The 60,948-nt window shown below is 36.0% G+C and overlaps 1 long non-coding RNA gene and 1 pseudogene across 1 annotated transcript; both read left to right on the forward strand.

The window, feature by feature from the left end:
* Positions 1-8,700: 8,700 nt before the first annotated feature.
* Positions 8,701-9,150, forward strand: LOC143653364 (THO complex subunit 7 homolog pseudogene; annotated as a pseudogene).
* A 14,952-nt stretch (positions 9,151-24,102) lies between these two features.
* On the forward strand, positions 24,103-60,164 carry LOC143653097 (uncharacterized). The gene is made up of 3 exons (XR_013161099.1): positions 24,103-24,137; positions 45,715-45,817; positions 60,138-60,164. It is a non-coding gene; the product is annotated as an uncharacterized LOC143653097 (long non-coding RNA).
* Positions 60,165-60,948: the final 784 nt, after the last annotated feature.

A 60,948-nucleotide genomic window follows, 5' to 3' on the forward strand; every position in this document is an offset into this window, starting at 1 on the left:
TACATACACTGGAAAAATCGATAGATACACAGCTTAGGATCAACACACTTAAATTCTTCCCTTGTTGCTTTGCAAAAGTCAAGCCTAAAAAGTTGAATTTGCACTAAATGCTACGATTCCTGTGATATATGACACATTCATTCATTCATGAAATGTGTACTGAACGCATACCATGTGTCATCCTCTGTGCTGATAAAGAAATACAAAATAGTGGAAAATAAAACCAAGATGGCCCCTACCCTCAAGGAATTTACAGTCTACTAGGAAGGACTTCAATTTATGTATAAAACACAATTAGAAAATGTATGCGATGAATGCTAAAACGTCCATCATTTTAATCCTGTCAGCTACACATGTGCTTATTGTAGGTGACAGTCGGAATTGCAGCTAGACAAGAATATATACAGTTTAGCATATTTTCTATACTAAAGAATATCCTAGTAGAAAAGCAATCCTGTCCAGAGTTAGTCTCCTTCAATATGCTCATATGTATACATGCTGAGGTAGTTATAGCAGAGTTCACTGATCTCACCAGAGACCATCACTTATTACACAGTGAACTCTTTCTGTAAAAGAAAACTACAAGTGGAGAAACAAGTGGACAATATTACCATTACAGAGGATGTACCATGAAAGAGGGAGAGAAGAATTTAGCATAAGGTAGAAAATATTACCTCTGACTCCTCTGCATACTCTCTCAGCCTTATTTGCCCTGAAGCCGCATTTCTGAGCTATGTTTAATTAAGTCCTTGTGGGCACCTAGGAGGGCTGAAAAGTGCTTTCCATAGAGTCTTGAGCTCTTCCACCCCATTGGTGCCCTTCAGTATGGGCTTCACAGAACTAACAAGTCTGGGGAGGCATCAATCTCTTGGATGTGATTATGACAGGTACTCCATGCCCAAAGGAGAAAAAGTTTTGCACTGTCCATAGGGTGACCAACTTGGTTTGCCCAGACTGAGGGGTTTCCAAGGATTGAGGCTTCCAGGAAAACTGGACTAGTTGGCCACCTTAATAGCAGAGAAGCTTCACAAAGGCAGGGAGCTTGTTTGTCCTACATTCTGGAGGAGTTTCATTACAGGGCACCTAGCAATGGAGTATGGTGACCAAATGTGGGGGCTCTGGAGTCATACTATCTATGTTCAAATCTCGGTTCCATTAGGCATTTTACTCTTCCTCTCTGAGTCTCAATTACCTCACCTTCAAAATGACAGTTTACTTAATAGGTTGAAGGATTAAGTAAAATAAGGGATACAAAGCTTTCCACCTGCTGCCTCGCACATTGTCAGCACATTGTATGTTAGTCATTAATTTAGCAACTTTAGTAGATCCTCCACAAATATTTGTTGAACAAATAACTGAATGCACATCTAACAATTCTATCATGTTTCTGATGGTCTGAAACTGTTATGTACCCCAGAAAAGCCATGTTCTTCTAATCCATTCTCATGGGTACAGACCTATTGTGGAGCGGAATCTTTTGGTTAGGTTGTTTCTGTGGAGATACGACTCCACTCATTCAAGGTGGGTCTTAATCCACTTGTGGGAATCCTTTAAGAAAGAGGCATTCTTGAAGAGCTCTCAGAAATGAGAGAAGCTAAGAGAGAGAGAAAACGTTCACAAGCACATTTTGGAGAAAAGGATCAAAAGACATGGCTAAGCGCTTTCCAGTGACAGAGGAATCCCAATGCCAGCAGCCTTTCCTCAGAGAAGGTATCCTCTTGTTGATGCCTTAATTTGGATATTTTCATGGCCTTAGAATTGTAACTTGAAAATTAATAAACCCCCTTTATAAAAGTCAATCCATTTCTGGTATATTGCATTCATGCAGCATTAGCAAACCAAAACAGTTACAAATGGTTTTTAAGCTGGAAGTTGGAGGGCATGGAGTAAAGGAAATGACATCCCTCCACAGCCTACCATCTCCACTCCAGACCACATTCTTACATAGCTCTGCTTATGCCATCCTACACTCTTCTGAAATTCAGTCCTATTCCTTTGGAGTCTATATCCCACGATGGCAGGTTTGAGCAGAAAAACAATAATGAATTGTCCCAGTAACAGACAGGGTCACATTCTCCCCAATCCCTCCCTCACCCTCAGTGTACCTCCTCAGGAAGAATGGGCTACCCTCTCATAATCCTTACTACCGTTAGCATGGGAAATATTTGAAGTATCAGTTGAAATCCAAAGAGTTGACAGAAACAAAAAAAAAAAGACGGGAGAGGACTGTGTCCTTGCCCTTTCAAGGATGTGGGGAAATGTACAGGTAGGAGCCAGGTCATACCCAGTCTGTCAGGAGAAAAAGATTGGGATTATCAGGAGCATGATTGGCTTTTAAATGAACTATAATGATCAGTAGGCTTACTGTATAAATGAAGTAGCAAACATGTACTATATAAAAAATAAGTCCAATGAGGAATCATTTTAGCCTCCAAAGTAAAAAGTTCTGGACTCCCAGGGAAAAGACTTAGGAGGTGCAGACGATTCAGAAAAGACAGGAAATGTTTTAATACTATCATGATTTTCAAAGAGTTGAAGATTTCTTTTTGTGGGTCTTTCAAACTGCTCTCAATAATACCACCAAGATTCTGATCCACTCCCCTCACACACACACACACACCCCATGATGGTCCTGGTATAGCATTCCATGGTTATCAATAGGAGTGTGCCTGATCCCTTAAGAGCGATGACTGTGGGAAAGCAAACTTGAAAATCCACAGCTGGTGGAGAGAACACTGGACTAGGACACGAGAGATCTTAATTTCAACCCAATTAATTGGTGACTCTGGCAAATCACCCCACTTCTTTGTTCCTCAGCTTCTCCAGCTGTAAAAAGATCACAGCCATTTCTATTCATTTCTCCTGCAGAGAGCATTCATAAAAAGTAATAAGATCACACGCATGGAGGCACTGTTCAGATGATAACTTATGCATACCACGTAGTATTATTAATAAAAATCAAATTCAAATATTCTGCCTGGGGTCCTTCATTGAAAGGCCAGGAGAGTGTAATTTCTCTTCAATGATAGCATTCCTTTGTACTACCAAGGCTTTGGAGAGGTAAAGTTACTTTTTTTAAGCAACAGGAGGTCACTGTATAATCACTCCTTGCCAAATATTTTCAAGAGCCTTGTTCACACTAGTTTTAATTTTATTTAAATAACAAGTCAAGGATTTAAAATACACATTAATTAAAGAAATCCCTTCCTGTAGTAGATGTTATATAAGCTTATTTTTCCTTTATAAAACACTTGTTCACATTGAGAGAAATAAGTGGTTTCTGATTATAAAGAATATTGAATACACAACCATCATCAGATAGTGTATACTGGATAAATAATACTTGATCATGTGAGCCAGCCAACTACTATGAATACAAATATATTTCTTGAGTCATGCTGGTTATTAATCAGCAGTAACGCCAATGTACAGAATGAAAAATTTCATTCCAAACTGACTCTTGAAGTGTTCCATATGATATTGCCCATTCATTCTCCACATAATTACTCATATTGCTGTATTTGATAAGAGGGCTTGGTTTCCCATCTCCTTTCTGATTTCTTGGGTCCTAAACCATGTTCCTCAAAGGTACCAGAATTCAGCATCTTCTTTCAGTTCTGCTTGTGATCTTAAACTTTGCTCACATCTAAGTCACATATGAAATAGGTGGAGCCATATTCTAAGTATTTTATAAGCCTGTATAGCTATATCATGTAAACATCGTCATCAATAAAAGCACACAATGTTTTTTTGAATCACTGTATTATTTTGGAAGAGTGTCAGCAGCATGGGATAAGTATTTTGACCATCTGGAGCAAGAGCCCAGCTAACCATCTGATTGTGCTACTTAAGCCTGCTACTCATTCATGGCCAGGTTCCTGAATGGTTCACTCTCCTGTGTGCTAAACACCAGATAGTGTCAGCAATCAATTAATAATTGTTGACTAAGCACCATTTTCACAAGATGGGCACTGACTGAGACTGTCCCTGAAAATTTTTATTTGACTCCTCTTCAAGATAAAAGATACTCTTAGGATTCTCAAGATAATAATCTAGGTGAAAAATCAAAACGTATACTTGAAAAATTAAATAGCCATGCGAATGTAATAATGTGTCTAAATTACAATGTTAAGAGCCAATAGCTAATTAAATGCTAAATGAATGACGTTGAGATCAGTGGTTCCAAATTGTGTTCCACATAGACCCAGGTGTTGGGGGACAAGAGCAGTTCTCAAAGTTGCAGCAGGAAACAAGGGAGGTACGAAATAATTGGGGCTTCTGCCCAGACCCTCTTTTGAGCTTATACAAGAGGAACTTTTGTGTTTTTTGGTTTGGTTTGGTTTTATTTCGTGTTTTACTTTCTATAGTGGATCTCCATATACAATTGCATATCAAGAAAGGACCTTGAATTCATTTTCTAAAACTGGGTAAATTTTTAAATACTATACATTTAAAAATTACATAGTGTAATCACTCTGACGCATTGTGGTGTGAGGGGGTTGCTTGAAAGAGAACTAAAGACTTGCCCAATGTGAAGGATTTGGAGAGTCAGAAAGTTTCCCAGTTTAATAATTATATTTCCTCATGGATCATACTCATTTATTCAGAACTGTTTTAAGGTAAAGGAACATGGGTTATAATAGGGCTGACTATGAGCTCTTTGTGTATCTTCTTAAAATTGCTCTTGCTAATAAATTGCCAGGTTTTGGAATATGATCAAAGCCAAAGACCCCTAATGGTCAGGATGAAGGTCCATAGCTGATGAAGAAGACAGGACCAGAAGAAATTTCATTTGCCCTAGTAGGGAAAATGAAGACGGAATCTAGGTCAAGAGACAGTTCATGCCAGTAACTTTATCATTAAATAAAAGGATGAGGATATTATTAAATATAGTATAGACATATTAAATGTAACAATACTTGAAACCAAATAGGAACAGTCTCCTAAACAAATTACAGTGCTTTCTTGGGAAGCATTTATTTAAAATTATAATAATTCAGATTGCTTTAGGTTGTACTAAGAAATATCTTCTTAAAAGATTGCCTTACATCATATTTTAAAAACATAAGCAGACTTTTACCAAATATAGACACAAGAATCATAAACTGAAAATAGAAACCAGAAGAAAGACTCAGTGGAAACCAAGGGAATATTGATATTGTATTATGTTTGGCAGTGAAGAAACAGAAATCTGAAGTAATTTACTTCCTTTACATAAGGATAAAGAATTACCAGAAAAAAAGCATTTAAATTATCAGAAATAATAAGAAGCATTTGGCAATAAGTAAGGAAGACGATTTATTTAACTTTGGAGGGAGCTTGACAGAAAGGGACTAAAATGAGAAATGATAATATCAGATATTAACTTTGTTCTTAAACATCCACATTTAATGTATCAACTTTGGCTGCTGTTATATGCCTTGGCAACTCAATAAAGTCACTGAAATGGAAAATTGAAAATTTTTATTGTGATATTTCCAATTTCTCCACTAGTGAAATAGTTTAATAATAAGCTATTACATATGTTTTCAGCATTCTCATCAAAATAAGTGAGGTATCATTTTTCTTTCTATTCCTAGTTATCAGCAACTTTATTTACCAGTGTGTATTAAGTAGAACACAAAACTCAGCTAACCATTTATGGCTGTGCTTTTTGAATAGGCAAGTATTATCTACTGCATAGACATAGAGTTTTAAAGCTGGAAGGAACTTAGGCTTCATGTTATATATCTCATATTACAAGTGCAGAAACTGAGGCTCAAAGAGGTCAAGTAGGTAGTCCTAAGTCACCAGCTAGTTGAAGGGAGAGTAGACGCCATGCCTCCAAAATGTTCTACTGAAGGCTCCCTAGAGTCCTAATTTTACTTCAGTGCTAGCTGTTGAACATAGGCCTATATACTTCTGTCTGGAAAAGAAAAAAGTGGCTAAAGAAGAGCCTTAATTCATTGAAAGCCTATTCCAGCCTTATAATAAGGGATTCCATATTCCAAAAGAATTAAATTCCACTTATCTTCATCTCTAACTGGGCATGGATATTTTCCCATTGGCTTTTATAAATCTTCCCAGCTTTTACATATTTTAATGTTCTATAAGATGTTTCTCGCATCCACATCAGTCTTTCAGGTAATCGACATCTCTCTAATTTGTACGGCAACAGCCTCATAAAACTGCATTAATTCCTTTGTTGGTCTTTGCAGAGTAAATCTACTTCTAATCTGGTACCTGTCATTAAGCTGCTCATATCGCTAATTTATTTCCCTTTTAAATAGCAATTTAAGCATCTTTCTTTGGCTCACATAAAACATTTATATTAACTCCTTATTAACACTCTTGCGGCAGTGGGCTTGGCTGGGAAGAGAATATTATAGAGCTTAAAGTATCAAAGGTAGATCCAAATCTCAGATCTATCACCAAAAAGGCATGTGAGGGGGTGCAAAGATAGTTCAATGGTAAATTCTCGCCTGCCATGCGAGAGACCCGGGTTTGATTCTCAGTCCATGAACTTCCCAAAAAAAAATCAAACAAACAAGCAAACAAAGAAAAAACAAACCAAAAAAAAAAAAATTCAACAAATGGTGCTGCAGTTACAGGATACTCACATGGAAAAATGAAATGTGACCCGTCACACAGCATACAAAAACAAAAAAGCTATGTGAGCATGAGCAAATCAATTATCCTTTCTTCACGTGCAAAATGTAGCAGGTGGATTTCCTGATCTTTAAGGTCAAAAACTAACAATTCTAAATTGATCATTGTTTAAGCCAACTTTTAAAATAATTATTATGCTTAGATGGAAGTATATGGAAGATTATGTGAAAGCTAGGGGAACTTTCATCCCATTTACCCTTTTAAATCTGGTACATAACTCAGGTCTGGCACTTAGACAATAAATAAACTACAATAAGGAATGATGTCTCCCTTACTACCCTGCAATTTCCATAAAAGGTTAATTCATTTTTATATGCTCGGTGCCTAACAGAATTGACATTCTATAAATGTTTGATATATGGACGAATGGACGGATGGTTACCACAACATAATAGCAAGAAGAACTTAAGTTTATGAGTTTACATTATCTCTCTAAACAGTCCTGAGATCGTTATCCTGACCCTTATCAGAACAACTGGCACTTATATGTAATTTTGCATGTTTATAGCATAATGGACTTCACAGCTACATCCCTTGTAGTCTGATCTCTTCCTGCCTAATCTTACATTCTTAGCCTTCCTTCTTGACTATAAATTTTTTTAGAGAAACATCTGTGCTGGATTCATCCTAGTATTCCATACCTATTCATTGCACTTATGAGACTTTGCAGAGATTTTAACTGATTAAATAAATAAAAAGAAAATATTTGCAATATACAAGGGCCGAATAAAATAAACTATACATTTTGCAACTTTTTTTCAGGGACAAAGGTTTGGAACAAGTTATCTGAATGATAAAATTCTGACTTTCTGTCCATTTACCATTTATTAATCTCAAAATTTCATCCCTAAATATATTCATTTCCGGTGACTATATTTCATGTCATAATTAATATATCTAATAAGATCTCCTAGAAGATGGGAAGCATGAAGCATCCTTCATATTTCCATTGTGGTTCAAAAATAAGTCATGAAGGGCAGGAGGGTAGTCGGGGGGGGGGGGGTGCCATGCAGCCGTTTCATATCAACCTGGCTACTGGAATCCCTAGTAGTAAAAAGAAATACTCAAGGCTTTACGGCACAGAGGATGGCTACATTGACCTTCAGCTTAAGAACAGCCTTCCTACAATTCCTTATAAGGCCATTGCACTTGCCACTGTGCTGTTTTTGACTGGTGCCTCTCTCATTCTCATAGTCTCCCTCCTGCTGGTGGGCTATATCAGCAAAGACTCTTCTCCAGAGTCACCCTTAATCACATCTGCTCCCCATGGCTTTCTGATTCCTGGCGAGATTGGCCATGGATGGGTGGAGATGTCTTGTGACAGAAGCAGGAATATTGCTGGATCAAAGGACTGCCTGCTTTTTTTATGGAGAAGAAAGAGCTACAGGAAGTCAGGGCCCTGGACAAGGTCTTCAGATGAGAATTGTAGGAGGAATTTTCTAGATTCATTCTTTTCTAATAATGAGGAAGTGAGGTAAGAATGGGGGAGACCTGCCCAGTCTACTTGATGTAGAGCTGAACTACTGGGTTCAGCTGGTCAGAGTGCTGTCTAAGAAATAAAAAAAAGCATATATAAAATATAAATATAGGGCGGGCCGCGGTGGCTCAGCGGGCAAGAGTGCTTGCCTGCCATGCCGGAGGACCCCGGTTCGATTCCCGGCCCCAGCCCATGTAAGAAACAAACAAACAAACAAAAAATAATAAAATAAAATAAAAAAAAATATATATATATATATATAAATATATATATATAAACATATAGAACAGAGTGCATGGGTAGTTCAGTGGTAGAATGCCTTCCATGCAGGAGACCCGGGTTCGATTTCCAAACCATGCACACACACACACACACACACTATATATAGATAGATATGTATCTAGAACACAGCAGTGCATGTGGTGGGAGCCTGACTGACGACAACTTCTGTGGCAGTGACTCCTGATTGATGGAGACAATTCTAGAGATGCCAGAGAATTAATCTGCTAGTGAAGAGTTTCATGAAATAGTGAAACTCTGTAACCCAGGAAGAGAAGTAAAGCCAGTACAAATGTATGCCGAACACACTGCCACATTGTGAATTTTCAGTGGGCAAAGTCTTGTCGGTATATGATATGAATCTCAGAAAAATGGAAAATTATGAAGAAATTTACAAAGAAATAGAATGTAGCATCACTGAAGCACATGAAAATTGCAAATTGAAAAAAAGCAAATTCTTCAAGCAAAACAAATATGAAAAAATCACCAAGATTATGATGCTTTGGCAAAAGTGATCCAGCATCATCCAGATAGGCATGAGATATTAAAGGAACTAGAGGCTCTGGGAAAAGAACTGGAACATCTTTCACATATTAAAGAAAGAGTTGAAGATAAGCTAGAATTGAGACAGAAAGAGTTTCATGTTCTTCTTAGTACCACCACTTCAATAAACACTAGAAAATGATGAAAAGCTCTCAGAGGTGGAGGAAGTTCAAGCAAGCATGGAAACAAATCCTAAGTCATAGATCAACTGATTGCTCTCCATTTCCAAGAACATTGAAATAGCTACATACTCTTAATGTGTTTAGAATTTGTCATGCTCCTGAAAATTTTAAAGATATTTCAGCAGTGAAACACTTTAAAGATTAATGCATATTTCTTCATACAAAAGAATATGACTTTAGCATAGATTTGGTTTTATTAAGATGTTTTTTTATTCCTAAACTTTGACTGTAGGAAGCAGTATTCCAAAAATGTTGAATAAAATGTTTTTAAACAGGAAAAAAAAACATATATATATATGGAACAAAAATGAGTTCAAAATGGATCAATGATCTAAATAGAAGAGCTAATACTATAAAATTCTTGCAAAGAAAGCATAGAGAAATACTTTGGGGACTTGTAGTAGGCAATGGATTTTTAGATTTTACACCAAAAGCAAGCGCAACAAAAAGAAAAAAAGAATGAAATGGACTGCACCAAAATTAAAAACTTCTGTGCATCAAAAGATATCATCAAGGGCGGGCCGTGGTGGTTCAGCAGGCAGAGTTCTCGCCTGCCATGCCAGAGACCCGGGTTCAATTCCCGGTGCCTGCCCATGCCAAAAAAAAAAAGATATCATCAAGAAAATGAAAAGACAACCTACAGAATGGAAGAAAATATTTGGAAACCACATATCTGATGAGTTTAATATCTAGAATATATAAAGAAATGCCTACAACACAATAACAAAAAGACCAACAGCCCAATTAAAAACTGAGACAAGGATTTGAATAGACATTTCTCTAAAGAAGATATTCAAATGGCTGATAAGAATATGAAAAGATGCTCAACATCATTAGCCACTAGAGAGATGAAAATTAAAATGGCAGAGAGACCGTTTCATACCCATAAGGATGACAATTATTTTTTAAGAAAAACTTAAAATAACAAATGTTGGCAAGTATGTGGAGAGATAGGGACTCTCATACATTGTTGGTGCAACTATAAAATGGTACAGCCACCAGGGAATACAATCGGGAGGTTCCTCAGAAAATTAAACATAGAATTACAAATATGATCCAGCAATTTCACTCCTAGGTATAGCATTTAAAAGCAGGGACTCAAGACAGATACTTGTTCATAGCACAGTTTATTCACAATAGCCAAAAGGTGGGAGCAACTCAAAGGTCCATCAACAGATGAGTGGATAAACAAAATGTGGTATATCCAAACAATGGTATATCAATCAACAGCAAAAATAAAAATGAAATGCCAGTACATGCTACAACATGGATGAACCTTGAAAATATCATATTCGGTGAAATAGACCAAACAGAAAAGGAAAAATATTGTATGACTTCTCTTATATGAAATACTTTGAATAAGCAAATCATAAAGACAGAAAGCAAAATAGTGGATACCAGGGGTGGAGGGTAGGGAGAGTGGGGAATTATTGCCAAATGAGTACGAGTTTTGGTTTGAGATGATGAAAATAATCTGAAACTAGACCGTAGTGAAAAGTATACAGTACTGTCAAAGTACCTAAGGTCAAATTGTCCACTTATAACGGTTAAAATGATTTTTATGTTATTTTACCGCAATTAAAAACTAATAAATTATTTAATATATATTTTTAAAAGTCATGTTTTTTTCAATAAAACACAGTTGTATTTTCATGATTTTACTTTTTATAAAATCTCGTGGTGTGGCATAAGCATTCCCCCTGCCTTACATGCAAATTATCTCTTTGCTTTTTTCAATAGATTCTTTGTGTTGAGTCCACTACTCTGCATGATATGGAATAGTAACAAAATACTCACTCCTTACGAGATGTTCTGATCTCTCTTGACTTATTATCATGTGATTCCAGGGTATTTACTTTAGGATGACATTTTTTGTACACACACATCCATTTCCCCAGCTGAAGGATGCAGTTCTCTTTGCATGCATCATAAGTTTCTTGATTGCTATCTCGTTATTTTCACACATTCACAATTTTATATTGGCATAAACAACCTATATTAACACACACATAATGTAAGTATTTTCTAAATCACTTTTTAAATAGTTATATCAATCCTAATTATTACACTACTAATTTGTAGTGTTACAAATAAGATTTGTCCATGGTGATCATTTGTATAAACAGCATTTTGTATTTGTAGAGTACTTTTATAAATGTTACCAACAAACCATAATAATTAGAAACACCCTTAACATATTTATCATTTGTTTCATCAGATACCACATAATCACATGGAGATATTTATGTCCATATGAACTTCAAAGGAACCAGATAATTTCCTACTGCTCAAAAATTAACAATATGTTTTTTTGAAATAATAGCTAAGATTTATTAATCATTTGCCCTATGCCAGTTATTGTGCTCCTTCTCACTAAGTGCATTAACACTGATAACATCATTAATGTTCACAAGGATTCCGTGAGGTTGAAGCTTTTATTATTCCCAGTCTACAGATAAGAAAATTTAGGCTTAAACGAGTTAAGTAATCACTCAAATGTTTACAAGCTAATAAATGATGGCGCTGGAATTCCAGTCCAAGTAATTTGACTCCATGTTGTGTTGCATTTTGTGGTTTTTGGGGGTGGATGAACCTGCCCATTTTGAAAGAGACCATATTTTTTGTATTTATATAATAGAGCCTGTCTGTAATATAGACAATTTATATAACATGTCATTTTAAAACTCTGTCTTTAAACCAAAATTATAAAGAGTGCAAACAGAAACATTTGCAATAGGAATTATAGGTTACCAAAAATATAATGAATCATTATTATCAAAAATAAAATGAATCATTATTACTGAGAAATTAGCAAGAGTAAATCAAAGTAGGAGAATAATATAAGAACATGTAATTATCAGCATAGTTTTCTAACTGTGAATTTGCTAATGTTGACTGATTAATTTTATAGTTAATAAGTTTATTCACTGTGTAACTTAGAAGCTTTTTCCTTTTAATGTGTAAGGTTTAAAGTGTAATTTCTTTTTATAAAGATTAATTAAAGATTTGCCAGCTGCCAAAAGATAATAAAGCAAAAATGATTAAAAGTAAATTTAACCACAAAGTTTTTTATAGTATTACATTTTCCATTTGTGAATTCATTTTTGTAAAAAAAGCAAATATATAAAATCTGATAGTCATTGTCCTTTTATTATTTCATGTGCTGTCATCCAATTAGAATCATATTCATAAGCGTTACATGCAGAAAATGAGTATGAAACCATATTCTCTCTGAATTTAGAAAGAATACCTAACATATGATCTAAATAAAGATATTTACAAATAAATATTTGCTGGTTTTATTATCTGAAGGTGAAACTGTTTGAAACTTAAGAGCCAAAACACTCCTTGCTTTTTCTTTCACAAAACTTAAAAAGCATAGAATTTACAATGGGGAGAAAATAAGTTCTTTGAAAAATGAGAATTTCACCCAAAGAGCCCTTAGAATCAAACAATGTGTTGGGATTCATTTTAAAAACTCTGCTCCATTCACACATCAAAATACTTATTGAGGGTCTATCGTGTTCAAGGTCTAAGAAGCATACTGTAGGGAATACGAACTCAAAGATTCTTTTTTGGCCTGGTTTATTTTTTTTGGTTTGTTTTCAGTGATGAAAATAACAGACACCTATTGACGCAATATTTAGATTTTACAAAGATTAAGTATTTCTTAACACATTTTTATTACACAAAAATCCAAAGACATATTAGAGACAACAGCTCAGTTTTTCACTTAGAATTCTTATAACCAGGACTCCTGAGGCATATGGTACACATTTCTGGCCTGCAAAACAATTTATTAAAATTTCCCTTCAATTAAAACAGAAATGAAATGTATGTGTACGGGTGATTTTAAATAACTGCATTTTTAAGTGCCAATTGATTCTTGAAATAAACAAACTGAAAAGAAGGCAAGCAAAGGTAATATGGCAAGTGTTTATCAGCTAGAGATCTGTAAGAGATTTAGAGCTGGTTTCCAAAACTGATTTTACCACCTCCCAGATATATGGCCTCAGGTAATTACTTAATTTTCCTAAACCTCAGTTTTCCTCATCCTTAAAACAGAAATAATCGGGTGGGCAATGGTGGCGCAGTGGCAGAGTCCTTGCCTGCCATGCTGGAAATCTGGGTTCGATTCCTAGTGCCTGTCTATGTCAAAAAAAAAAAAAAGAGAGAAATAATAATCCTATTTTCCTCATAGGGTTGCTATAAGAATTAGATTAGTAAAACATTTAGCCTAATGTTGGGAACAAAGCACATTGAATCTACAAAACATATTGATATATGATAGCTATTGTTATACTTATTAGAAAATTGGAGAAGTAATATGTTATTTTTCAGGGATGTAGCGAAAAAAAAAACATAGCAGTAAGAATTTGTGTAGAATTGTAAAGCAAATAAGTTTGAACTGGATTGAAGAAAGAAGTGCAAGTAATCTTTCATTAACATAAGCCTTGGAATGAAGAGAGTACAATGAGTACTTGACCCAAGGAAAAGAACCACATGCTAGGAGGAGATTTGTGGATAATTAACTTGTTAAATAATTCGCTAAAATTTAACCACTGGTCATGTGAACCATTTGGTCATAGGTGAAGATGTATAACACAACAATGCTTAAAATACAAAATTCCATGTACAAAAGTCCTTATTTCAAATGAGTCCAAAGATCCTATTAGAATACCTAGATTAGAGTTGCACCAAGGCAGTAGTAAGAATAAAGGAAATGGTAATATCCTAGTTTCATATATACATTTTTTTATATTTTATATTTTATATATATATTTTTTTTCCATGGGCAGGCATCGGGAATTGAACCCGGGTCTCTGGCATGACAGGCGAGAACTCTGCAACTGAGTCACTATGGCCCTATCCTAGTTATATTTATACCTAATATTAATGAATTAATTTGATGATATAAGATTGCTATTTTTTATTTTAAAATTGCATCAGAAATTTCATGATGTTTAGTCAACCTAAAAGTTTGGCTGGGCTTTCGCATGATACAGTCTGAGTTTGGGAGAGCATTGCAATTTTATCACAGCAGATTGTGAGGTAACCTAAATCTTCTGTTCTTTTAGAAGACATGGCCAAAATGGAGAGGTTAGACAAAACTGCAAGCAAAAAAACCAATTCTTTAAAGGAAGGTGAAGAACATAAGATGATATCATGCAAATATACTTGGCTATGTAACATCAGCCATAACAATTTATTTTCTTCAGAGTAATCCTTGAGCCACTAATTATCCTTGAGCAATCAATAATGTAATTTTACAGATTATAAATTTACATGTCAGGGCCTCATTTTTAATACTTTTGACTTCTGCATTAAATCCTTGGCTTTAGGGAAAAAAATCCTATTTCAGAGAATGAAAGCCATTAACAAGTATTTACCAATAGTAAGTCCTTCATTCCTTCCAGGGCAAATAGGGACCTTCCTTTCCAATCCACTTGCATATAAGGGGGGCCATGTGACTACTTCTGGCCAATGAACTGTGAGTAGGAACAATAAGTATCACTTCTCAGTGCCAAAAAAGTAAACAGGCCCATATGATTTCCCTCCCTCCACTGCAATAACCAAGAGTGCCTTGAATTGAGATTGCAGAACCACGATATTAAAAGAGCCCAGGCTGCCAAGTCACTTCATAGAGGACAAGTGCCCTGAAAAGTCAACCAAACTCAGGATGATTTTACATGAGCCAGAAATAAACTTTACCGTGTTGAGGCATTAAGCTTTGGAGTTATTACTGTAGGATAACTTAGACCATTCTGGCTATGGCAGACTATTCAAAAACACAGAGGGTCAAAATAAGCATTTGTCTTCCTCAGATACTTGCTTAAAAGATTACAGCTATGTTATTTTAAAAAATGCATAGCAAAAAAAGGTTGAACCAGAAATACTCCAAAATGACATCAGGAACTAGTGTGATTTTTTGTATCAATTGTCTAGATTTTATCTACTTGGTTATCTTTCGAATAATAAAACCATAAAAATTTAAATTCTAACTAAATTCTCTGCTCCCCAAACCCCCCTCTCCAAACACATACATACATCCCTTTCTAATAAAAGTTTGGTTGTGTGGGTTTTGGTCTGAGTTTTTATTTCCAGGGAGCTTTTTGTTGTTGTGCGTTATTTTATTTTGTTTTAAATAAAATTTATTTAGGGTTTGAGTCTGAAAATTTGAAACTGTGTCCTGAGATTCAGATGAATATTCCTAGATTCTGTATTCATATCTAGAGAAGTCTGGATGAAACCTTTGAAAATCCAAGCACTGGAAATATCTGGTTTGCCCTAACCCATCTACCGATGTGCAAAGCTAACTCATAAATCCATGTAAGGAATTTTAACAAAGTTTTTATTTTTTAACATGACTATACTGACTCTTAATTTTCCTTTTTATATTTTAAGCCATCACAAATTTAAATGTTTACAAAAAGTGCTTCTTCTGCCCCTTATTTGCTAGTACCCTAATTGCTGATTTTCCTCTTAACTTAGAGCCAACTATGTGAAGTGCTCAACTAAGGTTTAGTTAGCCTTCATGTTTCAGAATGAAATTGAGATTGATAGTACATAGAATGAAGGGATAATTTACACCACAGAATAATCAAATTTGGCTCCTCTTAATTATTTTGGAATGAGATAAATATAATATCCAAAACACTTTAAAGAACTAACCAGGAAAGTAATATAGGCTTCACCTATAAAGATAACCATTTTCTAGTCTTTTTTCTGGGATTTTAAGCCAAACAGGGTTACCCATATACAACCCTGCCAATAGAAATAGGCTCAGGGTATTCCAATACCATTGGCAACAACTGCTTTGGACCTTTTCCTTTGCTTCTTTCTGACTTCTTGCTCTCACCTGTTCTACCTAAATTCTGAACTTTGAATGTTTGTGCTTTTGAACTTGGTAAAGGAATTTGTTTCCTGGCTTTTGACCGCTGGCGCACTACAGGATTCAATGTTCTTGGTCTACAGCCCATCCTGTTCTTTTCCAGTCTTGAGGAAAAATTATTACAGCTATCATTTAGTGAGCAATTGTTATGTGTTAAATACATGCTAGAAACTTAATATGAATCATCCCAACTGACACAATGGGCCTGGATCATAAGTTTTTTTTATTACCTTATCGCAATTGAGAAATCCAATTTGAGAAAGGTTTTTATAGCAAGAGTTCAAGCTTTGATCACAAACATCAATTCTCTGCTTTTAACTACTATTCATGCCACATCTGCATTCATATGTTCATTAAATATAAGTTTACTGAGCACCGACTCTGTCCCAGGTTCTGTGCTACACAATGGTTATAAAGGTATGAACAGTATAGACAGAGACGCTTATTTCATGGTAACAGTATTCTAATGGAGATCACGTAATAAATATGTAAACAGATAAATAATCTCATTTTAGAACATAATACGTGCTATGAAGAAAAGTAATAGTGATTAAAGTGATGGTGAAAGACTTAGAGGGGTGGGTAGAAACATTAAATGGACAGTCAGGAAAGAAACACTGAGAAGGAGCCAGATTTGAAAATCTGGGCTAAGAACATTCCATAATTAGGGATTTATAAGTTCAAAGGTGCAGGGTTAGGAAAGAGCTTGCTGTCCTCAAGAAACAGAAAGTTTATCATCACTGAGTATAGTGACCCAGGGGAAGATGTTTGCACAAGAGATGAGAGAGGTAGGCACTCGCTGCCCATGCTGAGTTAGAATTTAATTCTATGTGCAATGGGAGCCATGTGGAACTTTAAGGAGGGAAGTAACATGATTACAACTAAAATTTCTAAACAGGCTTGTTTAAATTTGCTAATGCTGCCAGAATGCAATATACCAGAAATGGATTGGCTTTTACAAAGAGAGTTTATTACTTTACAAATTTACATTTCTAAGGCCATGAAAACGTCCAATTAAGGCATCAACAAGAAGATATCTTCACTCAAGAAAGGTCGATCATTTTCTAAGGTTTCTCTGTCACATGGAAATGCTTGTTGGTCCTTTACTCCTGGGTTTTGTTGCTTTCAGTTCCTGGTTCCAGTGGCCTCCTTTTCTGAGTCCCTGTCTGTCTACCAGCATCTCCAAATATCTGCCACTTGGTTTCATCTCTGTGCTCTCTGTGTTAGCTCTGACCTCTCTCTCTCTCTCTCTCTCCATGAGATCTTTTAAGGACTCCAGTAAACTAATTAAGACCTACTTTGAATGTGCAGGGTCACATCTCCATGGAAATAATCTAATCAAAAGGCCCCACCCAACAATAGTTTCTTCCCTCCCCAAAAAATTGAATTAAATAATACAGCTTTTCTGGGGTGTATAATAGTTTTCAACCAGCATAGGCACAGACAATGCATCATTTTTAATAATGAATAGAGCAAAAGGGCCAAGAAAGCTATGAATGCATAGCATATTCTAAAAGGTCAAGGCACAAAAATCAGACAGAAAAGAACACCTCGGGCAATATATAAGATTTCACAAGGTTCCAGGCACTAGTGTAACTTTCCAGAAACCTACAACCCCCAGATAAGTCCCTGGACCAGACAAGTCCTGAAACCTAGAGGGCCCAGCTTCTTCAGAACATCAGATAGTTCCATCTCCCTATCTCATATTAGTGACAGCCCCTTCCAAACACCCCTAAAAAGAGGGATAGAAAGATCAAAAGTGATGGTGGAGTAATACAGAGAAGATAGGATTTAGCAAATGAATATGATTGCTGAATCATTAAAATGATATTTCTTTTAGTATCCAGTATCTTAGAGCAGCTAGAAGTAAAAACCTTTTGAAATTGTGGAATTGTAACCCGTGTCAAACTCTGAAATATGTTCTACAACTAATTGCGGTGCTATGCTTTGGAGGAAAAATAAACATAGAAGAAATGAATTTTCCGCACCCTCAGTAAATCAATACCATTCCAGGAAAAAATGGAGTATATAGGAGATAAAGGATCAGACTTTAATCTACTAATATGTAATTACACTTATGTGAGTCATTTCTTAAGGCTTGGGATATCCTGCCAAAGGAAAATATTCTCTCTCATATTGACACTCTAAAATAATATTTTCAGAATTCCAGAGAGCTCCTGCAACAAATTTCAAGCTCATAGCCTCTAGATTCAAAGCATGCTATAGGTGGAAAATTAATAAAGTACAACCATAAAATAGTTTTATTAGGCCCTGCATATTGAGAAAGCAAAGTAGACAAGATCCTTAAAATCAGCGACTTAAAAGGAAACAAAGATGGTGCCCATTTGTACAAAATCCACCTGGACAGACATTATGAAGATAACATTTTTCATCCAATGTTTTCTTTCATAATAAAACCCAGAAGGCATACTGTAAAAATAAGAGTTTTGTAAATTCTGAGACTTCGTAATAAGAAAATGAAATGAAATTTCTGTGTAGTACATGGAAGTTGGTTACAGAATTTACGTCATGTTTATAGGAACTATAGATAAATTTCCAAATTCTTTTTAGAAATATACTATCCTATTTGTAGCCCCCAAAGTTGAGAAAAAAGAGTATTAGAATTAGAGATATATGATTACAATCAAATCTTAATAATTTTTTCTTAATGCATGCCATGAAATCTAATATTAATTATCTCATTATGAGTATCATGAGAAATACGACTAACAAGATTAAAACTGGAGTCTGGAGCCAAAATTTCAAATGTAGGGGGGAAGCACAGGAACTAGGGTGACTTCCAGAATAAATATGAGTGTCCTAGAAGTAACAAAGAAAAAATATTCCGCATATTTTAACAACTAAACTGCAGAGTAACTTCATGCCCCTGGGGAAAAACGAAAATCTTTATTTTCTCATAAAAGAATAGAGAACACACATTTCAAGAACCATAAAAGCTGTAACTAAGAAAAGGCCATCTGGACAACTAGATTATCTTTACAATACACTCTTCACTATTTTATTTGGTCCAACTTTAAGTACCTCAGGAAAGTAAGTTTCCAGACCTCTCCTCGACAATTTTCTACCAAGCCACATTATTCCTAAGTAGTACCAATAATCCCCACCAACTGGTTGAAAGTATTCTGCCCATATCTTAGTGGCATTTTTATTCCTATTTTTTGATAGTATCATATTATCAAAATATTCTCTTTTTACATGAAGGTTAAAGTTCTGATTGGGAAAACAATAGCTGGCAGTGGCTGACTGGTAAGTTTAAATTCTGAGTTCCCAAGGATAAACATAAATTCTGAGTTTCCAAGGATAAAAATAAAATAATGTATAAGGTCTCCTCTCACCCTTCATTAATTGCGAAATGAACACATTTCTAGAAGACAGAAATCCTTCTCCTTTCATGAGCACCCTTTGCTGTAGGGGGCATTTGGGGAATTAGTATTCTATGGGCCCACCAAACATATATATGTATAGGAACAATGAGGTACAGCCAAAGGTGTCCTACTTTCTCTAACTCATATTTGCCAAGAAAAACAACACTGTTGCCAAGCTCTCTCTGGGAGAACATGTTGCAGTGGAAAGTACTGTACTCAGAATGAAAAGTCAGAAGGCTCCGAGTTTAACCTCAGCACTCTCAGGATCCAGTGGTTTGACTGTGGCCAAGTTGTTTGCATCCCTGGGCCTCAGTTTACTCATCCATACAATAGACAGTGGATAAATCTTTCTTCGACCCCCAAATTTTATGATATGATATTTATCTCAGACAGTAGAACCACATAGACAGCCTTTCTAATGAAATGCTGATTTACTTAGTACACAATGACTAGCTAAATAATAGAAAATTTATAAATTCCTGGAGTTTTACATGTTAAATTTTAGAATGGGGCAAGCTTTTAAGAGTTTGAAAAAATAGAAGTCAAATCTTTATCTGTGAGAAAGTGCAGTGAGAAATTTTTTTCTGTTTTATTGTTTCTTCAAATCCTAGGTTTTATGAGTATATCCCATTGAAAGGGAAAAAAATCAACAAATTTAAGGAAAATAGATGAATGCAAAGTCATATTATTATGATCTATGTTAACTCAAAACTGGAATAACAGGATAATAAAAACCTCTAAGTAGACCCCAAACTCCTTTTATGTGTCAAGTTCAATCTTTCTCTCTTCCAAACATCATGGCAAATTAACAGTTTCATCTTTTTATTTCCCTTGAAATTGTGAAATGATCAAAAGGAAGAAAGGAAAAGAAAGATAAACAAAGGTTCTCGATAATCCATACTCTTAATAGACATCCTCTGATTAAGAAATGGTCTTATTTTTTCTTCCCCTTGGGGACTGGGAATATCGGGTTTTAGTAAATTATTTTACCCCTGGTTATGTAAATCATTGGTTTTCAAACTGATATGGTACCCCATCAGTTAGAAATGTTCAGCATAGATCCCCAATGCTTTTATTTGTTTGTTTATTTATTTTGACTATTTACTTATATCAATTGTTCATTACATGCACCATTATACATTCTTAAACATAAAAACAAATTGTTAAAAACCATTTAATAATGTAATAGATCATACGTGTTAATATCTTGCTAGTCACAGTGTTTCATATTATCATTATCTTAAAGTACAATAAATACTAAGGTTCACTGTTAATAAAAGTACATATAAATCCTTCTTTTAAATGTCTTCTTAATTAGCTCAATGGGAAGGTAGGGAGACTGAGTTCTTGACGGATTGGATTAGAAAGATCATCAGCATTTTTAACCACCTGATATGGCTAAGAATTCCTCCTACCGTCGGAAAAATATTGACTCCACCAATTTTCTGTTGTTTACCAACATGTTGCATTTTCTTTGCAGAAATCCTTTTAAGCTACTTTTCCATTTTGTGACTGCTAATTTGGTTAAAACAAAATAATAGAATCCTTAAATCCTTAACTGAATACACATAAATATCAGTAAGACACAACCACTGGAAATGAAAGCGTATGAACCATATATTAATCCCTCCGTGCTATGTATCTCTCAGTATTTCCTCAGGATACTTCTGTGAGGGAGAAGAGACCAGTTGACCTATAGGTAAGTGAGGGTGCCAATATCTATCTGTATAGTCCATATTTTCAAAAGCTTAATTATTTCTTTTAACAAAAATTATAAATAGAAATTCTAATATTTATTCCCCAAAACCTATTTTGGAGAGCAAGGATATACCTTTCCTTGAAGGTCAGTGGACTACGGTTATGTTCTAGGAGCACAGAGCATCATATAAATCTTTCCACCATGACCAGTAGGAACTGTCAGGAGCTTAGAGACTAAACTCGCTGAAAACAGTATTTTTCACTATGGTGACTGAAATCATTCTTTTTTCCTCTGAATTTCAGTCGTTCTTAATCTCAGAAGCAATAACAAAAAAGTTTTAAAAGGCATTTGTTCTTGAACATTTTTTCTATTCTCAGGTCAAGATGAGATTAATCTTCAAGCCTCGATTATTCTCGGAGGTGCTGCAAAGGGTTGTTCATTGGTTAAAGGTCACAGCATTCCATTGCATGGGCTTGAAATGATTAGTGATAATGTGTGAGTGTAGAATGTATCTAAGCTCCTTTTTTATAGTCTTTGTATTTTGCAAGGTTTGTAACATACATGTCTTCTTTCAACACTTACTGAGGGCCTTCTATAGTCCTGGTACTATGACCAAGTTGCTGTTTCCATTCCAGGGAGGGAGACAAACAATCAGTGTGTGTGTGTGTGCGTGTGTGTGTGTGTACATAAGAAGAAAACTAAAGTTGATTAAGGACACAGAGGGTGAAGGGATTGAGAGAGAGGGCTATTTTACATTAGGGACTGTCTCTCTGATGAGAAGATATGGAGTAGACAGCTGAGGTGATGGAGGAGCATTCTTATAAACATTTTGAGAAAAGGAGTCCAGGTTCAAAGAGCAAAAGGCAGGAGCATGAGGTTTGAAAGAGCAGCAGAAAGGCCATAAAGGACGTGGCAGGATAAGGAGGGGAAAGTGGTAATGAAGGAAGAGAAGTGAAGTAGCAGGTAGGAGAGGTCTTGTACCTCAGGGTGAAGATTGTGTTGTATTCTAAGAACAACAGGAAGCCACTAGTGGCTTTTTGAGTAGAGAAATGACATGCACTAACATATTTTCAAAGGTTCACCCTAAATTCTATAGGGATAATAGAACATAGAGGTAAACTTGGGAGCAGGAAGGCAAGTTTAAAGGTTTTTTCACAAATCAAAGTGAGTGATGGCAGTTTGGATGAGACTGGTGATGGTAGAGGCTGGATTTGGAACACATTCTGAAGATGGAGCTATCAGGATTTACTAATTAATTAGGTATGTTGGCATGAAAGGGCAGCAAATATATATATATTTACATATACATATATATACATATATACATATATATATTTGTAGGCTTGAAATAATTCTAAGGTTCAACTCAAAAGAGGAATCCAAAATTCAGACCATCTTGAACAGTCCTCTCATAGCACTCCATACTTTTTATAAAACGAAGGTTGAAATTAGTTACCTTTGAACTTGTTTCTGTAACAGCTGGGGAGAGCCCCCTTAGAAGCTCCTGGTTGGCAGGATTTCCTGGCAGTCAGGATTTGCAGTTACCAGTCTGATTCGCCCTATATCACATGCACCAAGTTCATGCCAGGCACTTGCTGAGCCCTCATTAAATACTTGAAAGAATGACTGAATGACTGTCTGATGGGTTGCACAATCCTGAAATTATATCTTATTAGAAACAGGTGAAGGAAACAGGGATGTTGTGAAAGAAATATTCTCATTAGATGGCAGTTAGGACTCTAAAGATTCTCAAAAATTTTTATCTTGTCTTTTCATATTATTTGAACGCTAGGATAAAAATAATTTTACTACTCCAAAGAGATGTTGGTTGTCCTATAACATCAGCTTATTTAGTTAGGAAATTCCTCTGTCAGTGGAATTTTACACTAATCTGGCATCATAGCCATAGTAAACATTTAATCTATTTAATAATTCTTAGGAAATCATTTTTCTGTTGCTAATAAGAGATACCACTAGCCCTTCATTATTCAAGTTCAAACAAAAACAGTAAAATTGAATAGTTAGGTCTACAGATAATTTATCTTATTTTCCATGATTGCAAACTCCTCCCATAAACTTTTATACTAGCTGTTAAAAGCTCTTCAAATTGATTTTGCTACATTTCATCGCACCCCTCCTTCACATCACTGGGAGAAATGGAAAAGGAAATCAAAGGGACAGAGAAGAAAAGTTCTGGAGGTGAAGAGGTGCAAGGTAGTGTCTGGTCTAGATAATGTTGGTTACTCCAAGGTCTGAATTATTCAGAGTTGACCATACTTGAAACTTGCTAGTATATAAATGTCCCTAACTTTTTTATTATTATTATAAATTAAGTTCATTTAGCACTTTCACTGAAACGTCAGTAGGACTAAAGCTTTGAAAGATGATCGTGCACAAAACGGCAGAAATGATGGAGTCGTTGTGTAATTACACAAGAGGACACCAAGCGATAACGTGGTTTGTAATGTCAGCAAAACCCACGGATAGAATTGCTTGGGTTTCCAGCTCTTGGCCAGAGAACGTCTCCGTAATAAAGGTAAGGTTAACCCCTTGACACCGCCAGAAACTTTACCCAGAATTGGCCTCTCTTTGAAGGCATGCCCCCTGCCTGCAGTACCAAGCTAAGGTCAGGTCGTGGGGACACCTCCACAGGCAAGAGGCTTCTCAGGCCCTGCGCAGAGAAAGGTGGGGTCACAGGCACTAGGGCCGGGAAGCCGGCATCCTTGCGGGACACAGCGTCAGGCAGGGGACCCAGGGCTCCCGGGACAACCTTTGTCTCCAACGCCCCAGGCCGGACACCCCGGCGTGCCGCGACGATGGGGAGAAACACGCAGCCCCCGCTGCGCAAGGAGGCGACGGCGCCGGCACGAGCGAAGTGGCGAAGGAGGGGCGGGTGGAGGGTGAGGTGGAAGAGGGCGGGGTCGGTGGGGTGGGGGCGGGCGCTGTCCCCGCGGCTTTACAAAGCCCGCGCGCCAGCCCGGCCTCCAGGCCAGACTGCAAGTCGTGTCCCGCGTGCCTCCAGCGTCCCCAGGTAGAGCTGGCGCGAGGCGGGGTGGAGATGGGGGCGGGGCGGGGCCTGGGGTCCGCCCCAGGATGGGCGGGAAGTTGGGGGCGTCTAACTGAAATCAGCACACCCAAGGGATGCTAAGGCTCGGAGCATCCCTTTGCACCGCCTGAAAGGGGGTGGGGGTTGGGGTGACCGGGTTACCTCGCACTGACCTCGTTGCTGCTCTGAGAATGTACAGGACCCCGGAGGGGTGCTGGCTTCCGAAATACTTTGGGTGTTTTCTGCACCCTCTCTTTCTAACCACCGAACCACCACCCCCCACCCCACCCCCGTCAACGCACGCGCGCGCGCACACACACACACACACCACCCACTGGAGCGGAGAAGGGTGGCCGTAGGGATTAGAGTGATAAAGTCTCTGTCAGTCAGAAGAGATAAGGATCTGGGCAGGTCGTGGCCATGCTGGGGTCTTCGGAAGGTAGGTGCAGAAGAATTTGCAGCTCCTCTTGCCTGGCCCTTGGGTGATGCATGACTGATGTTTTCTTGGTTTGTTAGCTCTGAAAGCCCTGGCTACAAAACGGTTTGGGTCAAGAATGATTTGATCCACAGAGGCTTTCTTTATCCTGCTGTTTGGGTCAGCAGGAGTCTGGAGGAGAGGTAGATAGAAATTTGAAGTGGATGTTCAAGGAAGCCTCCCAAGTTTTTTTAAAAACTTGGAAATGTTCACACACTCACACACAAAACCCTCTTAATTTCAATTAGGCTCTTGTTTTTCAATATGCATTTTAAGCAAACTGATGGCTTATGATGTCATATAGTGATAAAATAGTGAATGGAATGGGTGGGACATTGTTAAATTTGAAAACTAAGTTATTGTACAGTTTTAGAGTAACTGCTTCTTTACATGCTGTTTTACTGGAATTTATCTGTGTTGGGAATTCTGTCACCTGGTGTTGGCTACTGAACCTGGGACAGATACCTGTTTTATTCCCTTTCTTATTGGTGCTTCAGGTGAGGGCAGCCTTGCTTCCTGAGCCTCCAGCCTTGGTGTCTAGTGAGAGGGAAAAGGTGTACAAAATGTGTCCTTCTAAAAGTTTGGGAACAAAGAGGAATGCCATAGGTTTTTTTTTCCCTGTTAGTGTTTCCACACCATGGCAATTTAAAACCCAGAGCATTGTTTACACCTGTCAGACTTACACAGAGGGGTAAGAATTAACTAATAAAAGATTTGTAAAATGCTTCCCAAATAGAAAATCCTATAAATATGCTAAATAGTAATAATCTACCCACTGTTAAATTTATGTAGCTGCTTCTACCATGCACACAAGATGATTTAGAATGCATGTGTTCTGTCAATTAAACAATCAGTTTGGAGTAAAATAATGACCTCAATTCACATCCTGTGAAACTCTGAAATAAAATTTCTCCCATAAGGCAACATCAGCAGAGAATCATAAAGTAAGCAGCATTTCAAAAAGCTGTATATGAATGGTATTTACCTCATGCTTAGGGGAAAGGGACCCAGCGAACTTCGGAAACCAAGCAATGTTCAGTCTCAGTTCCTGTGCCCCTGAACCATAATCATCCCCGTACGTTTTGGCTGAGTCTGTGAGGAGGGCAACCACGTTTTGTAGGATGGCCTAATAGCTGTCTGCTTTAATGCTTGAAGTACGCCTCTTGGTATTTTAACATTGAACTTCAATCTGTGATTTTGTTATAGGCAATGCAAGAAAATCTTCCTACTTACTTGGATAAATTATTCATTCTCCCAATATCATGGGCTTATTTTTTTTTTAAAGAAAGAGGGAGGAAGGGAAGGAAAGATAGAGAGAAGGAAGGAAGGAAGGAAGGAAGAAAGGGAAACATCTTTAAACATTTTCTTGTTTTATTGTATTTTGTTTGTTTGTTTGTTTTTTACATGGGCTGGGGCCGGGAATCGAACCGAGGTCCTCCGGCATGGCAGGCAAGCACTTTGCCCGCTGAGCCACTGCGGCCCGCCCCATGGGCTTATTTTTTAAAGCATCCTTAACACCAGCAATCAGTTTAATATCCTGCAGATAAATGAATTAGTTTGTACCCAGTGGATTTGGTGACACGTTAACATTTTTCTCTTTGCATTAATTTAATAATAAAGTGTACCATTCTTCTGTTTCCTGGACCACTAGAGTAAAACCTGTTTCTTATGCTAATTTTAAGTGTACATATTGATACGGGTGATCTTTTATGTTTTATAACAACAACCCCAGATTAAACACGGACAGATTAAACCATGAACAAAATCATGAAGTCAGGGATGTTTTCTTGACAGCCTCCCATTTCCAGTTATTTTCTTCTTATTTCCTCCACTCAGATCTCTCAGCTGGAAAGCTGCTATGGAGGCCCCAGCCCAGTATTTCAGAACTTCCTCTTTACCTTAACCCAAGTAACCTAAGTCCTTCGTTGACTTTCCAACAGCCTGGTATGGTTGGATGAAAATGCACTAGGTGAAAAATAAAAGCAGCTTGCATTAACTGGAAAGCTAGGATGTATGAGGCACTGTGCCACATAATCTCATTAAGTCTCTATAACAATCAGATGCAATAGATGTCCTATGTCTCATACAAGAGGAAATTGAGGCTCAAGAAGCTGGCATGCCCACAGAGAAGCATCTGAGTAAAAGAGCCAGGCTTTTGAACCCAAGCCGTCTAGCACTTTCTGCTGCATTGTGATCTCTAAGAAGGGTTCACATTCTGGACTGAAATATGGAAGCATTCTTCCATAAACTAAATGGACATTTGACCTCAGATAAGTACCTTAAACCCTCATGGCCTAAGGTTTCCTTTCTTTAGTGTTGGATTAAATTATCTCTCACAGATGGAAGGGACTGTTCCAAGATTTTTGTTGCAAAGTCCATAAACTATTCCTCCCAAAGTATTCCAGAATATGCTCTCACCTGCCATACCCCTTCCTCCAGCCCCTCTCACATAATCTTCCTATAGATCACAGTAAATATCACCTCCTCCAAGAGGTTTACCTGACTACCCTTCTGTCAGTCTCTACCCCAGTCCTTAGAGATCCCTCAGAGCACTGATTACAAACTGTATTTATTTTATTTATATGTTACTTTATATGTAGTTGTTGCTTTAATCATCCTCCCCACCGCTCCCGCCATCTCCCATCAGAATATAAACTGTGTGAGATCAGAGCTGTATCTATCTGATTTTTTTCATCAGTGTAATTCCAGGGCCTAATGCTGTGATGACGGGCATATAGTTGGTGATAATAAGTATATGTTGAATGAATAGAATGAATAATTACCCCTATATTATGGACGTGTGAATGGCCAATATATTGTCCCTTTCATGGGATAATCTAAATGAAGTATCACCAATCTTAGATTGCTTAGAAAGAGGGAACCTGAATTATAATTACTATACCGAATTATAGTAATGGAGCTGCCCTTGGACACACAGGACAAAATGGACATACGGCACATAGTCCAACTCTGATATTTTACAGTACAAAATTGAACATCAAAGCAATAACAGAAACTTGATAGAAGTTAGAGATCAAGTTAGAGATGAGTTAGTGATCCAAACCATAGGTTTACTATGAAGAAATGAAGCCCAGAAATGTATAGAGCATAAGATATAGAACATAAGATATAGAACCTAAGCTCCTTGACCTTCAGCCCAGCACTCTTTTCACCAAGAGTCAACCCATTTAACAGAAGTAGAGAGCTTTGGGTGATGATGTTTACCTTGTGACATTCCTAACAGCCTATCCACGGTAGCAGACCAATCCAGGGTAGCAGCATTAGAACATCTATTGTCTAATTTTAAATTTTGTATGGCCCTATAAACTTCAGCAACTCACTTACTATTTTAATGATCCAGCAGGCAGCCATTTAATACTTCACCAATTCTCTTTAAATGCTTGAAACCTCCAAATGGAAAATCTACAGTGCTGAACACTTAATACCAATGTGGCAGATCTGAGATATATTTAAAACAAGATTGATATTTTGAACTCTGAAATGGTGATGGCTTATTTTAAAGATAAAAATGTAACTTTGCTCTCTAAATTAGAAAGAAATCCTCTCTAGAGCATTGCAGCCATGCCATAAACAAGCAGTTCTTAAATTTTAGAGGGCATGAAAATCATCTGGAAGGCTTTTTAAAAGTCCAGATTGCTTGGAGCCTTTCTGCATGGTTCTAATGAATGGTTTGAAATTGGACCCAATTGTGCAGGTTTAGAAATATTATGTACCCTAGGAAAGCCATATTTTAATCCTGATCCAGTACTATGGGGTGGAAATTTTTTATTAGATTATGTCCATTGAGATGTGTCACGCCCAATTGTGGGTGTGACCTTTTGCTTAGATGGAAACATGACTTCACCTATTCAAAGTGGGTCTTGAATAATTTACTGGAATCCTTTAAAAGAAGAAATATTTTGGAGAGAGAGCTCAGAGCTGACAGGCAGATGTAAATGTTTGAAGATCAAGACAGAAATAACCCGGGTGTTAACAAGAACTCACAGAAATAGCCAGAACCCAAAGAACAATCCGGCCCCAGCAGATTGCAGACTAAGAGATGAAACCCAGAGTTTTGTTTCAGAGCAGCTAAATGAAGGCCCACAGATGCTAGAGAAATAGAGGCTGAAAGCAACAGAGCCCAGGAGCAAGGGACCAGCAGATGCCAGCCTCATGCCTTCCCAGCTGACAGTTGTTCCAGAGAGCATTAGCCTTTCTTGAATGAAGGTAACCTCTTGTTGGTGCCTTAATTTGGACACTTTCACAGCCTTAGAACTGTAAACTTGTAACTTACTACCCTTTTTAAAAGCCGTTCCATTTCTGGTAGATTGCATCCCAGCAGTTTAACAAAATTAATACATCCATACAACTGCATTTTTAACAATCTTTAGTAATTTCTCAAGGAAATGGTCTGAAGATCTCACTGTGAAATCCTGTAATAATTTTGGTATGTTTTTCATTTTCCCAGATTCCTCCTAAGAGGACTGTTTTAATGCTAATACATTTGGGGATGAATTCAGTGTGTCTGAAACTATCAAATAGCAGAGATTATCAAAAAATTGGTCTATTAAATATGATGAGCATTTGTTGCTTTCTAGAAAAAGTCGTATATATTAGCATGTGTATGTGTGCGTGTATATATGTAATAGCTGAATCATAAAAAAGCTGCCAAATTACTACTTCTGTTGAACCACAAAATGAATCAGTAAGTATCAATGAGTTCAGTGTTACTATTTTCTGTGGGGAAACACTGAAGTCTCCTGCCCTCAAGATGCTTATGTTCTGTGCAGTTGAGAGAGATGATTAATAGCCATAAAACACTCAGGGACAGCGTTGTAGATAAAATGCAGGATGCTCAATTAAATTTGAATTTTAAATATACAACAAATCATGTTTTAGTATAAGAATGCTCCATAGAACATTTTTATTTGATAAATCTGGCAACCCTACTTAGGGAGCATTGGCATCTAATGTCATTAGCTTCCAGAACTGTGGGATGCCGAATGGTTAAGTTTTGAGAAACCAAAAAAAGTTCTGGATGTAATACTCAGAAAAAATCCCAATGAAACATTCCAACATACTCTCATATTATTTCATGGGTTCCAGGCTGTTTCTAGAAGCTCCTGTGGATGCCAAGGTCATCTTCTGTAGAAGAAAGCAGAGACAGGCATTCCAGACTGCTCATTCTGTGCTGGATTTCTTGGAAAAGGGGACTGGTATGGGCCTGTAAGAGCAGAACTTAGCTGGCTGGTAGGGTGGGGGAGAGGGAAACTTTGGCAAATGTATTGAGGTGCCACAGAGCGGAGTCTTTGAGAGGACGCTGGTTCCCACAGGTTCCCCTAAACCTTGAGGCCATTTAGGACAGAGTACTGAGAAATTATCTTGTGCAGGTTTTTTAAAAGTCCAGGTCACAGACTGCCTTAAATTCGACAGGGTTTAGACTTCCTGTGTTGGGAAATGAGGGTGTCCTCAAACATGAGTCACTTAGGAAAGAGAACATGATCAAACAAAGGGAGGGAGTGTGAGGAAGTTGTAGGGACCATAGGACTGGTACAAGCTCCTTCATTTATGAGGTAGAAGGCCTTTGATGCATTTCCAACTTCTGTGAGCCTCCATCTCACGAGCAGTAAATTGGAAATAATCAAGGTACCTAATAAGGTTGTTGTAAGGATAAAATGAAGTTGTGCAGTGCTTGGCACAGTGTATGATATTGTGTAAATATTCAATTAATGATATCTACTACTACCACAACTGGTGCTGCTGCTACTACAGTTACTGTTTTTATTTAAGGGGATTAGTTTCCCAGCAGCCTGAAAGAATAGTTTTGGGGAGTGAAGGTAGAGGAAAATTATTGGCATTTAGATTGTCACTATTATTCAACATGGTACTAGAAATTTTAGGTAGCGCAATCAGTCAGGAGAAAGGAATAAAAAGCATCCAATAGGGAAGGAAAAGGTAAAACTTTCAATATTATGCAGACAACATGAACCTATACTTCGAAAACCCTGAGAAACCAATGACAAAGCTACTTGAGCTCTCTAAGCAATTCAGCAAAGTGGCAGTGCATTAGCTAGGATTCTCTAGAGAAACAGAATCAGCAGGAGATATCTGTAAATATAAAATTTATAAAAGTGTCTCACATAACTGTGGGGATGTAGAGTCCAAGGTCTGTAGGGCAGGCCGTGAGCTGGTAGCTCCAATGAAGGTCCTTAACAAACTCTCAGGAGAGGCTGGCTGGGCAACCATGGAGAGGTAAGAATCTAATATCTGTAAGGTAGACCCCAAGCTGGAAGCTCCAATGAAAGTCTTCAACAAACTTTCAGGAGAGGCTGGCTGGCTGAAACAGGAAGAGTGATGGTCTCTTCTGAATCCTCCTTAAAAGCCTTCAGGTGATTAGACTAAGCATCATTCATTGCAGAAGGCTCTGCCCTTAGCTGACTGCAAATGCAATCAGCTGTGGAGTCAGCCAACATGGTCATGATTTAAGTCCATGAAATGTTCTCATAGCAACAACAAGCCAGCACTTGCCCAACCAGACAACCAGGCACTACCACCTGGCCAAATTGACACATGAACCTGACCAGGACAGGCGGGATACAAGATAAATGTACAAAAATCAGTAATGATTCTATACCCAAGTAATGGCCTAACTGAGGAGACAATTAAGGAAAGAATTCCATTCAAAATAGCAACTGAAAGAATCAAATACCAGGAATAAACTTAACCCAGAGATGTTAGGGCCTAATAAGCTTAACCCAGAGATGTTAGGGCCTTATACACAGAAAAATATAAAACATTGCTAAAAGAAACCAAAGATCTAAATAGATGGGAAGACATTCTGTGCTCATGGGTAGGAAGGCTAAATGCTGTCAAGATGTCAATTCTACCCAAATTGATCTACAGATTCTATGCAATCCCAATAAAAATTCTGACAACCTACTTTGGAGACTTGGAAAAGCTTATTATCAAATTTATTTATAAAGAAAAGACCTCAAATAGCTAAGCATATTTTTAAAAAAGAAAAGCAAAATGGAAGGACTAACACTTGCTGACTTTAAAACTTATTATAAAGTCACAGTGGTCAAAATAGCATAATATTGGCACAAAGATAGAAGTATTGATCAATGGAACCTAATCAAGAGTGCAGAGACAGACCATCAAATCTATGGTCAATTGATCTTTGACATGGCCCCCAAATCTACTGAGCTGTGACAGAATGGTCTTTTCAACAAATGGGCATGGGAGAGCTGGATATCAATAGCTAAAAGAGTGGAAAAGGACCCCTATCTTACATCCTATATAAAAATTAATTCAAAATGGATCGAAGACCTAACTATAAGAGCCACTACCACAAAACTGCCAGAAGAAAATATAACGAAACATCTTCAAGATCTAGTCGTAGGACATAGCTTTTTACACTTTACACCTAAAGCACAAGCAACAACAGAAAAAAAACGGACAAATGGGAACTCCTCAAAATCAAGAGCTTCTGTGTCTCAAAAGACTGTGGAAAAGGTGAAGAGGCCAACTCAATGAGAAAGAATATCTGGAAACCACATCTTAGATAAAGATTTGATAACCTGTGTACATAAAAAAATTATACAACTCAACAACAAAAGAACAAAAAAAACCAATTATAAAATGTGCGAAGGATATGAACAGACATTTCTCCAAAGAGCAAATACAGATGACTAAAAAGCACATGAGGAGATGCTCATCTTCATTAGCTATAAGGGAAATGCAAATCAAGACTACAATGAGATATCACCTCACTCTTATAAGAATGGCAGCTATTTAACAAACAGAAAACTACAAATATTGGAGAGGATGTGGAGAAATTGGAACACTCATTCCTGCTGGTGGGAATATTTAAGGGTACAGTCATTGTGGAAGACAGTTTGGTGATTCCTCAGAAAACTATTTATTGAGTTGCCTTATGACACAGTAATTCCAGTATTCAGTATATACCTAGAAGAGCTAAAAGCAGTGACACAAACAGACATTTGCACATAGATGTTCATAGCAGCACTATTTACAATTGCCAAAAGATGGAAAGAATTCAAGTGCCTATCAACAGACAAGTGGCTAAACAAAATGTGGTATACATACACAATGGAATATTATGTAGCAGTTAGATGAAATGAGGTCATGAAGCATATGACAACATGGGTGAATCTTGAGGACATAATGCTGAGTGAAATAAGCCAGACATGAAGAATAGATAGATACTGTATGATCTCACTATTATGACTCTGGTAAACTCAGAGGCCTATAAAGTAGATTATAAGGGACTTAGAGATACACCAAATTTTGAGATGGGTGAATGATTACCCAATGAGGTTGAATTTAAATGTAAGGGAACAGATCAAAGTGATGGTAGTTCACTAGTAGGGTAATGAGTAACACTGCCATATTGAAGGTGACTATATTGAACGGGGTTGTAATGCTATAACTATTAACAAGTTCTTACATGAACTACTTCAAAGGTTTGATCTTGTACAAAAAGTCAATAATAGAGGGGTATGGGGAAAACTAATATTATACCCTATGGCCTATAATTAACAGGAAGGTATCAGTAGTACCACAGCAATATCAGGGGCTAATAATTGGGGGGGATCACATGAGATAGGGGGAGGTTTTGATTTGATATTTGGTAAGACCATATTTATCTGTTCTTTATCTCTTTGGACCCATGAAAACTGTCTAGAATTGAGAATGTTGATGGTTGTACAAGTGAGTGAGGACACTGTGAGGCATGGATTATTTATTTTGGACATTATCCATGACACACAATAGATGGAGGGGGCTTAAGGACACAATAACTGAGAAACAGAATGGTCAACTGTGATGTATATATATGATGGAATATTGTGTGACTACAAAAAGGAATGAAGTCATAAGGTACATGATGAAGTGAGTGCACACTGGGGACATTGTGCGGTGCAAAATAAGCCAAAAAACAAAAGAACAAATATAGCATGGTCTCTTTTAGAAAATAATTATAAGAAACTGGAGCCCAGATTGTAAGCTCTTATAGCAGTCACACCTAGCCCAGAGTAGTAAGTGTACTTCTAGATTCTGAGATCCTATGCTGTATGTGTTTAAATTGGTATTTCCATGGGACACAGGATACCTCTGTGACAACCTAATACTCAGAACTGGAATTCTGCAGCTCTGAAAGTCAGCATCGCTACATACAGCAATTGTTACAGTAACTGAAAAAGAGATCAGACTTCAATTAGAGATAAAAATGAAGCTGATCTAGTAGGAACCAAGGTAAATAAGAATGCAAGGCAAAGGATGATAGTGTCTATATTCTAGAGCTTCACCTATTTTATGAGACCAAAGGCAAAGAGGTTTATTGTGTCTAGAACCTAATTTAATGTAACACACAATCTAAATCAACCTGCCCAGATAGCTCACTTTAGCAACCTAAGCTCATAGAACCCAGAACGGGAACAGGCCTTTGGTATGGCAAAGAAAATACTCAGGTACATCCCAGACTATGGTATACTGATAATTAAAAAGTACTGGTAGAGTTCCCTGTGGGACTGGAGAAAAAAAAAATGGAACTATTACATTTTCCCATCTGGGAAACCCTTGGTACTCTGTCAAACTTTAGGGACTCCCAAGAAAATAGGCCGCACCCTTGATTTTGAGGATTACCCATATAAAAATTCATTTCTGCACTGGAAAAGCTAACACTACCTAAAATTATGCCTGAGAGTTGCTTCCAGGAAACCTCTTTCATTGCTCAGATGTGGCCCCATCTCTCTCTAAGCCCAACTCTGTAAGGAAAATTACTACCCTTCCCTCTACGTGGGACAGGACGGCAAGAGGTGAAAGTCTCCCTGAAAGTGTAGGACATAATTCCCAGAGATGAGCCTGGCCCTGGCACCATGGGCTCAACAAAGCCTTCCAAACCAAAAGGAGGGAAAGAAATGTAACAAAATAGGTATCAGTGGCTAAGAGAATTCAAACGGAACTAGGAAGCTATTCTGGAGGCTACTCTTATGGAAGCTTCAGCTAGATACTGCTAATTGCCATGGTTTGCCAAACCCCAACCAACATCATGCCTGTTAACCCTAAAGAACATCAAGGACTCTGAAACTCTACAAAAGTTTCATGCACTGTTTACTTTCCTGCAACTTATAAGCTTTAGAGAGTTTCTAGGACAGATGGACAGATAAGTCTTGAAACCCAGAGGGGCCAGCCTCTCCACGAATATCAACTAATTCCAGCCTCCTATCCTGTATTGTTGATACTCCCTTTCAACATGATAAAGTTAGAATGGGCATACCCAAAAGACCCCTATAGATTGGGAGTAGGATCAAAGAGAAAGAAGAGTTGTCATAGAGAAGATAGGATTTAACAGATGAGTGTGACTGCTGAATCATTATGATGTTTGTTTTGGCTGCCAGTGTTTTGGAGCAGCTGGATGGTAAAACCTGAAGTTATGGAATGATAACCCATACTAAACTCTGAAATCTGTCCTGTAATTACTTGTTAAAATGTACTCAGAAAAATCATTGCTTCTTTTTTTTATTTTATACTTTTTGTACGTGTTATAGTTCACAATAAAAAAAAAAATGATTTTAACTATTTCTGCCAACCCTAAAGAACACCTAGAGCTTTATCTGAGATTCTACAAAGGTTCCATGCACTAGGATTACTTTCCAGAAACCTACAACTACCAGATGGGTTCCTAGACCACATAAGTCCTGAAACCCACAGGAGCCAGCTTCTCCAGAATATTAACTAGTTCCATCCCCCTATCCCATATTATCAACAGCCCCTTCCAACATGAAGGAGTTAGAATGGGCAAAGCCCAAATACCCCTAAAGATTGGGAGAAAGATCAAAGAAGAAGGTGAGCTACAACAAGAAGGTAGGATTTAACAAATGAGTATGACTGCTGAATCACTATATTGATATATTTTTTAGTCTCCAGGGTCTTAGAACTGCTAGAAGGAGAAACCTAAAATTGTGGAATTGTAACCATACCAAACTGAAATCTGTACTACAACCAACTGTTACAGTGTGCTTTGAAATGTATTGCTATTTTTGTATGTTGTTTTTCACAATTGAAAAAAACTTAAAAAAAAACTATCAATTAATGCAAACTAAGGACTATGGTTAACAGTTACATTGTATAATAGACTTTCACCAGTCCTAACAAGGATATTATACCAAAGCTAAGCATCCACAGTAGGGGAGTATAAGGAGTATTCAATTTGTTTTTTCTTGGAGCAATGAAAACATTCTGAAATTGATTGTGGTGGTGAATATATAACTCTGTGATTATACCAAAGACCATTGATTTGTACTTCAGATAGATTATATGATGAATAAAACAGTTAAAAAGAAAAAATAAACAATTTAGCAAAGTAATGTTTCTACCTACCAGTTAGAATTTTAAAATAAGTATATTCGATTCTTCATTATTTCTCCCGAAAGAGGCAATCTCATGAATAATCAAAATAATTTATTCTGATCCAAAGTTAATTAAACTTTTAAAAAGTTGTATGTTACTCTTAACAGCAGATTTGCCATCTAACTTGTTTTGTTTGAGCTAATATTTATATTAATTTGCATATGATAAGCTCACACTAATTACTCAGAGTGTTGTTCCCCAAGTCTTCTTTTTTTTGTATGCTGTATAGCAGAGGTCACATTTCATTCTTTTTCCATGTGAGTATTTAGAAGATGTTCTAGTTTGCTAGCTGCTGGAATGCAATACACCAGAAATGGAATGGCTTTTAAAAAGGGGAATTTAATGAGTTGCTGATTTACAGTTCTAAGGCCAAGAAAATGTCCCAATTAAAACAAGTCTAAAGAAATGTCCAATCAAAGGCATCTAGGGAAAGATACCTTGGTTCAAGAAGGCCGATGAAGTTCAGGGTTTCTCTCTCAAGTGAGAAGGCACATGGCGAACACAGTCAGGGCTTCTCTCTCAGCTGGAAGGGCACATGGTGAACATGGCGTCATCTGCTAGCTTTCTCTCCTGGCTTCCTGTTTCATGAAGCTCCCCGGGAGGCGTCTTCTTTCTTCATCTCCAAAGGTCGCTGGCTGGTGGACTCTCTGCTTTGTAATGTTGCTCTCTCTGAATCTCTCATTCTCCAAAATCTTTCCTCTTTTATAGGACTTCAGAAACTAATCAAGACGCACTCAAATGGGTGGAGACATGTCATCCCCTAATCCAGTTTAACAACCACTCTTAACTAAATCACATCAACCAGGGAGATGATCTCATTACAGTTTCAAATATACAGTATTGAATAGGGATTATTCTACCTTTAAGAAATGGGATTTATATTAAAACATGACTTTTCTTAGGGGGCATACTTCCTTTCAAACCAGCACAGAAGAACATTCCCAATTCTTCTAAAGAGCAAGGCAAAATGAGTTTATCAGAAATAACTCACAAGGCAACTGAGCTTCCTTCATGTAGGTAACAGAGCACCCTGATAAAAATTGGAGATGGTATCCTGGTGGCACTGGAGTCAAACCGCTTAGTTCCAAGCCCTGGTGGTTCTTCCAACTAGCCCTGTGACCCTGGCAAATCACTCGGTTTCTCTAAGTGCCTCCATATCTGTAAAATAGAACTAATAATAGTCCCCACCTGTAAGGGTCCTGGTGTCAACTTGACCAATGATGATGCCCAGTAGTCTGGTCATCAGCTGGCCTGACCTTGCTGCAAGGATATTTCGTGGCTGGTTAATAAACAGGAAAGCTGGTATAGTAAATCATCAGTCAATTGATTGCATCTGTGGCTGATGACATCTGTGATCAACTAAGGCATGTTTACCACCAATGAGATAATCCAATCAGTTGGAGCTACTTAAGGAAAAAGACTTTTTCACTGCTTCTTCAGCCAGCAAGCCTCTCCTGTGGAGTTCATCCAGACCCTTCATCCGTCTGCCAGCTACAAAGCCTGCCTTACAGATTTTGGTTTCTTCCATTCACACAGTTACATGAAACACCTTTATAAATCTCATATTTACAGATATCTCCTGTTGGTTCTGTTTCTCTAGAGAACTCTGACTCACAGAGTTGTGAAATTTACACAAGGGTGTATACAATACTCAGAGTTGTGGTGAAATTTACACAAGGGTATATACAATGTACACAGAGTCCTCGGCATGGGACCTGGTATATGTTAAGCATCACGTGAAATTTTGTGATGTGTCATTTTATCATTATATTATTTCTTTATTGTACACATAAATAACTTAATTCAAGAAAGCATTTAATAATGTGGGAGGTAGTGATGATATTTAGCCATATCTTACGTTTATTGATTTATACAGCCAAGCCTATTTAGGTAGTTTTTCAAGTCACAGAGTGTTCTTATTTCTAAGAATTTTTAACCCCGATTTTCATTATGTGTTTCTCTCTCCTTCCTACTCATCTATCTTTAACTTTAATAAAATAACTGGTATCTTTCTAAGAACTTTACATAAAAGAGTCTGAGTCCTAGAATTTACTTGGCTCATAAAGTGATGATGCCAAACCATATTTAGGATCAGTTTAAAATATATTTACATATATGGCAGCTTTATTTTATTTAGAATGTTTAAGCATCTTGAAGGTATGTCCCACAGTGCCTTAATAAATGGTAGACTCATATTTATTTAATGAACCGAATTTACAATAAAACACACTGCATTCTTTTTCTGAAGAAATCTTTTCCTTATATTAGGAAATCTAACTTAAAAAAGAAAAAGAAAAGCAAGGAAAAGAAATCTAACTTACATCCAGAAGATGATTTGTCCAATATTTCTGGACTAAATTATTAAAAGTGTGAATTTGGAGATCTACCATTCATATTTTCTAGATGAGTTAGGGATTATAAAAAACCTGTTATCTCCTGCATGGTGTGTGTATTAACTATTTGTTCCCTCTGCCTGGCACTCTTCCCTAAGATCTTGCTGGGCTCAGTCAGATGTCACCTCCTCCGAGAGGTATCCCCCAGTCACCCAATCTCATTCACTTTCTATTATATCACTGTGTTTTATTTATTACAGTACATTACCATCTGAATATTTCACCTTTTTTGGTCTATCCCCACCTCTATGCCAGGCACTTAGTATTTTGTCAATTAGTTGAATGAAGACCAAGATCTAGTCTTTTGGGTTATTACACTGGAAAGCAGTAATATTTAATTTTTTAGTCAAATTTACCTTTCAGGGTAAGGATTGTATTAAAATTATGAAATTCTTCACTAATAAAAGTTTATATGCACAAAATGTTGCATATAACTTGAGAGAGACCGAGAACCTCAGGCTAAGAATCCAAGTTCTAAAAGTATATGTATAATTATTAAGGAAATTGACTTAGAATATTGAATTAAACATCACAAAAAATGCTATTATTATTAGGCATATGTGTCTTATTGTTCATACTTTTATGGTAATAAATTATATGTTAACTTTGAGAAAATTTTGCAAGCCTCCAAAAGAAAAAATGTCTTTCAATAAGTGTCATATATCTTATTTACACACAGGGAAGGATTTAAGGCTTACAGAGAAAGGCTAATAAAAATACATACTGTACAAAATATAAGGTATACTTGAAATAGGTAAGAAAAAAATGAGTCAGGAAAAAATAAGGATAAGAACATAAGATGAGATAGAAGAGAGTCATGGTCAAAATTAATGGCATGAAATTCAATACTCTTGCTAGAAAATGGTAACAAATTTTGTTCTGTTTTTTTAGCAGCAAATGCAAATGAGTAAAAAATTATGTTATGCCATGCAGAAGGTCATATATTATAATTATATGAATATATGTACATGTATTTAATAGCAAACCATTTCTTAAGGAAGGAAGCTTGAGTATGGCAATAAGGAATGAGGAATACATAGATTATATTTCTCATACTTTGCTTTTGGCATGCACCCTTATATCTGATCCTGAAATAATCCATAATAAAATGTTCAAAAATGACTAACAGTTTGGATGTTTATAATTAAGATTTTATGGCTTGCTGTAATTTTGTAGCATGCTATTTAAATAAAACTCCTAAAACTCTCACTCTTCCCTTTTAAGGGGCATGCACCTAGAACCTTGACTAACACAATTTGTTCCAGTTACCCTTAACTCTCCTTAGATAGGAGTACATCAGGGACTTCTACACCTTCTTTCTTTGAGAGAGCAAATATAATAACTAGCTTCTCAGAAAATTATGTGCATTTGTGATATTCTCTGAGGGGCTATAAATGGAATCACATTGACAGGTTTATTTGTCATTCTTAAATGGAATGTGTTTCTCCCCTTTGCATTAAATCTAAATCAGACGGCATTTCTTATTTTATTGTAGAATGTTTTTGCTCTTGTAATTGCAAGAGTGCATTCATAACTGACATTATTCCAATTTGCAAAATTTGTTTCATGTTCTGGGGGGGTCTATATTTGAAATGGAACTGAGGGAAAATAACTTATGCAACACTTTAGTTTTGCCTGTTGAAATTCTGAGACAAGTTGCTAGAATACTGTCACATATGGAAGCAGAGACTATTTTATTGCATTTAATGGCATGGTCTTTAGAAGCTAAGATATTAAAAGGCATATGCAACAGAATATCTTCAAATCCAGTGACTGAAACATTTTTTAAATTTTTTCTCTGCTTTCCCTCCCCAGTACATCTCTGGTCAGTCTTCCTTCCTCCCCTTGCAATGGCTCTTGCTCAATATAGGAAGTATTAAAAATGGCTAAAATAGGGTTAGAAAGTATTACGTTTATATATTAACATATTTCTTATATGCTTCAGCCCAGGTGAAATTTTTCATTAAACACTCCCTATCATTCCCATTTGCCCACTATTGAATCTGAGAAAGGAAACTTTCCTATTTCAATTTTTTAAATCCCTCAAAAACTCTCAATGCTCTGGTTACTATTTTCAGCTCTAAAGCTGTGGGTAAACTTTTCTAACTGAACTCATGTCTAAGAAGTATTTTCATACTTATTGAATAGAGTCCTCTTTATTGAGTACCTGCCAGATATTGTGAGGATACAATAAATTGTATCAGATATCCCCTGCGCTCATCTGGCCAATGGACTAGTGAGGGAGAAAGACCCTAAAAGAATGACCAGATGAGTATAAGATGGAAACAGTCCTAAGTGCTACAAAGGAGCAGTAGAAGGTTCCCAAAACTGAGATCTAAGTGATACATAGGTGTCAACTGGATAAGCAATATGGGAAGAAGGTACAATGTGTGGGAAATCCCACTAGCACAACATGGGACAACATGGGAGACTGAAGGACGGTCATGGGATCTGAAGTGTAGAGCAGAGGTGAGCTTGAATCTGGAGATGTAACTAGGGACCATCCCCATGAAACAGTTTTTATCAAGGATTATGCCTTTTTCCTAGGACCAGTAAAAAGACTTTTTCTTTTTTTTTTTTTTTTTTGGCCAGGGGCAGGAAGAGAGAGATTTTTAGTTACATCATTAGTTTTACATTTTGAAAAATATTTCTGCCTGCAATGTGGAGCATGGAGCAGGAAGAGGCAAAAAGTTGTGCAGACTAGGATGGGCCATGGTGGCTCAGTGGCAGCATTCTCACCTGCCATGCTGGAGACCCGGGTTCGATTCCCAGTGCCTGCCCATGCAAAAAAAACCCAAAAAAGTTATGCAGACTAGTTGAATTTTTTCATTAGAGAGATGATAATACTGGGCCTATGAGGGAGGGATGAGGGGTTGGTGATTTGTAAAAAGTGAATGAATTCTGTGGTATATCCATACAAAGGAGTATTATTCAGCAATAAAAAGAAATGAACTATCCAACTACAAAAAGACATGGAGGAACTTGAAATCAGATTGCTAAGTAAAAGAAGGCAGTCTGAAAAGGCTATAAATACTCTACGATTCCAACTATGTGACATTCTAGAAAAAATCAAAACCATAGACACAGCAAAAGATCTGTAGTTGCCAGGAGTTCAGGGGGGAAAGGAGGAGAGGGATGAATATAACCGAACACAGAATTTTTAGGGCAGTGAAACTATTCTATATGTTACTATAATTCTCTATGAAACTATACTCTATATCCACTATAATGGAGGATAGATGATATGCTTGTGTCAAAATCCTTAAAACTGTACAACACAGAGAGTGAACCCTAAAGTAAATTATGGACTTCAGTTAATAATAATGTAACAATACAGGTCCATCAATTATAACAAATTAGTGTACCACACTAAAGCAAGGTTTTACTAGGGGAAAACCATGTGTGTGAGAGTTAAAAAGAAAAACTCTGTACTTTATGCATAACTTTTCTGTAAAATTAAAATTGCTAAAAAATATGTATATATTTTTAAAGTGAATGAATTTAAAAGATATATAGGAGGTATCATTGGCAGGCCATCTTCTGTGATATTTATATCAAATCCATGAGGAAGCATTAGGGAACAGTGGAAAAGGAACATGTTTGAAAAGAAAGATCCTAAGCTTCACTGTTGGGCATGTTGAGTTTGAGATGTCTTAAAGACAACATAGGAGACAGCAAGCAGACAGTAGGTTTACAGGTGTGGAGCTTGTCAGAGAGCTCTAGAGTTGGGATATAAACTTCATCTTCACCTTCACACTGCAGATGGATATGATTGACTAAGAAAGATGATAAAGTAAGATGTAGAAGAGATAGCTTAGGGCCAAAACTTAAGGAATTCAAATCCATCATGGCCCAGTAGTGGAGATGAGCCTGAAAAGGAAGCAAGGAGGAGTAGCAAGAAAAATAGAAGGAAACTAGGAGAGGGCTGAGTTATAGGGGCAAAGCTTTCAAGAAGGTGGGAGCAGTCACCTGAGCTGAATGAGGAAGACTGAGGAATGTTTGTTTTATTTAGCAGGGATGGAGAACACTAATTGTAGAGAATTGTACTGAATTAAAATAAAGAGAAATTAGTGTTGATGTGTGGGAAATATAATTGTAAGTGGTCCTGTCTGTGGTCATGACTATTTCAGAATATTCTGTATGTCCATTTGTTGTCTCAACTTGCATGCATCTTCCTATAAAAAATTATTTGGAGCAGGAAGGACAGAGAGGAAAACTTTTTGACCTGTTGGTAACCACTAGAAAAGGAGAACTTGGGTGGAGTTTGTGTACAGAACAATGACTGTTCTCAGGGCTGAGTTAGAGAGAAGATCTGATCCTTTAGTCCGGAAATTTTATAAGCAGAGCACCCCTCTACTCAGTGGTGCTCATAAATAAACCAAGTGTTCATGATGGGGTATTGTCTTACCAACCCCACTTGATGGCACTACTGTGTGCAGGAAGGAGGGCCCTGGCCCAGATATCACATAGTCTATTTCTGCAGATACCTCAGTTACTCTCCCTGTTCCTGCTGAAACAAGGAAGATTGAACCCACCCAGAGTAGATGTCAGATTAAAGGGATGTGAGCTGTGAATGGGAAGTAAGAAAATAGAGAGACCATGAGTATCATTAATTATTTAGAGTAGTTGGCTGTGAAGGGGATGAGAGATTGGAAGGTAGCTGGAGGGAGATAAGTGGTTGAATAAACATTTATTCATTCATCAAATCATAAACCATTTTGGTATCTGCTAGCACAGAACCAGGAAGACATTTTCCAAACCCTCATGGAGTGCCTGCCATAAGATATATTTCATATCATGATCTAAATGTACAATGACTAAATATTTTGTGGTCTGTTCACTAAACATTTTCCTCACATGAAAACAACTTACTTGATTCTTATAAAATGGTCCAACAAATTTGTGTTTTAAAAAAATAAGAACATGTCCACTATACATGTTTTTTCTCAACTTATTTCATTTCTTTTGTCTTCCAGATTTGGAAAGTCTTACTATTGTCACTTATAATTTCTACAACTATGTTCTTAACCCCTATATTCAAAGCCTTTCATGGTGCTGTTTGACTTGACAAATCTTTCAATCCTCCTATTATTTATAGAGCACCCACAATATTCAAGGTATTAAATATTGCCCCATGGATGTCAGAAATGTGAATAAAGCAGGGTTTCTCAAGCTAGATTACAAGCTTTCTGAGAGCAAAGGTATTGCTGTGTGTGTAACTATCAATATAAAGCCTGAATACTAGAAATGCAGTTTGTTTGTTTTTTGTTTTTTTTGCATGGGCAGGCACCAGGAATCGAACCCGGGTCATTGGCATGGCAGGGGAGAACTCTGCCTGCTGAGCCACTGTGGCCCACCTGAAATGCAGTTTTTGTAGTAAGGGTTCAAGTTAAGGATCTGTAGGCTTGTAGAACAGGGTGTAATGTTCTTTTAATAAAGATTCAGGAAGATCCCTGTAGGAGGTGGTATATGAAGTGATTGTTAAAAGATGAGCACTTCAGACAGTGCAAAGTTAGTAACCAAATTCATGAAGGCAGGAAGCAGCTTTGTTTTGGGGGCCAGGGTTGGAATCAGGGAGTACATAAGATGGGAGTCCACTGAAACTGCTTGGATGGAAGACAGTGGATGGTGGTTGAGTTTCTGAACTATATAACAATGCCCTGGATTTGCAAAAGGGGAAATAGAGCTGTATGTGTGCAAAGTGGCCATAATCATTTGGATATGTGTGCTATGGGGAGGTGCAGTGATGGAGGAAGAGAATGAAGATGATGCTAAGTACTCCAGCTAGAAAAGTAACAATACCATTGATTTTGGGAATGGTATACAGAAAGAAAAGCAAATTTAGGATAAGATGGGGATGAGAATCTAGTCCGGAAAAACATCAATAAAGATATCATTTAAGCTATGGGAGTAAATGAAGTTGCTGCCAAGTAGAAAGCCTTGGGACAGCCCACATTTAAGAAGAGGCTGTAGAAGACGAGCCAAAAAGAAAAAAAGGAAAATTGGAAGGAGTTTCCTGCAAGATTCAAAGTGAGATGTCATAGATGCCCAAAGGAAAAAATATATATGAATTTCAAGGAAGTGGCCTCATGTTGCGATTTGTCTCATTTTTATAATCATTTGATTGTTTTGTTTCCCTTTCCCTTCCTTTCCTCTTTAGAATGACCCCACAAAATGGGCTATACAGCTGTCAGTACTGTCACATCTGGTACAAAATTCATCTTTGCATAGTGTGCCTAGAAAACATGCCTGGAATCACCAGCGACCTGTGACTTTCTTCAGAAACTCCTCACTATTGAGAAAATGATTTAAGTAAAGAATTTGGGGGGGACAGCAAAGAAGAGTTGGATGATTTGTCAGTTGGAAGGTGTTGGGTTTATATTTAGGATTCTCCAAATTTAAGCTTCAGGTTTGTCTATAAGAATAATAACTGAAAGATCATTATTATAGCAATATTTCCACCTCCAAGCGAAAGTACTGTTTGCCCTTCACTTTTCACAGTAGGTAGTATTATTTTCGCCAAATAAAATTATCCGTTGTATCTTCAATGTCCCTACTTTATGTTTTACATGAAAATTTTCTCTTTGAATTTCATATCAGGAGGGGAAAATACTTGATTTCTTTTAAGGAAGTGCTGTGTTTTATCTTTATAAAATAGGAGTTATAAGAGAAGTTATGTTTTATTTTTATTTAAGTTACCAAGACATTCAAATCCAAGTTATAACTTCCAATGCTTCAACTGTGTCAATCACTATGGGTAGCACATGTTCCTCCTTTTTTTCCCTTCCAACTATATTTTCTTATTTTTATTCATATTTCATTTTTTTGAAACAACTTTAATTCATATAGGTAAAGAGTTAAGCCATAAATAAAGTAAAATAATATTTGCAGTGTTTACTAAATATATTTACACATCATTTCATTTGTCATCAGAACAGCCCCATTGAATAGCTGGTATTATTACTTACTCGCACATTAAAAATGAGGGCGCTGAGACCTAGAGAAGTTTAAAGACTTTTAAAATTCACTGAGACAAATACTGAATGATTTGACCCCTGGTATCCTGCCTCCAAAGGCAGTAGTCATGTCAACCTTTCTTACTTAAATTCTTCTGGACAGCTGGGAGATTTGTAAATGGCATATGGTTGGCTGGGATAGCTTTCCTTCTGAAGAGAAATAACTACTGACATTAGAAACTACTATTGTCTGAGCAATTTTCTTCTTGGTGATGAAATATCCCATCCTTGTATCTCCTTCCCAGGTTTTATAACCATCAAGAAGTACAAGAAAGAGGCCTCTTTCCATCAAGCATTCTTGATTAAATTATGAAAATGGAACTGAAGTTTATTTTCCCCCTTGCTAAGGTAACTATTAATTTATGTATAATATTTTTCTCACAATTTTTACCAAAAAAATGGGAATACTTCTTGTGTGAGGATGGCATGACTAATAAATGAAAGGCAATTTGTCTTCAGAATTTTTCATTTAAAAAAATGGAAATACTCCATTTTAGTTCAATTGTGGCTTTTATAAATTCTAGTTTAATGTTTTATTTGGTTTAGAATTCCCAAGTCATTTTGACCTAAATCTCAGTCTTGATCAGAAAAATAACCTAACCCTTCTACCCAATTTATTCATGCTTTAAAAATCAATGAATAGAATTTTGTCCAGAAAATTGACACTTGGACTCTGAAAAGTCATAGCCACATACAAGGAAGATTTAAAAATGGCACATTTGCTGTGCAGTGGCATTTCTGCAATTCTCTTCTTTCTGGGTACCCTGGTTTGGAGCATCTGCTGCTTTTGGCCTGGGCACTGACAATCTTTAATCAGAAAACTATGACTTTGCAAGTGATTAGAATTGGAGTCATCTCAAGTGAGTAAAATCTGTTCTTGAAGAAAGGATCATATTAGTAAGTTCTTCCACAAAGATACTATGCCTAAAAGACATAAAACGATTTGAAATAGATAGCTGATTTCCTTTGTCCACCCATAAAATCAAGAACATTATTTTTACTCTTCATTTTAAATGTTTGTATGTTCCAAAGCAAATGTAAAAGAAAAACTCCTTCTACACATACATATTTGAAATTTCATTTATCACAGTGAACTAGGAAGGTAGACATTTTGAATTTGTGGGATGGCCAAATTATAGGTAACTTTTAAACAAATGTGGCTTTTATTACTTAAACTCCATACAGTAACTTCAACAAAGCATTAAAATGTAGAAGTCCTTAAAGAGACCTGGTATAATAAATCATATGAACATTTTGTTATTAGCATATAGATTGGATGTACGTAGGAGCTTATAAAGTGCCTGAGGTGCCTTGAAAATTGTTTATCTCTGTCTAAAAAGTGTACATAAGATTGAAAATAAATATATTTAAATATATATTATATAGCTATAAAGTGTTTACAAAACAAAGGTAAACAACAGCATAGCCCCAAATTAATGAGGTATTACTATGAGTGCCTAAATAACTTAAAGAATAAAATTTGCCGATCCTTCTCTCATATGAGTATTAGTATTAATGAATCAAAATCCTATTTACATTATTAATCCCCACATTAATTGCTTCTTTGAAGTTGTTCTGTCTTATGGGTTTTCGGTTAATTAAATCCATTTTCATTTTATGCTCATGTTTTAAATTCTTAAGTTCTATTTTTCATAAGCCAGATTCAAATATGTTCATATAATAATACCTCTCATTAAGGCATAAGTCTTTCAGTTTTAAAGGCGCTTTCAGAATAGCCATATGCATAAAACACTTATTAATGAAATCCAATCAATATTTTAGAAAAGTCAACCCATTAAATGTTACTTTTTTAGTTTAAATCTTCCTCTTTGTAATGGTGATTACTATGCTAAATGTATCTCCAAGATATAATTTTTTCAGTTAGTTTAATTTATTTAGTGATTTTTTTTTTGCTTTGATTTTTCATGACTTCTAATATACCTTTACAATTAAAAACACCCTTTTCTAAAAGAGTAGCTTCTTCAAGGTAGGGGCATATTAACTGATTGATCTTGCCAGTCCACAAATATGGATCGAAACTTTTGTAATTCTAGGATTCAAGGGTGGTTCAGTGGTAGAATGCTTGCCTTGCATGGCAGAGACCCGGGTTCAATTCCCAAACCATGTACCTAACAACAACAACAAAAAGACTTTTCCAATTCTAATACTGTGAAACAGAGTGTAATAATTCACAATGTTCAGGATTTTTTTTTTTTTTACATGGCAGGCACCAGGAATCGAACCCGGGTCTCTGGCATGGTAGGCAAGAACTCTACCTGCTGGACTACTGTGGCCCACCCTGTTTGGGATGTTTTAAAAGTCAAATTTTTGGTATAGTTTTCAAGTACTTGACTGAGAAATTGGGAATTGAGTGATTAAAGTTATAAACATCTTCATTAAATCCAATCTATGCAAATCTTTTAGTGCTACTCTAGAACTTGAAAAAAGATACTGACCTTAGGAATGTAGAAGCAGAAAGAAGGGCCAGACAGAAAGAGAAGCCAGGAAGATCCACAGGGTCCATGAAGTTGGCCCAGGAATCCAAAATCAAAGAGCATGGCAAGCCTAGACATGGGGAAAGACACCTTGGGGTACAATTTGGAATGTAGATTTGAAATCCAGTTTTGAAATCACATGTAACTGAACTATCTCTAGTATTGGGTAATAATGTACTTTTGTTATCATCTTAACAAGGGATTGTATTATAGGTATAAAAAAGGAAAAAATTTTGATACTCTGGAAAACTTACACACTTTATCTAATAAAATAAACAAATTTCATTCAATTAAATCTTAATGATTCATTTAAGCAATGATCTATGTAATTCATAATACCATTAGTCTCCTAAGCAGATATTTTCTTTGTAGCTGGGATTGCCCTAAGGAAGCATTTCTTCTCATTTAGAGAAAGCAGGAATAAAGGGCTTGTATTACCATTTGTATAAATTTTTAATACTGAATAAAATATTAGTGTTTAGTGTAATATTGATTCTCAACATAATATTCCTCCATAATGGCATGCTAATTGGTTAGAATTAAATCAGACAGATTCAAGAACCCTGAGAATAGACCATCTAACACTTGTAATTTTTTTTCATTAGTTTCCAGAATTCCAATTAAAATGGAATTAATCTATTGAATAAAAGACTACAGTACAATAAAAGTCTGCACAATATCTCACATGTATCTCTTCTTCCCTCCTGGTGCCCCCTCTACTCCATGATGAGATATAGGAGTGAGGAGGGCAGGAAAGAAGGGCAGATCTTCCCATTCAAATTTCAGCCACAGTGTAACAGTGCTTAAGTGTCTAGGTGTATTCTAGCTCTACCATTTACTAATTATGAGACCTTGGCTGTTTTACTGAAACTTTTTCAAGCCACAGTTTTCTCATCAGTGAAATTAGTCTAATAAACTCGGTGAGTTTTAGGGATTTTCAATGGTGGCAATTTTGTCCCTCCCTCTAGGAGATATTTAGCAATGTCTAAAGATATTTGGCTGCCATAACTGGGGATAGGGGTGTTGCTACTACCTATCTAGTGAGTAAAGAAAGGCCAGAGGTACATCCTACAACGCACAGGACAGCCCACAACAAAGAATCTTCTGGCCCAAAAGGTCAAGTACCAAGGCTGAGAGAAAGGTGAGATAGTGCCTATAATAAGCAAAATGCCTAATACACACTACACACTAGGCACTCAAAAATACACACTACACACTAGGCACTCAAAAATTTTTAGTTTAATTTTGTTGTCGGTATTGTTTACTTGAGAAGAAACTCCAAATCACCAGCTTGTATTAGGACTCAGTACTATAAACAATTCAGTAAATCATCCCAGTACACTTAGTTATAGCTATCTGCTAAGTCATCTACTTGGGGTGGCCAATTTTTAGATGCCTTAGGAATGGACTGACCCACTTAATACTTGACTTGTATAGCAGCCTGTAGACCAGACTGTACCAGAGATCACAGGCCATCATTTAATTTGTATCTTCTCAGAAATTACAAGAACATACTTCAAACAGAAGGTAACTTACAGTACCAGTAACTGTTAATTTTTAATTTCTGCTGTTAGTAATGGCTCAGGAATCTCATGAGCATGGTTACTTTATCAAATAAGCAGATATTTGGACATGGCTAGGAAATATGGTCTTCTGGTAAATATAAGATCCTAATTAACTGATTATATGCTATGTGAACATTATTCATTTCAAAACCAGTTAACTGCAACAAACTAGTTTTATCGTTAAGCAAGAGTTTTTAAGTCAAACTAGATCTGCGTATGAATTTTAACTTTACAACCTTCAAGCTGTATGACCTTGAATAATATGCCTAATTTTTCTGAACTCATTTTCCTCAACTGTTTAATGGGCCTAAAATTACTTGAACGGTTGTTGAGAAAATTAAATGACACATAAAGCATTTGGCATATAACAGCATTGAATAAATGGTAGCAGTTATTATTTTCATCATTATTATTTCTATAACTCAACAGTAATTCTTTTGGGAATCTTGCATTGCCTTGGGGTTGTTATTATGGCCATTGGTTCTCACTGTAAAGAACAATATGAGGTGTAGGTACTTTATATTAACAGAGAAAGCTCAAGTTACATCTATTACCTCAAACAAAAATCATAGCTTTACTTCAATGGAATTGATTTCAGCATAAAAAAGAAAATGTACATATTATACATGTAATTTCCCAGTGAGAATTTTTAAAGGAAAAGCAGATTTCTGAAATAAAAGAATGAATAATGCACAAATCTTTCTGTTTTAAAACTATATTTTACTATAGTTGATAATCCACTTTTTAATTAAACCACTAATTATAATTCAATAGAAATTTTCTCCTGTAAACATAGCAATCTATTTTATAGAGGGAAGTAGTGCTCTGAGTGGGTGCTCCCACTGTGAATTTTGACACTTTTTTAACTCCAATTTGTTCTAAGACTAAACTGCCCAGGAGAGATGGTGGGAATTCTCTTTCATAACTAATCATTATGACTGCCAGGTAGGTTAAATTAATCTTTCATTAATGTTTTTATATCATTTTCTTTATTCTCTACAGCAGAGCGAACTATTTTTTGTTTTCCAGTCATTCATGTGTTTTAAATTTGAAAACAAATACATACATTAATTATATGTTAATATGTATGTTAATTATATGTTAATTATATGTTAATATAATTATATTAATTATATGTTAATATACATTAATATACATTAATTATATGTTTATTGATTATAATATATTAATTATATTATACATTAATTATACATTAATAAACATTAATAAACATTAATTATATGTTAATATGTATGTTAATTATATGTTAATGTAATTATATTAATTATATGTAAATATGTTAATATAATTAATGTATGTATTTGGTTATTGTTTCCTTCATTTTTCTTGATGGTATGCTTTCTTAACTTCCTTCAGTATCCCCAAATTTCAACTCTTGAGAAGCAAAGGACTAAAAAGTACTTAACGAGACCATCTCAACATAATAGGCATATAGTCTTTTAACTACTGTAAGCCAGGCCATAATAAGGAAGAAAAATTTTTTTCATGTATAAAGTTGACTCAAAACCACAAGAGAAAAACATTAATATCTCAATAAATAAAGGTTAAGATCAGACAATGCACTAAAAAAGAAAAAAAATACAATTACAATTACTAAACATGTGGGAAAAATACTCACCCTTACCCGCAATTAAAGAAATATAAAGTAGGTGCTTATTCACCTATGGATAATTATCGGTATTTATTATAATACCAAGGTTGTAGTAAGCCTTTCCAAGCACCCAAAAGACCTTTTTAATGACCAGAACAATTTGGCAGAACACATCAAGAGCCTTAAAAATGTCTCTGTCTGGGTATACTTGCCTCAGGAATAGTCAAGAGGGAAACTGTTAATCTATTCCTTAGCAACAGACGCTCAAAGTTCCCAAACCCTAATAGCTCTTGTCACTGTATGTTCATGACCACAGTTAAAAATATACTTAAGGGTGGGCCACAGTGGCTCAGAAGGCGGAGTTCTCACCTGCCATTCCAGAAACTGGGGCTCCTTTCCTGGTGCCTGCCCATGCAAAAAAAACCCTTGAATTTACCAATTGGTGCTGTGGAAATGAACTCAGTTGCTTAACTGAATTCTCTTTTCCAACTAGTTTTTGCTTTATGTGGTTGCAGTTTCAGTGTTTTTGCATCTAATTTTGAATTCTAGTCCATCATTGATTTCAGGCTCATATTTATTAAACTTATACACAGAGGAGAGTTGAACTTACGATTTTAATTAATTTCATTGATTCCCCCTGCTTTTCCCTTGCCCCCTACAGTCTATTTTCAATAAAGAGTAAGACATCATTTTGCTTCTCAGCTCAAAACCCTCCAGTGGCTGCCCATTTCACTTAGAGTAAAGGCCAGAGACTTAAAATGGCACTCAAGGTGGCAAATGCTCAATCAACCATGACCTCTCTGACCTCATCTTTTTTCAGTTCCCCCAGCCCTCCCCACCATACAGCATTCACTCTACTCCAGACACTCTGGCCTCCTTACAGTTCTGCAAACACCCAGGTATGTTCATGTTCAAGGCCTTTGTAGGTGCTATTTCCTTTGCCAGCGACACTCTTTCCCCAGGAATCCACATGACTTTTTTTTTTTGTCACTGATATTTTCCCCTTTATTTTTTTTGCATATTTTTTTATAAATACAACCAGTCAACACACAACATGAACATTCTTAACATATGAACATTCCATACTTGTTGTGCAATCAGTGGCTCACAATATCATCACATAGCTGTATATTCATCACCACGATCATTTCTCAGAACATTTACATCACTCCAGAAAAAGAAATAAAAAGAAAAAACTCATACATACCATACCTCTTACCCCTCCCTCTCATTGACCACTAGTATTTCCCTCTACCCAATTTATTTTACCGTTTGTTCCCCTATTATTTATTTATTTTTAATCCATGGTTTTTTACTCATCTGTCCATATTGTAGATAAAAGAGCATCAGAACAAGGTTTTCACAATTACACAGTCATTTTGTGAAAGCTCTATCATTATACAATTGCCTTAAAGAAACATGGCTACAGGAACACAGCTCTACAGTCTCAGACATTTTCCTCTGTCCTCTCTAATACACCTTAACCTAAAAAGGGGTTATCTATATAATGCATAAGAGTAACCTCCAGGATAACCTCTCGACTATTTGAAATCTCTCAGCCACTGACACTTTATTTTGTCTCATTTCTCTTTTCCCCCTTTCAGTCAGGAAGGTTTTCTCGATCCCTCCACATGACTGTTTCACATCCTTCAGTCTTTGCTCAAATGTTACCTTCTCAATAAAGCTGTCACTGACCACTTTTTAAAAAATACAACCCCTCCCTATAAACTCCCTATTTCCCTCATCCGATTTATTTATCTCCTTGGTGCTTGCCACCTTCTGATAAATTATATTATGTATTTATTTACTGTCTGTCTGCCTCCACTCGAATGAGGGCGGCAATTTTTGTTGGTCTTTGCTATATCCCAAGAATCTACTCCACTGCCTGGTTCCAGCAAGTACCTAGTAGATATTAAATTGAATCAATATATTATTGCACCCTTATTGACCTATTTTGTTTCCCTCAAAGACTTAATTTTTTTCTATTAGTTTTATATTCTGGTGTTCTCACCTTACTATAGTTCCTTTGGGAAAACATCGATTCCTTCTTATCACCACCATTTGGATTAAGGAGATGGAAGGAACAGTTTCACTTCATTTCCTTTTGACCAATGATAAACACAATGATAACACAGTTAAAAACTGTGATAAGTTTACATTTTAGCCTTTTCCTTTTCCCATTACTTTTCCTATTGGACAAGGAGACTGTTATCACCAAAATGGTAAATTGGGATAAATTAGATTCTTGATCAGAACACTCCTGGGCAAATCCTAATATGAAAAGTAGATACAAATGGAAACGCCAAGCTCTATAAACAGTTAACTGAAAGAAAACATGGGGATTATTTTCCTAGAACACATGTTCCTATCATAAACCTGATTCAAGAAAATATCTACATTCTGATGACAAGAAAGCCATAAATACAGTTCATAACCAAAGATTAGTCACTGTTTATTATCACTGGTGACACATGCTACATAGAGGAGATTTGGCAATATTTCAGACAACTCCAGCCAGCCATTTATCATTTCACAGTGCAAGAAGAGGAGGTATTTCTATATTAATGGCCTCTATAAAAGGAAGTGAGTGGAGAAACATCTTATGTGTTTTATCATTGAGTGTCAAAGGGACACAGACAATGTTAAATATGTGCTGAGTGGAGTGGATTACAGGTTTTCTACAAATAGGTCCTCTAAATAAGACTCCATTTGGATGCTTCAGTACAGCAATAGGTCAGCGCAGAGTACTTATAAATAAGACTCTATTTAAAAAAAGAAGAGGAAAGGAGGTATGTTGTTTGCTTCTTAGGTCTCCCTGTTCTTTTGCACTGTGTTTCTGTAAGTGAGCCGAGAAGCAGAAGCTTGATTTATCACAAAAGTCCAGTAGAGCTGGGCAGCATGATGGCCTTGAGACCCCACTGTCTGACAGCCTTGCTGCTCTTCCTGCACAGAATGTTTGCCATGCAGATCACCAGGGCAATATGCAGAGACCCAACACACACACACAATTAATGTTCTTTCCCTACTTTCAGTCTACTTTTTAAAGTAAACCAAAAGACAGAACACTTCAATAATTTTCACCCAATTAAAAAACGTAAACCCGGGGCGGGCCGCGGTGGCTCAGCGGGCAAGAGTGCTTGCCTGCCGTGCCGGAGGACCCCGGTTCGATTCCCGGCCCCAGCCCATGTAAAAAACAAACAAACAAACAAAATATAATAAAACAAGAAAATGTTTAAAAATGTTTCCCTTCCTTCCTTCTCTGTCTTTCCTTCCTTTAAAAAAAAAAAAAAAAAAAAAAAAAAAAAAACGTAAACCCACGTTTCCTTCCTGACTCCTATGTCTAAACAAGTAAAAAATAGGAACCCCTTTGTGAGAGGGCTTTAAAAATGGGCTTAGGCATGGGGACAGCCAAGAACTTAGTCTTATAGATGTTAGGTGTGAGCTCATTGAAAAGTTTTTAATAAAACCAATAATTTCTGTGGTGCTTTGCACAATTCTGAAGACACCATAAAAAATAAATAGAGCCTCAGGTTGGTTTCTCGTATGCTTCAAGAGGCAAAAAAGATACATTTAATGCAGAGGGTGTTGAATCTGAATTAGTACAAATGTTATTAATTTAATGTTCATACTGCTTTTTATGGTTTATAAACTGCTTTGCAGTAATTTTATGCATTTTTCCTCACAGCACCACTATAAAATATACCAGCATTTTATTTTTCCCATTTTATAGATGAGGCAACCTTTAATAAGTGATCTATTTCTTTCCTGTGCATATTGGTTAACTGGTAAATGATTAATTTATGTCTACATGAACTTCATCTTGCAGAATATTTATTTTAGTGTGAGTTGGTATTTATTTTACCCACAAAGCATTACAGTATCCAATTATATATGCATGTTTTAAAGGCAGTAAAGCAGCCACCAGTAGTTAATGCAACATTAATTCAGAGATTTTAAATCCACAGTAAATTTTGTTAGGGTATTTAAATGGTCCTTCTATAAAATGACCATGAAGCATCTGTGCAGTGATAACAGAAAAGATGTGTTGAGATTTTCAGAGTTTAAAATCTTAACTGTAAAATACAGAACAAAAAGGTTCATATTACATTTGGTAGAGTAGCAGAAGAAACAAATCTGATCATTTATATCTGCTCTTAGAGTAACCTGCAATTTGGAAAGTTCTTCCTTACTCAAGTCCTTCTTTTTTCTGTCTTCCTTTCATTTTCCTTATCAATTTTTACATCATTAAAAATTATTCTTCTGGCTGCTTGCTCGAAGAAGTATAATTAACCACATATAGGTGATATATTAAAATTTAATAACAAGGGAAACATCCCCTAAATCAATATTGCTTGCATTATTTCTTCATATCATACTATATGAGTCAAGCTATTTTTCTCAACATCTGAGACACTTAAAATCCAAGGTTCTCAAAATGCTCTCTAAGCACTGACTCAGCTAATACACCCCACAAACATCATTCCACTACTTTAACACTATAATTTACCAAAGTGCCAAAAATTTCAGTCATTTTATCTTGAATTAAAATTGTTTTAATTAATTAGAAATGTGCTTTTTCATGATCATTTATAGTATATAATTCTTTCATTTATAGATGTCAAGACTGAAATTTAGCAAAATAAAACCAAAATTTTTAAAAAAAATCATTGGAAAGAGTCCATGTCCTAATTTCACATGCAAAAGCTTCTGATGAAGTCTAAATATTGGTAGGTTGGCTGTCAAAGGCAGATGATTTAAACACATTGTATGTACTGGGTATTTAAACTCTTCCAGAATCTAGAAATTGTCTCTTTCTACATTAAAATGCATTTTTGAAACCAGTAAGCAGTATTCTGGTTTCAAACAATCCAGGAAATGCCATGATATAAATTTAATAAAAATATTTTTCTTATTAAAAATTATTATAGGGGTGCAAGGATAGTTCAGTGATAGAAATCTTGCCTGCCATGTGGGAGACCTAGGTTCGATTCCTGGCCCATGTTCTTCCCAAATAAACAAACAAAAATTCAACAAAGGATGCTGCAATAACGGGGTACTCACATGGAAAAAGAATGAAATGTGACCCCCGCCATATAATACACACAAAAAAAAGTATTTTATGTCCTGAAATATATAAAATCTACTACATCAGCTCTACCAATAAAACAATGTATCATTTGGTAGTATTTTTCAATTTGTATGGTTTGCTACAGTGTCTACTGTACAGTATCTACTTAATCAGGGCATAGAATCTTTTAACATGAATTTTTAAAACACAGAACATTACTACAGAGAAATGTCACTGAAAAGTCTCCTCAGGCTTCTTGCACTGAGATCAGTTATAAACTCATGTGGAAGGGAATAAGAGGAATCATCATTTCAGTGTACATTTCCTAACTCTGAGTTAATTATCCTTGACCCTCAAATGGGCACTGTGGATTTTTTTCATATAATGAAGACTTTCCATTTTTTACAAATGGAGATTTTAGCTAGCTTGTCATCTGTTTTAAAAATAGAAAAAATATTATATATATTCCAAAGAAACATTTCAAATACTAGAGTATAAATTAAACGTATGAAGGACAGAAATTTCCTCCTCTTAAAAATCTTTCCAACTCGTAAAATATCCAAGTGAAATTATGGCTCTCTTTATGTGCACAGTTACAATATCTTGTACTCCTAGACTTCTCCCAGTATAAGACATTTTTCCCTGCCACTTATTCCCATTTATATTTATTTGACCCATACTGCAGCTTCTAATCTGGATATATACCTTTTCCCTTGAGAACTCTGATCCTTACATACCCTTACAGGAGAACTGAATTTATATCACTTTTTGGTGCAACAATGAATGAAATGAGCAGAGAACCAGATAAGATTCCCTTTCACTTCTTCATTTTCTGCCATCCTCTCATAGAACATGAGATACAAATGAGCATACCATTACTGAAAATGCTGAACTGGGCTGAATTCCCAGGTTCTCAGTCTTGTAATTCCAGAACCCATTATTGTGGTGTTTCTGTTTTCATTGATAGTCATCTTTCTGTGTAAGTCTGCCAGCTTTTGCCAAAAATCAACATTTTGAGGACAGATTCTTATATGGAAACACTAAGAAATAATATCCATTCTAAGTAAAAACACATATTCCCTTTCAAAGAAAGAGCTTACATGTAACCATGCATTCATGATTTTTTAGAACGGAATATGGAGAATTTTGCTGAAACTCAATCTAGTTTCCAAATAATATAAAGTCAGCACAGCACTTACACAATTATTAACTAGCATTTCCATATAACCTAATAAATAGTATTTCAGCTTAAAATTTTAGCTTATATATATACCCATATACCTATCTATACATCCATATCTATAATAGGGAGAAAATACAGCAGTCAACCAATGCAGCTCATTAGCCCGATGGATATATTCTTATTGTGCATTAATATATTGGCATTTTGCTATAAAAAAGTTTTTCTATCATTGCAGGTGTTATCAAAGAGATCATTTTAAGATCATCCAACCCTCAACCACACATACAGAACTAGAAGCACCATTTCTGGAACACGAAACTATTGAGAGTCATTTCTCATTCATATTTGCTAATAAAATATTAGTCACACCCATACATGCTATCATAATGCCTTCCCTACCCCATGGAAAAGGAACTAGTGGTTTGTAAAAGATGATGGTGGAGCTAACACTGTCCTCAGAGAAGTAAAGTTGCTTCTGCAGGTTTATCCAGCTAGTAAGTAACAGAGTTGAGATTAAAACTCAGATCTGGCAGATAGCCTTTCACTATACTTGTATCTCTTTTAAAAACCTACTATTAGCAACACAGGCTCTAATGAGGAGAAGAGAAAAAAGGCCCCTAGCTTTTACAGAATAAACACTAGTTTATTTCTTCTCACAACCAGGAATGGGTGTTCTGTAACTGTACTCTTTTTACCATAGACATGTACATCTTGTCTGATAATTGTTTGATAATTTAGCTATACATGTATTTTGAAGTCTGATTTTTAAAGTTAATATGAATTTGGCAACACAAACACATTGTGTTCATAGGAAATTTAGGAGTTCACTATATATTCCTTATCAGGGAATTGGAAAAGCAAAGGAAATGATTAAGTTATTAAGCATTTTCATAATCTTATGGATTTTTAATATTCATACCTAGCTATATCTTTCTTTGGTCTAGACCAGATTTATTTATCTGGTCTGATCTTTATTTGGTCCCATTATTACATGTTGTTAACTGAAATATAGTTTTAATTGCTTCCAAGTATACATTTATATTATTGACCTATAACTTATCTGAAAAAATTATTATATTTAATTGGAGCTGGTGGGCTTAGGAGAGATTACACACCTAATTATAAACTCAGTATGCACCAATGAAATATTTTGGATTTTGACCATACATATTAGGTATTAGGATATTTTATTTAATGTTATAGAGTTAGGAAATTCTGGAGATTATTTTTTCAATCTTAAAGAATAAAAGGTATCAAATAGTATTTTTAAGTCATTTTGTTTTAATGAGATCATCCTTCCATCTTAAGGTAACATTTTCCTAAACTAGTTCAAATATTAGATTAATAAAAGATCATCATCAAAGATTGAAATTGTATAAACTACATTAGGAACTCCTTTCAGTTTTTAGCATCCCTCCTCATTTTCAATAAATTCTTCCTAATGTCTACTTCAAGTCTCTCCCTAAATCTTCTCTTCTGTAAATAAAACAATGATGAATCTTTTTCCTTATGCTTTGTGTTTCATCCTTTTACTGCTTGCTCTGCCATCTGTATTCTTTCACTCTCCCAGGCCTCCAGGTCATTTTTACAAAAATATATTGGATCTGTCAAGTATTTTTTAATGAGCCTTCCAAAATCTCAGTTGTCACGTTGTTTCTTTTGAGTATTAAACCTAAACAATGTTTCCCTCCTCATTTTAACTCTGATGTCCCTATAATTCCCAAATAACTTTATCAAAATCTCTTCAGAAGTTAAATACTCATTAAAAACAAAAACAAACAAGAGAGTTGTCTCAGATAAGATAGAGTTTATGCTGAAATTTTTTAAGAGAGTGAGCAGTTTTCTCTCTTAGATGCTATTTAAATAGAGAGGAGATGGACCAAATGACCTCTTGATGATCGCTTAGCCTTGTGATTTTGTTAATCTTAGCTTCTAGCATCTCATTTTCTCCAAACACTAGAATCTAATCTGCCCTATTATATGAGAGGATTTAACAGATGAAAATCTTTTAATGGAGGAAAGATTCTGCTTGTTTTCTTGCAAGTAAATTTTTAAACAATTATCTACATTTATTTTCAAGGCAGCCCCTACTGAATCATAAAATCCAAAGGAAAATGAGCAGGCCTACTAAATAATGATACAGCATTACGTGCATCAATTTCTTCCTTGACTTTTGCCTTTGTGCTCATGTTAGAAACATTTACTACTACAGAGGTGTGGTTAAAGAATTCATGAGCTCTATTTCTTTTAACCTAAAATAATTCTTACACTCTACACCACAATTGTTTCTATTTAAACAGGAGAATTTTGTTAACATCAGTGGACATTTTAGTTCCAAATGAGGCCACCTTCTGAGCAAGGTTGCCATGAGCAAACTGCATCTGACAAGGCTGTTATTAGATTAAGCAGTCCTTGAGCTTACCATTTAAGCTACCACTACTGGTTTTGTGTACTAAGTCGATGATAATTGGAGGCACAAAAATTAGGTTATTAGTTTTCATTATTTATTAACCAGCTACTTTTGACCAACAGAAAACTTCAGAAATAATTTCTACAAATGCAAGGTAGAAAAGCAGACTTGTCACATATCAGATGGATGATCAATTTGATTCCAGATTCATGCACTAATATTATTAATTATATTAATTATTGCTAATTGTAATAAGTTTTCCATTAAAATAACTACTCTGGGCTAATATCTGGCACAGCTTTACATATATTATTTTTATTAAATTGTCCCAACAGGTCTCTGAAGTTTTGCCAAAATAAAAATGGTAAGTCACACATATATCCTGGGATATTTTTTCAGATACTGACTTTGAGTGTCCATGAATATGTTTACAGTGAGTTTTTCAGCATTTGGTTGATCATTTTTTGCTGTTGTTTGCGCCAACTGTAAAAGCCCTATTTGTATTGTGACACAAATATAAATGTAAACCAAGCAGAAAAAAATGCTATGTAAGCCTTTTTCTGAGCTTTGTATTGTTAGAAAATATTTAACTCTTACGTTGTTTGGTAGGTTTTCTATTGTGTGTACTGTGAGTGTAAAAAGAATTATTCCAGGGTCAAAAATGGTTCTGAAGTTTCATAGTGAACTATGTTTATCAAAAATTCTTAATTCTGCAGCTAAACATACAGATTGAACTTAATATACTTATCAAAAGTCATGAAATATAGAATTTAATATTCAATATAGGCCTGAATTATACTGATCTGTAAATATTTGATATAAGTTACATAAAAGGAAAAAAAATATTATCATTAATGTACCCTGTCACTTGAATAAATGCATGCCTTATGGGTTAATATTGTGTTTGATATCCAAAGAGTGTCCAATATAAGCCATGACTACCACTCATATCACCTAAGCCCCACTGTGTTCAAAACTGGGAAGGATTTTTTGTGCAATGAGCATTATTGAAATAGAACTGCCACCAACAACAATCTGTGTTTTCTTATAACAATGAGAGAAAGGCTGATATTGATAATTATAGGCAAATGATCACTATGACTTTCTGCTAAGTGAGAGATAGAGAACTCCATCCATAACATTAAA

This window comes from Tamandua tetradactyla, chromosome 13, assembly GCF_023851605.1.
Source record: "Tamandua tetradactyla isolate mTamTet1 chromosome 13, mTamTet1.pri, whole genome shotgun sequence".
Taxonomy (NCBI): Eukaryota; Metazoa; Chordata; class Mammalia; order Pilosa; family Myrmecophagidae; genus Tamandua; species Tamandua tetradactyla.